Source organism: Arachis stenosperma, chromosome 6, assembly GCF_014773155.1.
Source record: "Arachis stenosperma cultivar V10309 chromosome 6, arast.V10309.gnm1.PFL2, whole genome shotgun sequence".
NCBI classification, from domain to species: domain Eukaryota; kingdom Viridiplantae; phylum Streptophyta; class Magnoliopsida; order Fabales; family Fabaceae; genus Arachis; species Arachis stenosperma.
In genome coordinates this window covers 1,050,935-1,123,023 of record NC_080382.1, presented here as the reverse complement: position 1 = coordinate 1,123,023, position 72,089 = coordinate 1,050,935, and the positions used below count along the sequence as shown (strand labels likewise).

Below are 72,089 nucleotides of genomic sequence, written 5' to 3'. Positions count from 1 at the left end.
TCCCAATAGTATTCATTGAAAGAGCAAGAGACACAAGCTTTGGACATTTAAGAACAAATGGTGGAAATTCTGTGAGAGAATTATATGTGAGGTTAAGGTCTGTTAGGGATGTCATGCCCTTGAATTTTGGGTCAGGATTGCTTAAAAAGTTACCACCTAGTTCAAGAATTCTTAAATTCTGCAGATTGCTAAGTTCATATGGAATTTGTTGCAACAGTGAATTGTTTGATAGGATTAGAACTTGTAGCTCTAAGAGGTTACCTATTTTTGGTGGCATTTGATATGTGAAATTGTTGCTACTAAGATCAAGAACTTGCAATTTTGTTAAATTTCCTATCTCAGATGGGATTTTTCCAACAAGGTTGTTCATGGTGAGATTAAGTGTAGTGAGATTAGGAAAAGAAGAGAAATCAAACCTGTTGAGAGTTCCATCAAGGCCTGAATTTGGAAGCTTTATCTCAACAACACTTCCACCATTGTTACACTTGATTCCTTTCCAGTTGCATGGACTTGTGTTGTTATTTGTGATGTTCCATGAAGACAACATGGGAGAGTTCAAACTTTTCATCCATCTCATCAGTGATTCTGCTTCTTTCTGTGCTGAAATTTGTGCAAGTGTTGATGAAAAAACTAGAATTGCATACATTACATGAAAAGTTATCTTCATGTTGGAAACTTTGATGGTCCTTCTTTTCAAAGGATATATATATATATTAAGGAAGATCATATTTGCTAGTTGATATGTTAGCTTGATTTTATTATTTGTTATGACTTTTTTGTTCCACTGTTCCCTGGTTTTGATTCATACTTGGAACTAATAATATTATTCTTTTTCAGTTGGTGAAAATTCGTGTGCAGTCAACTTGACGTGAAGTTTATAATTGAGAGACGATAAATGATTTGACTGATTTGACTAAATTTTTATTTAACGATTCTTAGTTATCAACTTCACGTGAAGTTAACTGGAACAGAGTTTCCACCTTTTCAGTTACATTTTATTATAAGTTTATAACTATGTTTGGTGATGTATGCTTCTTTTGACGTTGAAAAAAGTAGTGCAGCGAAAATAATAAACAAGTTACGTTCTGAGAGACTTGAGTGGTGTATTATAAGATTGGAAGTTTTATGTGAATGTTCCTTTCAGTGCTAGTTGGATGTTATAGGAGGAAGAATGTATATGAATGGGTATTTGACTTCATATATAAAAATCAACCATAAGACATGGATACAAAGATTAGCTTTTTGTATAAAAATACAGAGTAATTTATGATTATATTTATAATTAAAATATAAATAAAACATAAAAAATATATTTAATTGTTAATCTTTAGTGTTCAAAAGATATAATTATTTTACTATAATTTTTTTATTATTTTTATAATTTATTGTTACAACCATATAAGATATAACCAAAATTGGTAATTAGAATAAAATATATGTTTTTTTAAAGAATATAAAATATATGTTAAAATATAAAATGTATATAAAACAAATAATGATTGATTTTGGTATTTATTATTATGATAACTAATTTAGTGTTTATTCAAATTTTTTTTTTGTTATGAAGCATATTTAATGTAGGGGTGAAAAAACGGGTTGATCTGCTCTAACTCGCCTGTTTCACTTAAGTCCACGTCATAAAACGGAGCAGAGCAGCCCGCTCCGTCAACTAAGGTGGGTTTAAAATGTTAGTCCGTTCTGTTTTATGACGGATTGGCGAGCCGGTGGGTTAGTCCGTTTAACTCTGTTTTTTAATTAAAATTAATAAAAATAATAATTAAAAAATCAAATACAAATAAAAAATAATCAAATTACAATATAATTTTTTTTACTATATTTTTAAAATTTTTAACTTTAATAAAATTGTTTAAAATATTATTTGTCAATAAAATTATTTTTATTTTAAAAAATAAGTCACATAATTTGAGCATATATACAAAATTATAAAATAAAATAAATAAAATTAATAACTAAAAGAAAGATAAAAATAAAAAAATATTTAAAAATTATATAATTATTAATTCTGTAACACCAATTACTCTTTTATTTAATAAAAAAATAATAATTTTTGGTGCGATAGCTCGTTCCATCAAAACTCTCAAATTTAGCGATACAAATTTAAATGTTTAATAAATTTGAAATCCTAACTGACTCGCCATTTTTAGCAAGTTCAATAGATCAGTCCAATCTATTTTGTCACCCCTAATATTCATTGGCAATGAGGGGGATTGCTTCCCAAAATAATTTTTATAACATAAGGATTTTTATTTTTCAGTTTGGCCTCTTTAGTTTTATTTTATTTATGAGTAAACTATTAAAATTATCTGTAATTTTTTAAAATAGTGACAAAAATAATTCTAAATTTTACATTTAATAAATCTCTTAAGAATATGATTTAAAATTTTATAAGAATATTTAAATAACTATTTAAAAAGTAAATAAAAAATTGAATCGAAATTCGATTTTTAAAAACTTTTTTATGTTTTTAAAAGTATTTTTAGTCATTAACAAAAAATTACAAAAAATTATATTTGGCATAAAATTATCAAATTTTAATAATAAAAATATTTTATTTTTAATTATGTTTATAAGAAATTATATTTAAATTCAATTTAAAAATATGTATTTAACAATATAAAAAATTCGGAATATTTTTATAAGTGTATTAAAAATTTTAATAATAATACTTATTTCAATAAATTAATAAACTAACTATTAAACTAATTTAAATTAGATTAATTTATCTGTTATTTATCTATTTATAATTTATTTTTGCCTCTTCTCAAATGATGTCTTTGGTGTTGGACCCTTGGAAGCAAAACCTTTAACTCGGCCCGCATATTTGAATAACAATATGTCAATATTTGCGTGCCAGTGTGAAAGTGCCCAATGAATTATTTGACTATTCAATGAATCAATAATCGGATCATGAATTCATATGAAACGGAAAGTGGCGTTGATGATAGGGGTGTCAATGTCAACCCTGTTTAAATCTGTGGGTACCTATCTCACTTTTATCCGCTCCCATTTAATATATATAAAATAATTAATAAAATATTAATAATATTATATTATATTTAATTTTTTATTTTAATTTATGTTATATATATAATAATAATTATATAAATTTTAAAATTTAATTTTATTTATTAAATTTTAAATTTTTAATAATTATAGAAATAAATAAAAATAAATTAAAATTTAATATTTTATTATCAACAGATAAAAGTGAGACATATTTGATATGAATTATTATAAAATAAAATAGAATTGAACAGAATTAGATAGGATAAAAATTTGTCCCTATCCATTCTATTATCACTCCTAGTTGATGACAGTTAAATGAAACATCACGTTGTCACTATAAATTTTAGAAGGTTAAATTTAATTCTATAATTTTTTGGAGTGTTTGAGAATGTTCTAGATGATTTTGGAATGTTCTAAAATGTCCTAGAAGGTCCCGGAATACTCTAGAAGGTTCTAGAAGACTCTAAAAGGTCATAGAATATTCTAGAAGAGTGTAGATGTATATAGAAGTATAAAGAGTGGTATGGAATAATCTAAAAATACTTAGAAAGTTGTGATAGGATAGATATTTGTAAAGAAGGTTCTAGATGATTAATCTAGACCGCTGATTAAATTTAATTCTAACTATCTATTGAAGAAGTGGATGACTATAAATAAGGGGTAAGAGTTAGAGTTTGGATAAGTGTGAATCACTTGTAACAAATATTTGAGTAAGTCCAAATGCTGATACAGTAGAGTTGGAATTCGAATATCGATACAGTAGCGTTGGAATGTGTCCAAGTCACGGCTTTGGACGGGAGAAAATTAAAAAATGTTTTCCGAAATATTTACTTAATTTTGGATGGAACTTTTTATTGGATTCATTTTATTGTTATCTTTAATTTTTAATATAATATAAATCTTGTTTATCTCTTATTTGACTTTACAGTTTACACCTTTTGGGTGTAAAAAACACAACACAACTTCAAAAACTGGGTGTGCAAATTACACTCCGAAGGAAAAATTATTGGATGTTTCGGGTATAAATTATAACTCTTACATATATTAATTAATTAAGGAGCCTGCTATACATACAAGTAAAAAGGCCGTACAAGTTTTACAAGTTATCAGCCCAAATCCCCACTCAAACGGTTCCTCTTCTTCTTCTTCTTCTTCTTCTTCGTCTTCTTCTTCTTCCTCTTCCTCTTCCTCTTCGTTTTTTTTTTCGATTTTCATGGTTTCTGAAATTCTTCTTCTTCTTGCTGCACGTTCTTCTTTCTCTTACTCTTCTTCTTCTCCTTTTCTTTCGTTTCTGCACGTTCTTCTTCCTCGTTTTCCTCTTCTTCTTCTTCTTCTTTTTCTTCATTTACGTCTTTTCTCTCTGTTTTCTCTTTTTTTTTCGATTTTTCATGATAAAATCGTTTTTGAAGAAGAAGAAGCAGGAGAAGATGAGGAGGAGAAAGAGAAAGAGTTCTGAATTATGCATAAGATGTTCTTCAACGAATTTTGGGTGTATTTTCTTAAATCCTTTGGGTGTATTTTCTGTAACCCTTTGGGTGTATTCCTATAATCGTTTGGGTGAATTCTTGTAACCGTTTGGGTGTATTTTCTGTAATCCTTTGGGTGTATTTATGTAATCATTTGGGTGTATTTGAGTGATATCTGACTGATATCTATGGGTGTATCTGACTCATATCTATGGGTGTATCTTACTGATATCTATGGTGTATTTTTCATTTCAGAAAAAATGGCAAGCATTACAGAAATACACCCAAACGATTACATAAAATACACCCAAGAGATTACAGAAATACACCCAAACACCCAAACGATTATATAAAATACACCCAAGAGATTACAGAAATACACACAAACAGTTACAGGAATTCACCCAAACGATTATAGAAATACACCCAAAAGATTACAGAAAATACACCCAAAGGATTTAAGAAATACACCCAAAATCATGCATAATTCAGAACTCTTTCTCTTTCTCCTCCTCATCTTCTGCTACTTCTTCTTCAAAAACGATTTCAGAGCTTGATGTCAAAAAACAATAGAAATCGAGAATAACGAAAAAAGAAAACAGAGAGAAAAGCACGTAAATGAAGAAGGAGAAAGAGAAGGCAAGAAACAAAAGAAAAGAAGAAGAAGAAGAGGAAGAATAAGAAGAAGAACGTGCAGCAAGAAGAAGAAGAAGGTGCAATAAAAACGTGCCGTAACAGTATGTGAAGGAACTAACGTCAACGACGAAGAACAAACCAGTGAGAAAGGAGGAGAAAAGAACGATCGAAAAAGAAGGAGAAGAAGAAGGGATGTAGCGCGTGTAAGAGATGTAACACTTGTAGCGAATTTTGGGAGTTAGAGTTTAATTGACTTGTAATACTTACAAGCCCTAATCGTTTGTACGCAGAGTTTTTCTCATTAATTAAATGACAACTCACTAAGTAGTGTTTATAAATGTTAAACAATGAATGACGTGTGGGGCAGAGTGTGGCAAAAATTTCAAATGCAAACAGTTAGGCAAAATGTTAATGGATTTTTTTAAATAATTAAATAAGATAAATTGATTATTTATTAATCTATCTTATTTGGCAAATATTTTTATTTTTTATTATTTAAAAGATATTAATATACATATTTCATTGTCACCACTAATGAGATATGGATCTCGTTAATCATAAATTCAAAAATTAGACTGAAAATATTTTATTGACAGTAATAATAAGATATGAATATTAGTATCTCATTTATATGGACAATAAAATAGGAAATAAAAGAAAAATATAAATATTTTAAAAAATATATCAATAAATAATCAATTTATTTTAAAAAATAAATGCTTAATTGGGCATTGAAATAAAAATAAAATAAGTAGGTTTGGGCTCGAATGGTCAAGGTTGAACAAGTTGAAGTTCATTTCCGAGGCATCCTAATGCTATTAAACTATTATTACTACCAAGGGGTTGACCTAAAATAAAAGTAAGGAGAAACCAAATAACTATTGTATGTATGTATTGAATATTGATTTACATACAAGTTTTTTTTTTTAATTAGTAAAATTCGAAGTTATCATCTTATCTCGTATATGAAAAATAAAAATAAAAATAAGAGGAAGTCAAAGCATAATATAACGGATAATTGAATCACTTAATTTTTTCATCTATTTATAAATTTTGTATTCTAGATTTCTACTCCATTTTTAGATCTAACAATTAAATTAAAAATATATGATTTTATTTTCTTCAATAACCACAAATACATTACCAAAATTTTAAAAGAAAAATCAATTATCAATTCTTTCTTTATGTTTGCTTTATTGTTTAAAGTGAAAGTGAGAGTGCTTTAGTTTTTTCTTTCTCAAATAATATTAATTAGTAAAATAAAAAAAATATAGGTAAACAATAAAAATATTAAATTATGTGAATAATGAATATATTGGATGTTTATTTTATTAAGTGTGCGGATAATTATTTTAATATTAAAATTTAGATGAATCATTTAAAAGTATAATATATTTTAATTTAATTAATAATTATTCATGTTATTCAAAAAAATTATTAATTAGTTAACATTATCCTATTGGAAAAATCAATTATCAATTCTTCCTTTATGTTTGCTTGATTGTTTAAAGTGAAAGTGAGAGTGCTTTAGTTTTTTTTTTTCTCAAATAATATTAATTAATTCATAAAGTTCTGAACCAACAAAATGTGAACGAATTTTTTTTATTTCTATGATTATCGTGTTGATTGATACATATAATTATTTGGTTCATAAACGCGAATTTATAGAAGGCGAGATATTCGATCAAATTTGTAGGCTGCGCTCAAAATTTTGAGAGTTAATTACTATTTTTTAAGAAAAAAAACTAAACACTTTCAATTTCACTTTCAAAAAATAAAGCAAAACAAAGAAAGAATTGATAATTGATTTTCTCTTTTGGAGTTTTGGTAACGTATTCGTGTAAAAAACTCAACATTCATGTAAAAAAATACATGAATGTTATCCAAATAACTTCTTTTACATGCGTATTTTTTCATTTCACAGTCGTTTGTTATACACACGCCTCATATAACGTATATAACATAAATTTTCTATCGCGTGATAAACCTTTTTCAACGTAAACCTTGTTCTCTTCTCGCATTTTCGTTTTTCTTCTTCTTCTTCAACCTAATAAAATTCATTGTTCTCCTCGGTTCGCATTTTTCTTCTCTACATTATAGATCTAGATTAACTTCGAAGTAATTAGTTTTTGGACAATTTCTAAAATTATTTTGAATCACTCACATTATTGTTCTCCATACTAGACAGATACTCAAACAATTTAAAAATTATTACTTTTTATCGGAGAAGATTAGTATTATTAATTCTAAGATGATGAGCACAAATTAATTTGACGTTGATAATTTATTAAAAAGTAAGTTAGTACGATAAAATTATTTAAAACAAATAATTTGTTAGATAGTTTTGTCAATTAAATTTAAAGTTAAAGTTTGAACAAAAATAAATTTTTGAAATACCCGTATAACATATGTTCATACCCTGGCCCAATGATAAGGGTCCAGGTCCAACTAAAAGGCCTAATCCGATAGATTAAGCCTAGCTAAGCACCGACCTTCACATAAGAAGTCGGTGTTCACCACGACTTACTCTAAAGAAGTCGGGCATGAGATTAGCTGGCAGATAAGCACTCATTCAAATGAGTAACCGTCCCTAAAATCTCTCTAACCGCTTCACAAAGCCATATCTTAACCTCCCTAAGATAATGGGACGGTTGACACCCTAAAGATACGGCACTACTTCAACGGTGGTTATTGGCTCACCACTATAAGTACACTGACGCTCCTCAGGTATTTCTAAGCCCAATACTCTCTAGACCTGCTCACACCCTTGCTAACTTAGGCATCGGAGTGTCTTTGCAGGTACCACCCCCCATTCACTTGTGAGCACAAGTCGGACGGAATCTCCCGAGCTGTGTGCTCAGACGGAAACTTCCTCCTCCACACATCTGGGCCAGTTAACGCCATCCGTCCAATCCATCTCCGGTTACCCACCGTAACATTGGCGCCGTTGCCGGGGACCCGAGAGATCATCCATTGATGGCGGATAGATCCCACGAAGAAGGCCATGCGGAAACAGATTCCGAAGAAGAGAATCTGAACGCAGGTAATAACAATGTGGACTTAACCCTCCACCAAGAAGTTAACGATCAGCAAAGAGAGGGCACCTCCGGGGTAAAAAACCCGAAGGCAAACCCCTCAGACGAGCGAGAATCAGAAAAAGGCGGACCATCCCACATAACCGAACTAATGGGGTTAGTCCACAGCCGACTGGAGCAGTTAGAACACGAGCGGGAACGACAAAAGGAAACGGAGAGGTATCTAAAAGAGGAGATGGAACGGCGAAAAGAGTTAGAAAGGAAACTCTCAAAGCTGGAATCTTCCCTCAAGAACCACAACTCCCGCGACGAACAAGAAGAGTCACTCTTAGGTGAAGAAGATCCTTTTAGTGAGGACATAATGAGGGCAAAAGTTCCGAGAAACTTCAAAAGCCCTGATATGGACCTCTACGATGGAACCACGGATCCAAAGCATCACCTAAGCAACTTCAAAAGTCGGATGTACCTAGCTGATGCTTCCGACGCTACTCGATGCAAGGCTTTTCCGACCACCTTATCAAAAGCTGCGATGAAGTGGTTCGACAGCCTTCCCCCGAGATCGATCACTAGCTTTGAAGACCTCTCAAGGAAGTTTTTGATGAGGTTCTCAATTCAGAAAGACAAGGTGAAACATGCACCGAGCCTCCTGGGAGTAAAACAGGAGGTCGGAGAATCTTTACGTGCCTATATGGAAAGATTCAACAAAGCATGTTTGGAGATCCAAGACCTGCCCACAGAGGCAGTCATAATGGGGCTAGTCAATGGGCTCAGAGAAGGTCCCTTCTCACAGTCCATATCTAAAAGACACCCCGTTTCTCTAAGTGATGTACAAGAGAGAGCTGAAAAGTACATCAACATGGAGAAAAACGCCAAACTGAGAGACCTGAGCGGACGACCTGGGCTCCCTCCCTCAACAAAAGAGAGGGAAAGGGAAACCAAGAAAAGAGAAGAGCTCAGTCTCGAAAGACCAAGGAAATATCACTCTTATACTCCCCTGAAAGTTTCTATAGTGGATGTATATATAGAGATTTGCAACACTGAAAGACTGCCACCCCTAGACCCATTAAAAATAAAAAAGGGGGAAGCCGCAGCGACTACTGCGAGTACCATAAAATATATGGTCACTCCACTAACGACTGTTACGACCTTAAGAATGTGATAGAAAAGCTGGCTAGAGAAGGTCGGCTTGATAGATATCTCATAGAAAGGTCAGACGGTCACGGAAAGAGAAAGCGAGATGATATGGACAGAAGAGACCCACCACCGCAGACCCCAGAAAGACATATCCATATGATCTCAGGGGGATTTGCGGGAGGGGGACTCACCAAATCCTCTCGCAAAAGACATCTCAAAAGAGTCTACCAGGTCGGGGAAGAGTCACCCGACCTTCCTACCATTTCATTCACAAAAGAAGATGGGCAAGGAATAATCCCTGGACACGATGATCCAGTGGTAATAACTATGATCCTAGCAAATGCCCATCTCCACAGAACCCTAGTAGACCAAGGAAGCTCGGCGGACATTCTCTTCAAGCATGCTTTCGACAAGCTAGGGTTAGATGAGAAAGAATTAAGAGCCTACCCCGACACCCTATATGGATTAGGGGACACGCCGATAAAACCACTGGGATTTTTACCCCTTCACACTACTTTTGGAAAAGGGGAAAAATCAAAAACTCTGAGTATAGACTTCATATTCATCGATGTGGGGTCAGCATATAATGCCTTAATCGGCAGAACTACCCTAAATCGGCTCGGAGCAGTGGTATCTACCCCTCACCTCTGCATGAAATTCCCGACCTCAGCGGGAATAGCAACGGTAAGGGGAGATCAAAAGCTAGCAAGGAAGTGCTACAATGAAAGCCTAAACCTAAGGGGAAAGGGCAAAGAAGTCAACACAATAGAGCTCGGCGGTGCAAAGGCCAGAGAAGAGCTGCGACCACAACCGGGAGGAAAAACCGAGGAGATACAGGTTGGTGAAGAGGAAGGAAAAAACACTCATATAGGAACCAACCTAGGGGAAACTCTAAAACAAGGGTTGACTAAGCTCCTAAGAGATAATTCCGACCTCTTCGCCTGGAAGGCCTCCGACATGCCTGGGGTTGACCCCGAGCTCATGTCCCACAAGCTCTCGGTTTATCCAGGATCCCGACCTGTACAACAAAGAAGACGCAAGCTCGGCCCAGAACGAGCCCTAATAGTAGAAGAGCAAGTACAGGCGCTCCTGGAAGCCGGCTTTATTAGAGAGGTCAAGTACCCAACATGGCTAGCCAATGTAGTGCTAGTCAAAAAACAGAATGGTAAATGGAGAATGTGTGTCGACTATACCGACCTAAATAAGGCATGTCCTAAGGACCCTTATCCCCTGCCAAGTATTGATACCCTAGTAGACTCCAGCTCGGGGTACCAATACTTGTCATTCATGGACGCCTACTCGGGATATAATCAAATCCCGATGTATGAGCCCGACCAGGAGAAAACATCATTCATCACGCCCCGAGCTAACTATTGCTACGTGGTCATGCCATTCGGATTAAAGAATGCAGGAGCCACATATCAAAGGTTGATGAATAAAGTGTTTTCCTCTCACCTGGGGACTTTAATGGAAGTATACGTCGATGACATGCTAGTAAAAACCAAGGAAGAAGCCGACCTCTTATCCGATCTCTCACAAGTCTTCGACACCATAAGGCTGCATGGGATGAGACTAAATCCGGCAAAATGCGCCTTCGCGGTAGAAGCAGGAAAATTTATAGGATTTATGCTAACACAAAGAGGGATTGAGGTCAATCCCGATAAATGTAGAGCCATCCTAGAAATGAAAAGTCCGACTTGTTTGAGAGAAGTCCAGCAGCTCAATGGCCGACTTGCAGCCCTCTCCATATTCTTGGCAGGATCGGCGCTAAAATCCCTTCCATTATTCTCCTTATTAAGAAAGGGATGCCAATTCGAATGGACTCCGGAATGCGAGGAGGCGTTCCAAGAGTTCAAAAAGTTTCTAAGCCAACCTCCTATCTTAACCCGACCAGTACCAGGGAAAGACCTCGTTTTGTACTTATCCGTAGCAAACAGGGCTGTCTCGTCAGCCCTGATAAAAGAAGACGAGGTCGGACAGCACCCGGTCTATTTCATCAGTAAGGTCCTACAAGGACCTGAACTAAGGTACCACAAACTTGAAAAGTTTGCCTACTCCCTAGTAATAGCCTCACGAAGGCTACGACCTTACTTTCAGGCTCACACAATAAGAGTCCGCACAAACCAACCCATGAAGCAAATCCTCCAAAAGACGGATGTTGCAGGGAGAATGGTTCAATGGGCAATAGAGCTCTCCGAATTCGATCTAAGATATGAAACTCGGACAGCAATTAAAGCTCAATGCCTCGCCGACTTCATAGCAGAATACGCAGGGGACCAAGAGGAAAAGCCGACTACATGGGAACTCTATGTAGACGGATCCTCCAACAAAACGGGGAGCGGCGTAGGCATAATATTGGTAGATGAAAGAGGAACCCAGATTGAGGTTTCTCTAAAATTTGAATTCCCAGCCTCAAATAATCAGGCAGAATATGAAGCCTTGATTGCTGGGCTAAAATTAGCAGAAGAAGTCGGTGCTACAAAAGTGATGATATACAGCGACTCACAGGTGGTGACCTCCCAAATAAGCGGAGAATATCAGGCAAAGGACCCTAATATGAAGAGGTACTTGGAAAAAATTTTGGAGCACCTTGGGCGCTTTGCAGAAACCGAGGTAAACACACATAACTCGGGATCTGAACAGCAGAGCAGATGCCCTATCCAAGTTAGCAAGCACCAAACCAGGAGGGAACAATAGAAGCCTGATTCAAGAAACCCTCCAGGAACCCTCAGTAACAAAAGATAAGCAAGAGATACTTGAAGTAGTCGGTTTGAACCTCGGATGGATGAATCCCTTAGTCGAATATCTGAAATTCGACATCCTCCCTAAGGAGGAAAAGGAAGCCAAAAGAATCCGAAGGGAAGCACAACATTACACTTTGGTGAGAAATGTCCTTTACCGAAGAGGGATATCGACACCATTGTTAAAATGCGTACCGACCTCAAGAACCACCGAGGTGTTGGAGGAAGTACATAGTGGGATCTGCGGCAATCATCTCGGAGCAAGGTCACTAGCCAGAAAAGTAATCCGAGCTGGATTCTACTGGCCGACCTTGCAAAAAGATGCCACAGAATTTGTGAAAAAATGTCAACCGTGTCAGATGCATGCAAATTTCCACGTGGCTCCACCAGAAGAGCTCATTAGTATCACTTCTCCATGGCCTTTTGCAAAATGGGGAATGGATTTGTTAGGTCCTTTTCCCCAAGCGCCAGGACAAGTCAAATACTTGATCGTGGGAATAGATTACTTCACAAAGTGGATAGAAGCAGAACCATTAGCTACTATCACCGCTCAAAGAAGTCGGAGATTCCTCTACAAAAATATCATCACAAGATATGGGATACCTTACTCCATCACTACGGATAATGGAACCCAATTCACCGATGCTACCTTCAGAAGCTTAGTAGCCAGTATGAAAATCAAACATCAGTTTACCTCGGTGGAGCACCCACAAGCCAATGGGCAAGCCGAGGCAGCTAACAAAGTCATACTGGCAGGACTAAAGAAGAGATTGCAAGAAGCAAAAGGAGCTTGGGCTGAAGAGCTCCCTCAAGTGTTATGGGCCTACAGGACAACACCCCAATCCGCCACGGGAGAAACACCTTTCCGACTAGTCTATGGTGTAGAAGCCATGATTCTAATAGAAATCAATGAGCAAAGCCCAAGGGTAATTCTCCATGACGAGGTCGAAAATGTACGGGGACACAAAGAGGAGCTCGACTTGCTCCCCGAAGTCCGAGAAGATGCCCAGATAAGAGAAGCTGCGTTGAAGCAAAGGATGACTACAAGGTACAACAAAAAAGTCATTCGAAGAACATTTGCTCCAGATGATTTGGTCTTAATCAGAAACGACATCGGAGTCAACAAATCGGGAGAAGGAAAGCTCGCCGCAAATTGGAAGGGACCATACAAAGTCAATGAAGTTTTAGGAAAAGGTTATTATAAAGTAACCGACCTGAACGGCACTGAGTTACCAAGGTCGTGGCATGCTTGTAACATGAAAAGGTACTACAGTTAAAAGCGAACTCTACTCCCAGATGTACTCTTTTCCCAACTTCATGATTTTTTCCCAAAAGGGTTTTTTCTGGAGAAGGGTTTTTAACGAGGCATCATAGTAGAGACTAAGGGAAAAATAGGCTATCAAGACCCTTAGTAGCAAAAGAAGGTACCTCCCCAATTAATAAAGATCTTTTTCATTTATAATATCTCTTATAATGTCCTTCTTTATTTTTCTAAGTCTTTCTACGAAATGCGCCGACTTAAGCTCGACAAAACGTGAAAATCCCATGAACCGACCTAGATGGTCGTCAGGATAAAACGACGAGGTACAAGTCGGTGTAAAGAGGTTATATGAGTCGATCGTAAAAACTCGGAAACAAATCCGACTCACAAGTCAGAACAGTATTCCGAGTACGAAAGCTCGGAAATACACCGATCCCTAAATCAGAGCGTAGAACCGAGTAGAAGAAAAACACATCGCAAAAATAACCTAAGTCATAGGAACTCGCTAAAACAAAAGTTGAGTATGAGGAATAACGAAAAGAGATATGAAAACCTAGGAAGAAGTTTAAAGGATGTCCTAAAAAATCCTTAAACGAAAAACTCCGAAAAACAAACAAGCCGAAAAGAAAGGTTTTCAAGAAAAAGCCAAGGGGAATTCGGAAAAATAGAAAAGCATGCACACACAAGGTAACTTAAACCCTTATCCAAAAAAGGGTATTTATTTTGTTAATCTAAACCCTTATTCAAAAAGGGCACTCACCAAAATATTTTGTTAACGGCCTTAAAAGGCCAAAAGAAATTGTTCAAACCTCACAAACAAGAACAAAATAAATAAAGAGTTTAAGAATGGGGGGCCCACAGGCCGGACCCCCAAATAGCCAAAGATCATTTTTTCATAGCAGATGGGTCACCACCACCAGAATCGGGAGGAGCACCAGAAGCATCCATGGGAGATGAAGGGATCGGAGGAACATCTGAAGAACTCGGAGCATCCTTAGGTCGTGGAGGGGACTCAATAATCCTCTGCCCACGAGTCTTCAATTCTGACTCGGAAACAACTACGGGGGCAGGAGGATCCACGATGGCACCATCAATAACAACTTTGTCAGGATGTAAAGGAGAAAGATCCAAGTCGGGAGCTATGACCCTAACTTGCTCCAAGAAAATCCTCCAAGACTCCTCGGCGCCATCAGCAATTGAGTCTTCCAACTCATCATATGTCTTCCGAGAGTTCAGCAGATCGTTCTTCACAGACACAAGGTCCTTGAATAAACTTTGATAACTGGCCTGCGCCGTTTTCCTCAGCTCCACCTCCATGTTGTACTGGGCCTGCAAAGCCTTCCCCTTCTCCCGAAAGGTATCTCTCTCCTCCCTCAGCTTGGCAATTTCTTTCTTCAACTCTCCCTCATGCTCCTGATATGAGCGAAGCCTTCCCTCTAGCTCCTCGACCTTCGAGGTCGTCCCTAAAGAGCTGAGGGGAGCCTTCTCAAAAATATCCAAGAGCTTACCACATACCCCCGCCGCCTTGAGACTTTCCTCGACCATAGTGGTAAGGTGACCCCGAACAGACATATCATCCATGCCTATACGAACATGGGGATAGATATTCTTTCGGACAAACTCAAGGGCATCCGCCCTAGCCTCAGAAGCACCAGACTCTAAAGTCTTGCGCTTCTTTGGATCGGGGGAAGGTCGGACGACGGGGAGCGGCTGAGAGGGAGCTGAAGAAGAAATTACAATAGGCTTGGAAGAAGTCCCAATGTTGCGAGGGGGAGGAGGAGGAGAGATAACCCTGGCGCCACCAGACCGAGCGCGAGACTTAGCTTTAGCCTCCTGGACCCTCTGAAAGGATTCTTGAGCATTTGTCTTTGCCATTTCTGGAAAAAGAAAACAATAATTAAAGAACCAAACAAGTCGGGACGATCAGTTAATAAGTCGGAAACTTAGCAGAACAGAAAAAACTACCTAGCTGTGATTGAACAAAGGTCGGAGACCCTTGGAGAAATTTTTTAGTATCCAAATATGGGGCCCTCCCCCACACTTCTCGGAGGAACCCCACGACAGCAGCCTCTACCTCATCCAGGTCATCCAGACCATATTTTTCACAAGGGGAGGCCTCCAGCCAGTACAAAGGAAAGCGAGGAAAAGAATTATCATCCAGAAAAAAGGGGTGATGACCCTCTACAGCTTGTACTTTGAAAAAGAAATTTTTAAAATCATGAAATGATTCATCAAAAAGGGTAAAAATCCTCCGACCTTGTATGGCTCGGAAGGAAACCCATTGTTGTTTATTATTCAACCCACTAAAAGGCTTGGTCATATGAAAAAGATGGAAAAAGATTTTCAGAGAAGTCGGGAAATCCAGAGCATGGCTAATAAATTGGTAAATTTTCAAGAAACCCCAGGAGTTGGGGTGAAGTTGGGTAGGTGCAACCCGACAGTGCTGCAAAACCGACATCTCAAAATCTGAAAAGGGCAGAAAGACGCCCAGACGGGTGATCATGCACTCATACATAAAGAAGAAATGGGAAACCGTTTCGTTGGCTCTCCCATGACAGACTCGGTCCTCGGAACTGGGAATAAGCAACTCATATTTAGGCTCATCCTCATCCGAAGTACAGAGCCGATGATGGGTGCGAAGGTGAGTAATGAACTCCGCATCAACCAACGGCTCCTCCCCCAGAACAGTAACGTCAACCCAATCTACGGAGGCCATTTTCTTTCTCTAAGGAAAATGAAGAAACCTACAAAAGGAAAAAAGAAAAAGGAAGGAGAAAATCAAAAAACAAAGGTCTCTAAAAGAGGAGAAAAAAGAACCAGCCGCAAGTCTACAAACCTATTTCTCTACAAAGCGAAGTCATATGAAAAATGCAAAAAAGGAGAAAGAAACTAACCTCTTTTTGAATGAAGGTAGGAAGAAGCAAAAGTCTCCGGAGCACAAGAATGTAGTATGAGTAAACACGACACGTACAAAGAAAGAAGAAGTTTGAAAGATTGCAGAAACGGAAAATGGAAAGAGAGGGAAAGTATTTATAAACATGCTAAGGGGCATAATGGTAAAAGCGGAGCGGTCATTAATGAGATTGCACCGTTACCAAAGCCCTCAATCCCTAGACGCTTCCCCAACGGACACGACGCTTGAATTGACGTAACCGTCAGAAACAAAAGGTCGCGATAATCACGTCGGTTTCAAAACCCGTGAAAGTCGGCTACAACCCCGAGTTAAATACTTGAACCCAAGCCCTAAAGAGATCTTGGGCTCAAGTAGGGGCACTGTTCATACCCTGGCCCAATGATAAGGGCCCAGGTCCAACTAAAAGGCCTAATCCAATAGATTAAGCCTAGCTAAGCACCGACCTTCACATAAGAAGTCGGTGTTCACCACGACTTACTCTAAAGAAGTCGGGCATGAGATTAGCTGGCAGATAAGCACTCATTCAAATGAGTAACCGCCCCTAAAATCTCTCTAACCGCTTTACAAAGCCATATCTTAACCTCCCTAAGATAATGGGACGGTTGACACCCTAAAGATACGGCGCTACTTCAACGGTGGTTATTGGCTCACCACTATAAGTACACTGACGCTCCTCAGGTATTTCTAAGCCCAATACTCTCTAGACCTGCTCACACCCTTGCTAACTTAGGCATCGGAGTGTCTTTGCAGGTACCACCCCCCATTCACTTGTGAGCACAAGTCGGACGGAATCTCCCGAGCTGTGTGCTCAGACGGAAACTTCCTCCTCCACACATCTGGGCCAGTTAATGCCATCCGTCCAATCCATCTCCGGTTACCCACCGTAACAACATATATTAAGATTATATAAATATTTCTCTAACTTTGTATTACTTACTATAGGAGTAGAAGTTAATTTAAATACGATATTTTTTATTCAAATAAAATACTTAATGAAATTTATTTCATGCGTTAAATATACGTACCATTAAATCAATTATATAATAAATGAATGATAGAGAGAACAAAAAATTGTGTTGTGAATCAAAATAATTAAATATATATAAGAATAAAAGAAGATGAAAAAGATGACGATAACATCCAATAATGAAGGAGGATTAAAAAAAAAAGAAGAATGAGAAGAAGAAATAAAAAAAGAGAAGAAAAAAATGTTGAAGAAAAACAAAAGAAAAAGATGACCTCGTTGTAAGAAAAAAAAAAGAAAAAGGAGAAAAAAAGAGTAGATAACGCACATCTAATACTTAAAAATTATTTTTAAAATGTTTATAGAATAATTTTTGTCTATTTAAATTTTTTTAAAAAAAAATTGTTTTTAAGCCAAACTCTTATTCTTTCTATTTTAGTAACTTTTAAATTTTGAGCGAAATAAATAAATTTAATTTATATGATATAAATTGAGGGTCAAAAATTTTAATATGGGAATTAAAGTGGTGTTTTGGTTAGAAATGGGAGAATAGGGTGTTTTACCCAATGATGGAGTCAAGTTCAACACGTAGGGGCGTGGAGGCTACGACAAGTGTAAGGTGAGTTGACGTGGCGCAGCATGATTGGGACACGGTGGCAGCACGTGGGGGCGTGCTAACCTAGCACGTGGGGGCGTGGTGATGACGTGGCGAAAGATGAATGGGCCACGCAAGCACCACGTGGGGGCGTGTTGATGAGTTGGCAATGGAAGAAATTGCCACTTTGGCATCACGTGGGGGCGTGTTGCTGACGTGGCGGCACGTGGTTGGTCCACCTATGCATCACGTGGGGGCGTGTTGCTGTATCACGTGGGAGCGTAATGACACGTGGCAGAACGTGATTCGCCTGGCGCAATCAAAACGTGGGGGCGTGGTGAAGGCTACTCTCTATATAAGGCAGTGCACGGATTCATTTTCATTCTAAGGAAGTGTGTGAGTGTTCTTTGAGGGTGTTTCTGGGGTAATGGAGGGTACTGCAAACTTGGTAGTGTATCGCGACGGTGAGATAATACGTAATACTCATGAGGGAGTGAGGTTCGTCTGTCAGAATCCATTTTCGTTTGTGGTTCCATGCACCATGACGTTTATGGAACTTCGGAATGGTCTCTGTCAAAGCATGGAGAACGGTACGTTAATGAGAGTCAGCAGAATTCTGTACCGTAATCCGGTTGTAGTTTTTGGTGGCCTAATACAGTTTGATACCATGCCAATCACTGACGAAGTGACTATGCATAATATGTTTCAAATTCACCGGCATACTCAGATGCGACAGCCCCATATTGAGCTGTATGTTGAGTTTGAAACGGAAGTGGCGGGAGGGACTCAAAATGACTTAGAGGTGGAGGATGATAGAGCTGCAGTGTACGAGGAAATGAATAGTGACAGCGAAGAGGACTTCGAAGCCACTTATGAAGTTGGCGACGAAGATGAGGATGGTGATGTGGGAGTTGAGACAGCAGCTGCTAATGTAGTGGTTCACCCATCGATCAGTCAACCGATGAACGTGCCACCTTTTATGCGTGAGTTGGATCTCGACGCCATGCATGCACCGGAGTTTCTGGAATATTCAAACATAGGTACGTGATGACCGAATAATTTGTTATCTTTAATATATACTTCGGATTGATTAACAAACGATAATGGGCACTTTCTGTAGGCGTTGCTGATCCCGAGGACGGAGAGTTCCGCATTGGAGTGGAATACAGTTCTAGAAAGTCAGTCGTGGCAGCAATTAGAAGTTACACTATTGCTAGAGGAGTTGACTACGAAGTGTATGAGTCTGAGCCACAGACGTTCTATGCAAAGTGCAAGATGTATGGGCGCGGGTGCGACTGGCTTATCCGAGCCAGCTTGATACGGAAAAAAGGGTGTTGGGAGATACGCAGATACAACGGTAGGCACACGTGCACGATGGGAGTGATTTCACAAGATCATTCCAAGTTGGACTCGGACACAGTTGCTGAGGCTATAAGGCCATTGGTCGAGACAGATCCGTCCATAAAGGTGAAAACTATAATAGCCGAAGTCCAGTCAAGGTTCAACTATACCATCAGTTACCGAAAGGCTTGGTTGGCAAAGCAGAAGTCCATAGCGAAAGTTTTCGGTGATTGGGAGGAGAGTTACCAAGCCTTGCCGTGGTGGCTCTCGGTTATGGTTCAGAAGATGCCTGGGTCAGTTGTCCAGATAGAAACACGCCCACTCTACAATGGGAATGAAGAGGCGCAAGGGGTAAAAATACTTCATCGCGTATTCTGGAGTTTCAATCCATGCGTTAGGGCATTTAGGCATTGCAAGCCCCTAGTTCAGGTAGATGGAACACACCTATATGGAAAGTACAAAGGTACACTTCTGGTAGCTGTTGCACAGGATGGGAACCAAAACATTGTGCCTATCGCTTTTGCCTTGGTGGAAGGGGAGACAGCTGATGCGTGGCACTTCTTTCTAAGGAATCTGCGAATGCATGTTGTCAGAAAAGATGGTGTGGGTATGATCTCGGACCGGCATGAGTCAATTCGAGCAGCAGTAAATCGTTCCGGAGGTGACTGGCAACCTCCAAGAGCATGGTGGATGTTTTGTATAAGGCACATCGGCAGCAACTTCCTACGAGCATTCAAAGTCCCTCACTTGCAAAAGCTTGTGGTCAATATTGGGTATTCAAGAACGGTGGAGGAGTATAACATCAACTATAAGAGGTTGGAAGAGCGAGGCGAGGCATACGCCAGGTGGTGCGATGCCATTGGACTTAGACATTGGGTACTGGCATTCGACGAGGGACATCGATGGGGCCATATGACGACGAACCTTGTCGAGTGCATTAACTCAGTGTTGAAGGGTGCCCGTAATCTACCTGTGTTGGCGCTAGTCCGAGCAACGTATTATCGGTTGAATGAACTTTTCACACGGAAGAGTGCTGAGTCTCACGAACGCAAACATGCTGGATATACTTACTCCGTCTTCGCACAACAGCGGATAGAGGCAAGTATGCAACAGGCTGGGAATATAGTTGTGCACCGTTTTGACAGACGGAATGAAGTATTTGAGGTGCGCGAAATGACTAGCGGAAAGGTGTTAGTCGTCGATCTTGCTCGACGTACGTGTGACTGTGGGCACTTTCAGGTGGAACGAATACCATGTCGCCATGTTATTGCTTGCTGCGCTAACCAGCGAATCGATTGGCACATGTATGTGCATGACGTGTACAAGATGACAGAGGTCCGTAAGGTATATAGATTCGAGTTCTCACCGTTAGGTGATGCCGAGACATGGCCTGCATATGAGGGACCCACATTGGTCGCTAATCCCGCCTTGAGGCGAACGTCGAAAGGTCGCCCAAAATTGACCAGATACTTGAACGAAATGGACTCACGCGACATGCGTGGTCCTCGGATATGCCGTCTCTGTGGTGCTCAAGGACATAGTCGGAGTCGATGTCCTCAGCGTGCTGGATCAAGTGGTGGGGGGGAATGACTTTTATTTTCAGTGTGATTGTATCTTTGAATTTGCATTTTTATAATAGATTTTCTTTTTTCTCTTAGTCGTGTTTGTAATTTTAAATTTGATGTTATCCATTGATGTTTATGACCATGATAATGTTAACATTTAGTGCCTTACTGAAGCAAAGATACAAATTTTTAACTACTAATAACATTGGCCAACACACAGAACATTAAATACATATTACATTGATACCCTATTATGAAATCTAAAAACCCCAACCCGATGCTCACTTCTTGCGGCCCATCCAATTCAGTGCCTTACCCATCATGCTTAGACCTGGCTTTGACGGAGTATACCTATCGGGTGGATTTCGCTCCGTCCGTAGGTCATATGGGTGACCGGGAGCTGCGTCACCCATACCTGCAGCGGCCGACCATGGAAAAGTCAAACCAATCATGACCGACTGGAATCGTCAACGTCGGCTGAGAGTGATGAGAGTGGTGGCTGGACGCACCCTGGTCCTGTGGCTGTGGTGGCTGTGGTGGCTGAGGTACATAATAAGGAGCTGGCTCAAACACTGCAAACTGAGGTGGGACCTGAGGTGCAGGTGGGACCTGAGGTGCAGGTGGGACCTGAGGTGCAGGTGGCTGGGGTGCAGCTGGCTGAGGAACATACGCCGTCAATCTCAGCATATGTTCGTATGAGCGCATGTACCAATCCCGATACTCCGGTGTGGGTATGAAATCCCAGGTCGGAATGGGGTGCAGATCCCGTAGTCGAGCGTTTCGCCTATTGCCCCACTCCTCTATCCAACCCCCATGCAAATCTGTCCAGTCATGAAGCTGCACTCCGCGAAGAACCATGCAATGCTGATCCACTGGAATGACCCTTGGTACTCGCGGGGGGGACTGTGCGAACCCAAACTGACGCATAACTCGGTCCGCAGGGTGCCACTCGATACACTCGAATGACAACAACGGAGCAACGATATCACACACATCAAGATGTACATGTAACTCAACGGGTACGTTCATTCCAAGGTACGGCCGCCACTCAAACTGCCACAGATAATTCCAATGTCAAAACCCTAACAGTAATGTATGGAACTACGATTCATTAGAACCATAAATATTTACCTCCTGCATGTAGTCTATGTCATGCCTAAATGTCTCAACGGTCTTCTCTAACCATACTGCGCTCCGTTCCGAATGACTCCACCTGAAACATGTATATTTACGTTAATACCCCTAAATGAAACATGCATAATGAATATAATCTCTGACAAGAACCATAAATATTTACCTCATGGCAACTGGTATCTCAGCAGGTGGAAGGATATGTCTCGGTACAGGCGCAATACACGGCATTCGCTCCCACGCCCAAACAAACAACAGATTAAGAGGGCCATCCATCTCCTTCGTATCATATTGTGATGCACGGCATAGTGCTCTGTAAAGATGTGCAAGACATGCTGAACCCCAACTATAAGTATGGATCCGGTGGAAATCGCGAAGCAACGGTAGATACTTCGCATGGGCGTATGCGGTCGACTTATCTGTGAATAGAGTCGACCCTAACAGACAGAAAATCTGACATCTCACGTATCTCATTATGGACTCCTCAGTATCCAACGGCTCTTCATCTCTGATACTTCGAACCCAACCAAGCTTTATATAGGATTTCGAGTTACGACTGAGCACCGGTTGACGTCCGAATATTGCCATGCTCTGACTCTGAACGAAATCACTACTACTATCAGTCCATCCACTTACAGGCTCTCCATCAATTGGTAACCCAAATATATGTGCGACATCTTCCAATGTCACTGTAACCTCACCCACCGGCAACACAAAAGTGTGAGTCTCCGGCCTCCACCTTTCAACCAGAGCAGCTAATAACGGGTGAAATCCTCTAATCATCCCAATCCTAGATACGTGGTAGAATCCAGTGGCGCGTAAGTAGTTTTCGACCCTCAGATTCCAACTCTGTGGCGGATCCAATTTACGCACCAACAAATTTCTGTTAGGCTGCATCAACAAAAATATATTTATTACATTAGTTATAACTATTCATTTATTAATAAACAAATATTATCATCTCTAATATTTTAATATTATAAATAACAACTTATATATAATTTTAATATTTATTTATTTGATTTATTAACATTACCACATTTACAGGCTAAACTTTTGAATATGTTCAAAGTATAGTATACATATTTAAATTTACTTACAGTATATACATCATTTTTTTATTTTATTAGAGTTTTTTAAAAAAAATTTTACTTTATCGTATAGTATATTATATTATACTATAGTATTGTATTGGTACAATATAATATTTTATTTTAGTTTTTTTTTTATATTAGAAAATTTATTTTAAATTAACAAAAAATTATTATGGAACATATTAAATAACAAAAAATAACAGATAAAATATATACAACAAAAATTTAATTTACCAACTTACATATATAGGATGATCCAAATAATTTATTATATGATCCTCCGGAGCATTATAATTACGAACCATTTTTTAAAATAAATACAAAATAATTTTTTTTCTCACTCACTATGCTCCTAACAGCAGCAACCCCTTCTCCTACAAAACCCTTCTTCCCTCTCACTACTACCTCTCTCTCAAAACTGTGTATATGAATGGGGGGGGGGGGGAACTCTCGTGTTGTTATGAATGTTATAAGGGGGGGGGGGGGGAATGCTCTTATATAGAGCTTGAGAGCTTGAAGAGAGGCCACGCTTGTGCTGTTTACCGGGGAGCCTGTCCCCTGCATGCCGACACCTGCACCACGCCCCCCCGAGGTGAACGACCTCGGAACTCCGCGACGCCAGCTGTACCACGCCCCTGCGTGGTGTCACACGCATGCATGGTCGCCAAGTCACCTCGCCCCTGCGTGGTGGTGACACGAAGTCCGCTAGCTTCACCACGCCCCTGCGTGGTGTCAGAGGCTGCGTTGGTTGCCTCGTCACCTCGCCCCTGCGTGTTGACTGGCTTTCCCACCCCACGGTAAATCACCCCAGCCTCCCATAATCTCCCAAAACACCACTTGCTTTTCCATAATCAAAATAAATTCTGATAAATTGATCTCTCGTTTACTATGAAAGCAACTAAAAAAACTCTTTTAATAGATGTAGGGGGACCTATTTTCATAATTATAGTTTTCAGTGCCATTATGAATTTGATTTAGTCAAATATTGAAGTATGAGGAGTTAATAAAATATTTGTATAATGTGGACAATGAAAATTTAGAGAGTATTAGAGATATAATTATTAATATTATTTTTTTTTATCAGTTAAAATTTTTAGAATGAGTGGTATCATGATATATTATTAAAATTTTAGATCCGAAATATTAAGAATTCGATACTTGACTATCCCTGCTAGAATCCAATAAATAAATATTATTAGTTTGAAATCCACCTTATATCCGTATATTCAATGTTATAAAATTTCTTTAACTAATAACTAACTGGGTCACACTTTTCGCACTCTACTAGGCTACTGGCTACACATTTTAGACTTTAAAATTGATATTTCCTATTATTCATACATTCATTCTCGTTTCACATTTGATGTTTCAATCTCTCATCGTATTCAACCCAAAAGACAATCCATCATTTATTATCCATTGACATTCATATGCGAGACAAGGTGAGTGAAAAATAATTGAAAGACAAAATTAAGAGATAAATAAATATTATAAAACACAAAAAATATTTTTCCGTAAAATAAATAAAATATAGAAAGTGCAATATTTTTTCTGTAGCAGGTAAAATATTTTATATATTTATATTTTAAATTAAAAATTCAAGTTTTAATATATGATGTTATTTAAATTTTTATATCAAATACTATATTATAAAAAGAATTGGTCAACTAAATTGCTATTATAAATCTGAACAATTTATATAAAACATAGTAATAATATAGTCAAGATTTGTCTAAATAGTAAAGAACCTTTAAATAAAAACCTATTTGGAGTTTATTTAATATTTAAATAATTAAGTCCTGTACATCTAAATTTGGAGTTTTCTGTTTGATTTTTTTTACTACCTTTAGTAAAGAAAAAAATTAGAAAAGAATGCCATCAGAACTCAGAAATCACTTTTAAGGATTAATGACAAAAACAAAAAAAAAACTTGGTTTGTAATTTTATATGATGTTGATGGGCTCATGGCCCACCCTTTTAGATGACAGTCTAATTTGAGCCACTTGGGTTGGATTAAATTTGAGTTTATCTTTCAAAGGTGGACCAGGTGCCTGCTCATTTGACCTAGTTCCGTGTTTCTTTTTTCAAAGAAAGAAAATGGAAATGCCATGACCAAAAAAAAATAAAAATGGAAATGCCCAAGCAACTCAGCAAGCACTTGTACATTTTTAAACATATTTAATACAGGATATTCAAATTGGAGCGACCCGAGAAAGGAGTAGGGCTGGTAACATGTACTCTACCTGTGGGTACTCAATCCGACTTAATATGATCGTGTAGAGTTGTTTATTCGACCCATTAAAAAATTAATATTTGATAAGTTAGAAGAGTAAAAATATCAAAAATATGAATTTTAACACTAATTTTAAAGTTTTTGACAAAAAAAGGCTAACAGACCGAATTGACTAGACCGAACCCAAACCGAACCTAAATGAGCCCAAGCTCACATATCCAACTCCCATATAAATGCAAGTTTCAGCCTTTCTTCTCCCTTTTCGTTGAGTTCACCCAACTTGGAAGAGGAAGGAAAACAAAACACAAACCCTATTACGCTTCAAACTTCAATCCTCCGTGGAGCTCCAATTGACGAGTCATTTGTGGCAACGCATTCGTCTCGAAATTCTCTATGAAACTCACCCAATAATTTGGTAAGAAATTTGATATTGTGTGTCCCATTTTCTGTTTCCTCCTTTTCCACGAATTTTGGATTTTGGTATTGAGAGATTTTGTGATTTTGATAGTTTAAGGGTACTCTAGTGGTGGATAATTATTAGATTTTGTCTAATTAATCCGCGGATAAGGTAAGAAAACTCTAAACCCTTGTGATTATTCAATTATGTGAACCCTAGTTGTTAATTTGGTGAATTTCATCGAAATAGATTGAATTGTGTTGAATTGGATGATTTGGATTTAAATTGGTGGATATTGGAAGTTTGAAATTGAATTCTGGGAGCTAGAAATTCAATTGGTAAGGAGTTGAAACTTTGGAGCTTGAGGAATAGTAGATAATTGAGGTGTTCCAAGTTTAAGGTGGAATCGGCCAAGGTATAGTTTTAGTTTCTCATAGATAATATATAATGTCATGTAAAAATTTAGGTTAGTTGACCGTAGGATAAGTTGAATATGTGAATTGTTAATGTTTAAGTAAATAAAGGTGATGAATGTAGAGTTTAATGTGTGTTGTATTTGGAGCTTATTGGTTGTTGTTGATGAATTCACATGTTGAGATGATGGTAAGGTGATTGTGATGTATGTAAATGTGATATATGGATTGTGTATGAAGCGTAAGTGAGTTGTATGTGTTGGATTAATGATTCTTTATGAGAATATGAGTTTGTATGTGAAATTATGATGTTGATGAGTACAAATAGTGATGAATTGAAATGATGTTGTGAATGAATGTGAAAAATGAAATTGAATTTGATTGAGATATCTGGGTAGTAGCAAGGATTGTAGTTTGTCTAGCTTGCTCCAGGTCAGTAGGATTGTGGTTCGTCCCACTTGCTCCAAGTCACTGATTATGACACTTGAGTAATAGCAGCAGTAGTGGTTTATTCCACTTGTTCTGGGTTAAGCGGGTAGTAGCAAGGAGTTGTAGCTCAAATCCACTTGCTCCGTAATGGTGTTTCTGTCCAAGGTTAGCTATCAGAATACGTCGGGTTTGACTATATAACTGACAGATGATATCATCAGCCATAGACAGGCATACATCATATGCATTTGTTTGTTTTGTTTGAGTTTGCATTACTTGAGTTTGCTTATTTGAATTATTATGTCTACTTGCTATATGCTTTACCTGCTGTAACTGCATCTTATTTGTATTTTCTTTGTCTATGCAACTGAAAGGCCCCTTGTCTGGTGGAGGAGTGACGATGACAGTTCTACCAGTGATTCGGAGGGTTGAAGGAAACGAAAAGTAAAGGATTGAATTACAATTTGATTGGAGGAGACAAAAAGTGGATTATAGGGATAAGGTTTAATGAGACAGAAAGTGAATTATAGAATTAGAGTTAGATTGAGACTTGGACACCTTAGAGAGTTTTACCAAATTTATGGTTTAGTTTATTTCTTTAAGTTTAATTCTGAGTGTCGGAGTTCTAGGAATGCCTTTGGTTTTTCCGCGACCTTATATATTATCTATGTGGGCACCTTTACCATGTTGAAAAACTCCGATTCTCATTACATACATGTTGTTTTTCAGATGTAGGTTGAGAGGCACATCTCTGAGCTTTTCGAAGACTCTTTGGAAGCGAAGAACTATATTTTGGGTTAGGGTTTGTATTTCGTCTATGTATATATGTATATAGATTCTACGTCTTGTATATTTTGTGTTTTATTCTTCTTAGAGGCTGACTTAAAGAAACAGATATTTTGTCATATATTTTGGGTTGCCCTTGCAGTCATATATATATGTATTTGTATACTCTGGTCAGCCTTTACTTCGCAGGTCGAGCCTAGAACTTGTTATTTATAACTTTGGAACTCTGATAAGCTGATCTTATATATATTATCTTTTCTGTTCAATCTTAAAAAATATTCATGAGGTATTAAAAATGGGTAAAAGAGTATTGTATGAAATTCGAATTGATAGCTCATTAATATCTTAAAGAAGTCTAGTAATTAAATATTTTGTTAGCTTTTTTTAATGTATGAAATAAAATATATATTTTTAATTTTTAAATTATTAATTTTTAATAAATTATTAATTTTTTAATAAAAGAATGGGCAGAATTAAATCATGAGTAATTCGAATCTGACCAATTTGAATTACTATGTGCACGTGTATAAGTGTAATTCGAATCACCTTGATTCGAATTACTGTGGGTGTAATTTAAATCAAGAATCAAGTTGATTCGAATTACATGGAGATGAAATTCGAATTAACCTAATTCGAATTATATAGATATATGCCTCTGGTTGATTCATGAACCATTTTTCTATTTGGCTGATTTGTGTAATTTTGAGCTCTCATTGACTTATTTCAATTATTTACTCTAATACTTTTGATATATGTATTTAAAATAAATTAATAAATAAGATATTAAAATATATTTATATTAATAAATAATTTAGTTAATATCATGAGAAAATAGATAAATTTTTAAATAACTTTATTTATATATATATAGATTTTCCTATTACATTTAATTAGTTGTTATAAAAATTAAATGTTTTTTATATAATAGATGCAAGAATTAAGCAGGAAAGAATAACAGACTCAAGAATTAAGGGGAAAAAGTAAAAAGTAAAAGGTAAAACGAACAATATATAAAAAAATTCATTAAATAAAAGTTAAAAAATGTAAGAAATAAAAATTGAACCCATGCTTGTAAAGTGAAAGGGTTACTAGTTATCCATTCAGCTAGAAAGACTTCTATAGTTCTATTAACATCTACACATCTTAAAGATACCGTAAAAGATGTGAACATTAACTCAATATTTAAATATTTTTTAAAAATCATTTTAAAATTAATAAATTAGTAAAATAAGAAAAAAAGGTAAAAGTCTAATCATATTAAATTTGCAATTTTGATTATGTTTATAACTACTTTAATTTCAAAATAATTAGATACCTTAGTTTTTTACTTCACCTTTAAAAAAAGAAAATCGATCTTAAAATCTTATAAATCCTTAGACCCCGTCAAAAGTACCACGCACTAATTTACAAAACTAATTGACTGGCAAGTTGGGTCAATTAATTGGACAACGGAATATATATTAGCATATGCAAGACATACAATAGTGACAGATATCAGAATCAACCAAATTATGCTCATATAGAAAGGAGACTTTTTTTTTTTTATTGTCCACGATATCTCCTAACTTGATTGGTTAAGAACTAATTCATCGCGAATCTGAACTTTATTTAAGAGTTTGCTGTTAGTTAATAGGTTGCTGCATGCACAAAGCGAAATTCGAACTCCCGACATTTACTTAAGCGGATGAGTGAGCTGACCATACAAAACCTCTTATTTGAGACTAGTTTGAGGAAAGGGACAACAATATATAACTGTAAAAAGATGATGTTGCTAGCAAATTCTTTCAATATTTTGGGGCCTTATTATTAAACCATTATTAATTATACATTAAAAACAGTTATTAATATAAATATATATTAAAATATAAAATATATATTATTTATATATAAATCATATATATTTATACATAAATATATAATAGTTAATTTTAACAACTAATTTTATTATATACATAATATTTTTTATTATCAAATATGGAATGACTAAACCCCTGAAGTAATTAATTTTCAAAACTGAGAATTGGTCTGTAAGTTATACAAGGCCAAAAACACAGATTTTATATATATATAATCTATCCACTCTTTGGTGTATTTTTTTAGCTAAACTAGTTGAAAAACACATAAATTCATTAGTTTGAATATAAAAAATAAATATGCAAAATTAATGAATTTTATTAAGAAAATTCTAAGTAATTTAGGTAATGATAATTGAAACAAATTAGGATGATTTGGACCAAATAAAATACTTGCTACAAGAAGTGAAGTGAAATTTAAATTAAAGGTTAATAATATCAATAAAAAAGTTCATAGCAAATTAGCAAGTGCAACAAATACACTACCACTTATTATGACACTAAGCATGTGAAAAATAGATGAACATATGAACTAAGTCAACAAGACATTCCAGCTTGTATTTCTCTTTTTTAAAAGAATAATAATGAACATTGAACACATATTAATGATATTATAATCCTAGGTCCTAACACAACCAACATATGATGCACCATATATTTATTATATACAAAAAACAGGAACTCACTTTCAATCAATTTTAGTAGTTTAATTTATTTCAAAGACCCTGTTATTCATATAGGTAGTGGTTGTTTTGAGGTATTGAGACAGACACTGAGAAATTGAAATTCAGTATTATGTTTGTTGGTTTAGAAATTGATACTAAAATTTTTATCTCTGTCTCTAAAATTTTAGTATTTCAGTATTTCCAAAAAGTGGAGACACATAGGACTAAAATTTTTAGAGATGAAGACTGAAACTTTAATAACATTTTATACCTAAAATGCTCTCATTTCAATTAATTAATTCCAATTTTATCCTTTGTGCAAATTAAATTAGAGTTTCATTATTGTTTCAATTTGTGTCTCTCATTTTACACTAAACAGAATACTGAAATTTATTTCAATCTCTGTCTTTTAGTTTCTGTCTCTCAGTATCAGTCTTTCTGTCTCAGTATCTCCGTAACGCTACCATACAGATCTCTTTCAAGAAACATTTCACTTTGACCGGCACTAACAAATTTCATACACCAACTATATATAAGAAGGAAGCATCCTTAACACCATGAGAAAGCTTTGCATTTTACTTGGTTGTTAGACATGACAACCTTCCATAAAACACATTCTATTGTCTTTCTGGTATTTCTCGTATCTCTACTTACATTAAATACCTCAGTCACAGCATCACCAATATCAGAAGCACAAGAACTTGTTAAATGGAAAAATACTCTATCCCTTCCTCTTCCTTCTTCACTCAAATCATGGTCCCTCAACAACTTTGACAAACTTTGCAGTTGGGAAGCCATTCTTTGTGACAAAACAAACACAACAATCACACACATAAACCTCTCTGATTTCTACCTAAATGGTACTCTTGATTCCTTGGCTTTTTCTTCTCTTCCAAACCTCACCTATTTCAACCTCAACGGCAACAACTTCAATGGATCATTGCCATCTTCCATTGGAAGACTCTCCAAGCTCACTTTCTTAGACTTGGGAAACAATTATTTTGCAGACACTTTGCCTTCAGAGCTAGGCCAGTTAAGGGAACTTCAATATCTCAGTTTTCACAACAACAATTTCATTGGCACCATTCCCTATCATCTCACAAGTCTCCCCAAGGTATGGTACCTTGACTTTGGATCAAACTACTTTGAATCTCAAAACTGGTCTCAATATTCATGCTTGCCTTCACTAACACACCTTGACTTGGATCTCAATTCATTCACCCCTGAATTTCCAAGTTTTGTGCTCAAGTGCCACAACTTAACTTTCCTTGACCTCTCCCAAAACACTTTCAATGCCACAATACCAGAATCCATGTTCACCAATTTGAGCAAGCTTGAGTACCTTAACCTCACAAACTGTGGTATGCAAGGACCACTATCATCCAATTTGTCCAAGCTCTCAAATCTCAAAGAACTTCGAATGGGAAACAACTGGTTTACTGGTCCTATTCCGGAGAACATAGGATTGATATCCGGCCTTCAGTTTCTTGAATTGAATAACATTTCAGCCCATGGGGCAATCCCTGCATCCTTAGGCCAACTCAAAGAACTCCAGCATCTTGATCTTAGCACTAACTTTTTGAATTCTTCAATCCCTTTTGAACTTGGCCTATGCAGCAATCTAACTTTTCTTGCTTTAGCAGGCAATACTTTGACTGGTTCTTTACCTTCATCATTATCCAATCTGACCAAACTTTTACATTTGGGATTATCTGAAAATTCTTTTTCTGGTCAAATTTCTGCTTCATTGATCTCAAACTGGACCAAGTTGATATCTCTGCAACTCCAAAACAATAATTTAACAGGAAGAGTTCCTCCAGAAATTGGCTTGCTCACAAAAATCAATTACCTTTTCTTGTACAATAACACAATGTCAGGTCCAATACCTGTGGAGATTGGAAACCTGAAGGAAATGATACAATTAGACCTTTCAGATAACCATTTCTCTGGTAAGATTCCTCTAACTATTTGGAATCTTACAAATATTACAATCTTGAACCTTTTCTTCAATGAGTTATCAGGGACTATTCCCAAGGATATTGGAAACTTAAAATCACTACAATATTTTGATGTCAACAACAACAAATTAAGTGGAGAGTTACCAGATACAATAGCTCAACTGCCTGCTCTAGTGCATTTTTCTGTGTTTAGCAATAAATTCTGGGGTAACATTACTCAAGAATTTGGAAAGTATAGTCCTAATTTGGATACAATCTACCTTTCAAACAACAGTTTCTCAGGAGAATTGCCACCTGACTTGTGTAATGGTACTGTGTTAACTATTTTGGCAGCCAATAACAACAGTTTTTCTGGATCTTTGCCAAAGTCTTTGAGAAATTGTTCAAGACTAGTTAAACTTCGGCTTGATGTTAATCAATTCTCTGGTAACATCACAGAAGCATTTGGGGTTTATCCAAGTCTTGAGTTTATCTCACTCAGTGAAAATCTTCTTGTTGGTGAGGTATCTCCAAAGTGGGGTGAATGTGTCAACCTGACCAGGATGGAAATGAGTAAAAATAAACTTTCAGGAACAATCCCCTCTGAGTTGAGTAAGCTGAATGAACTGGCATATCTGCGTTTGGACGCCAATGAATTCACAGGCAATATCCCACCTGAAATGGGAAAACTAACCAAGCTCTTTATGTTGAACATGAGCAAGAATCATATGTCTGGAGAAGTCCCTCAAAGTATTGGCAGTTTGGCTAATCTTAATTTTCTTGATTTTTCAGACAACAATTTTATTGGAAGCATTCCTAAAGAGCTTGGTAATCTTCAAAGATTAGTAAGCCTGAATTTAAGCCATAACAATCAATCAGGGGAGATACCATTTGAACTTGGCAATCTGTTATCACTCCAGATCCTCTTGGATCTCAGCAGCAACTCTCTTACAGGAGAAATTCCTCAGAACCTTGAAAAGCTTGCAAAATTGGAGGTTCTCAATGTCTCACACAACTATTTATCTAGCCGAATCCCAGAGTCTTTGGACAACATGCTCAGCCTTGATTCCGTTGACTTTTCTTACAATAACTTGACTGGTCCAATCCCAACTGATGGTATTTTCCAAACAGCAAATGCTAAATATGAAGGAAACCCAGGTTTGTGTGGTGAGGTAAAAGGTTTACATCCATGCATTACAAACAGAAACAAATCTGGAAGAGTTAACAAAAGGGTCCTTCTTGGTGTTCTTATACCAATTTGTGGATTACTACTGGGACTGATATGTGTTGCAATACTTCTATGGCGACAACACCCCAAACTCAATGACGAAGAGTCCGAAAGCACTCAAACTAGTGATAAAGCTCTTAGCATTGTGTGGGGAAGGGATGGACAATTCACATTCTCTGAACTTGCCAGGGCCACAGATGAGTTCAATGATAGATATTGCATTGGAAAGGGAGGATTTGGAAGTGTTTACAAAGCAGAATTAGGCACAGGTCAAGTTGTTGCTGTCAAAAGACTCAATATCTCGGACTCTAATGACATTTCACCAGTAAACCGCCGGAGCTTTGAGAATGAGATAAGAACACTGACAGGTGTGAGACACCGGAACATAATCAAGCTATATGGTTTTTGCTCAAGGAGGAAAGAGATGTTCTTGGTTTATGAATATGTAGAGAAAGGAAGCTTGAGAAAAGTGCTGTATGGAGAGGAAGGAATATTGGAGCTAAGTTGGAAGAAGAGGATGAAAGTTGTGCAGGGAATAGCACATGCACTTGCCTACTTACACACTGATTGCTATCCACCAGTTGTGCACAGAGATGTAACAATGAATAACATACTATTGGACTTGGAGTTTGAACCTCGTCTTGCGGATTTCGGCACTGCAAAGCTTTTAAGCTCTGATGCTTCAACTTGGACCTCACTGGCTGGTTCTTATGGCTACATGGCTCCAGGTATGTATGCATTACTACTATACACTCCAACCAATTTCAATTCTAGTATAACTTGCTTTCTGTTAATGTTGCAAGTGTGAGGAGTAGTAAAATTAGTCCTACATTGAAAAAAGCAAAGAAGAGTGAGGAGTTTATAAGATGAGAGACTCGTCAATTTATTATTTCAAGATTTTTGAGTTGAATGTGGTGTCTAACAAAATGTGTAATTTGCAGAACTAGCCCAAACAATGAGGGTGACTGACAAGTGTGATGTGTATAGTTTTGGAGTGGTGGTGTTGGAGATAATAATGGGAAAACACCCTGGAGAACTGTTGACAAACATGTCCTTGTCATGCATGGAAGATTCAGAGGTGCTTCTGAGGGATGTGTTAGACCAGAGGCTGCCACCTCCAACAGGGGAATTAGCTGAGGCAGTGGTGTTCACAGTGAGCATAGCTTTGGCATGCACACGTTTGGCTCCAGAGTCAAGACCCACAATGCGTTCTGTGGCACAAGACCTATCAGCTACTACACAGGCGTGTCTTTTGGAGCCATTTGAGATGATAACAATGAGCAAGCTTACAGGTTTCAAAAATAATAACTAGTCTTGCATGATACAAGTTTTGTATGTATATATTTTGCCTTGTAATTATAGGATTATTTAGCATAATTACTTGTTTTTATCATTATGTATTTCTGGGCTTATGACATTGTAATTGTTCACTTGTTGTATACATGTATGTATGAATTTCCATGTGTACTCCAGGGGCAGATGAAAATTTCCATGATATATTGGCTACAATACAATCTCTTAGTCATAAACTCATAATTCCATACATAGATATAGATAGGTGAAAACTCAGGTGCAGTTGACTTTACGTTAAGTTGATAACTGAGAGCCGTTTGATAAAAATTTAGTCAAATCAATCAAATTACATGAAATCGACTGCACTTGAGTTTTCACCTTATAGATATTATATAATAAACTTACATTATTGCCATCAAATCGTCATTGAATTCATAATTTTGACCACTCACATTAAAAGTAAAAGGTTAGTGCCAACTTTGTTAGGAGTAGTAAATTATGGAAAATAGTTTCAGCTTTCAGGTGGCCTACTCAAGAATCCACTTCCTTTTTATTTTTCATCTTACCCATCATCTCATGCGTTTGGAGTCAATATATGCTTCATTATTCGACCACAAATTTTATCTCCTCAATAATTACTAGCACCACTAAATGTCTTTAGATGAATATAATTTTCTCAATTTGATAGAACCTATAGCTAGGTGGTTATATTCTTTGATCTCTCGACACTTCATTAGAAAGGAGTAAAAAAATCACATGAGATAATAATATAAATTGAAAATAATACTTTACGATATTTTTGGTTCTTTTGTTAACCTATAAAAAAAATCAATAAACAAAAAAATTGGATTTTTTTATTTTAATAAATAAAATCATTATAATAATTACTGAAATAAATCTTTTAAAAAATATTTATCGAAATAAATACCTTCTCTTATCTCATTTATTTCTCTTATCCCGTTTACGGTGTAAACAAAATAAGGCACGTTAGCCGGACACGTATATATCTCGTTTACAGTGTAAACAAGATATGTGCATGCTTATCTCGTTTACACTGGCCTATCGAGGGCTATAAATATATGTCATTCACAGCGTGTTTCTGGACCTAGTTTGATCTTGTCAAGCACTTTCTCTCTATTATTGACTGATAACGACGGAGATATCAACAGGCTAAACGAGACATCGCATTACATCAGGGCAGCCGACTTTGAGTTTAGTTTTGTTGTGTCTAATTCTGTGCAATCCCATTTGAAAATATCTTTTGTATGTGACCATGGTTAAGATAGTCGCAAAAAACTAGAACATAATTAGCATTTTTTAGGATTTATTTTATCAACGATACGTATTTCCAAGTACTATTTTAGTAATTTACAATTTGATTTTGTTCCTTTTCTTTTTAATTTATTTTTCAAATATTTTATCCATCACATCATCTTTCTTCCATCCAGTTATCTTTGTCATGGCTGAATTCCGTTCACAACACCAGCCACCTTCAATTTGAGTGAATTTGTCCATGACTGTCTTCTCACCATGTGTTTTGATCTCAAATTGAAAATTCTTTTCTTCTTTACCTAATGACAAAGTAACAAAACAAATAAATAAATGATCTATAGAGAATATGGAAAGTCTGAGATTGTAGGTATCTTTTTGTTAATTCCTCATCAATGCAACATTCATGGATGGCCAAAAGGGAATAGAAAAAAAAAATACCCTGCAGTTCTTGTAATCGATTGACCATACCATCAATATTAACTACCAAAATTGGCATTGATGCTGTTTCAATTAATCGAACTATCTCACTCGTCACTGCTTGTAGTTCTTCAAACCATTTAGTCTTGTATCAATAGCTTGTGTTCTTATATCCATAATCTCATTTATTCGTAGTCCTTCCATGGTAAGCTCCTTCGCTTCACAACTTCAAGAAAGCCTTGAATGATGATCTTGGACTCATCTTTGTAGGATCATCCCTTCCACCAGGACGTGACCAGGTTCATGCTGTTAGAAACAAGAGACTAAACAGAAGAAAAGATTTGTGTATTATTGAGTGTAATCAAATTGTCTATTTAAGTTGTCTGTAATGATACAATATAAAAGGGTATTTATAGGTACTAAGAGAATCGTAATAATAAAGATCGTGATCTCTTATAATAAATATCCAGATATACTAAATAATACTAATTGATCCTAATTATATTCTAACACTTTACACCACCCCATCTGATTTCTGCAGCAGTGTGTGATTAAACCAGAAAACTACATCCATGGAAGAAATTTTCACAGCTACCATTCCACAAACAACGTCACCAAGAGCAGCAACTCTTGGGAAGCCTGCATTAGACAAGCTATCTGCACTTAGAGGGCCATAAAGCTAACTCTCTTATGCGAGATTCACTTGGAGCCACACCTAATCTCCATACTTGTCTCTATACAAGAGTGTTGCTCCATCGCATCTCACAAGATCCATTATATTAGTGCTCTGTGATACAATACCAAAGGGTGCATCTCGCATTAGCATATCGCACAGGATGTTCTTCTCAACAATCTGATATTCTAACTCTAATTCCTTATTCACATGGATGGCAAATACTTGAGCCAAAAATTCACAAGCATACCTTAGAGGAAAGGGAACAAACCTTGGATTAGTGTTATGGCAAACTACTAAACCCCAAAGTCTCTTTCTCTTTTGTGGCTGAACAATATCAGAGCCATCCCCATCTTCATGATCATTGACCACAACTGCCATAACTAGGGAAGCAATTGAATTCATATATTGCAAGTGGCAAGTGGAAACTATGAGCAGCTCTTAAAGTTGAACCGCACAAAGTTAAATCAATGGAAACTCATCTTCACATGCTTTGCATGACAATCAACTATCTGGCTCAAGGCCTGGCTTTGCAACCTCAGCAACTACTTCCCCATGATCATCCTCATGATACATATAGAGCCTTATTCGAATATGACAAAATTCTTGAAAGTCAAATTATTCAAAGTAATGATAAGTTATGAGCTCAATCACATACACTGTTCGATTCATATCCCAAATAACTAAATAGCATATGGATATTCTAAGCACGAAGACGCACACAAGCTACAGAGCATAGCTTATCAGCACAGTTTAAGCATAGAGCAGAGAAAGAGAAAGATGAAATCACCGACACAGATGAAGAAGCTATGCATGGTTATTTATGAGTTAGTGAGTTTTTGGTGGCAAGTAACAAAAACTCAAGCAGGATAAACTACTGCAAATCCTCACTTCAGATTACACAACATAATGAATTAATGATATATGGACTATGGAGCTTTCTGGGAATCACACTACATTTTTCCAACCCGTCCCTCATCTACAACCTTCGCCCCTCACTCTTTTTACTCTTATTATTATTGTTATTATTATTATTAATTTTTTTTGATATCTTATTGTTATTATTATTATTATTACTAGATGTCACCCTCTTTTTTATTATTATTATTATTATTATACGAACTTATTATTAGGTCTTATTATTGTTGTTGTTATTAGATGTCACCCTCTTTATTATTTTGTTATTATTATTACGCTTATTATTATTATTATTACTATTATTATTATTATTATATGAACAAAAATAATTTAATTTTTTAAATCAATCTCCTTTGTTATTAATATTTTTATGTTTTTGAAGCTTTTTCAGAATCTTTTTATTTTATTTTTTTGGTCTTAGCTTTCTCTGAATTTATGTATATGAGTAGGTAGAAAGATGAAGTTGTAGAGGACATAGATAATATTATTGTGAGTCTAGACTTTCTATTTAGGAGGATAGTGGGTGTGGTCCATGTGGTAAAGTCTTAAAAAAAAAAATCATTCATCAATTTGTCCAAAAAAAACAGTCATTATAAGATTGGTCCAACCAAACTATGTTAGGACCAGTTTGCAAATACATTTAATTTTAGGTCAAAATTAGTATTTTTAACAAGTTTAATACAGATACAATCTAAGTCATTCATTTAGAATATTTTTACATAATCCTTTAGGCTATGTTTGGTTGAAAGGAAAGAAATAGAGAGGAAAGAAATAGAAAGGAAAGAAAAGAAAAGAAAGAAATTGAGTGAATTTTTATTTTCTTTAGATGTGTTTAGTTGGAAGGAAAATAAGAAGGAAAGAAATGTTATAAAAAGACAATCTTATCCCTATATTATAATATATTGAAAAAAGTGAAGGGGTAGTATTAGAAGTAGAGAGAGAAACATTAGTTTTCTCTCCATTTTCTTTTCAATGTTGGAGAGAAAAAAAATTGGTGGGTCTCACCACTTTTTTTTCCATCCATTTTCTTTCCCCTCAATTTTCTTCTCCATCCAAACAATGAAAAATAATCATTTTCCTTCTTATTTTCTTTCCTCCCTTTTCTTTCCTTCCATTTTCTACTCAAACAAACATAGCATTAAAGATCAAATTATTCTTTCTCCACCAAATACATTCCTTTCAAAGAAATGGAAACAAGTAAACATATATTAGTATTGGTCAATACTGGTCAATACTCTAGTGAGAAAAGAAAGTTGGTTCCTCATGTAATAAAAGTAGGTGGCACCATTTTAGTGTGCGTATGCACATATGCACAGGGGTATGTGTGTTCATGTCCAAAAGAATTTTTAACATGTGTGTGTATGCATAGATATGTGTGTACACATTGAAATTAAATTCTCTAATTTTATTTGTTCGCACAAGGCGTGCGAACACTCTTAACAGAATACACCTCTCAACGTGTGCACGTGCACAGGATTGTGCGTGCGCATAACTTGTAAAATTTCGTTGGTTGTGTGTGCGCACAATTTCAAAAATCTGCAGGGTGTGCGTGCGCCCAAGGCTGTGCGTGCGCCCACAAACCAGAAATCATAAATTCTATAGCATTCACAGAATTCAGATTTCAGATACTAACTTTCAACGATCATATCTCTTTCTATAGAATTCAGATTTTCACAAAATTTAAACCATTTTAAAGCTTGTTAAATTATCTTTTATTTGATATAAAATGCATTAAATTTCAAAAACGATAGCTCAAGATATGATCCATTGAAGTTCATCAAAAATTTATTTTTTACAAAAGTTCACTAAATTCTCAACTTACCAAAATTTCAACCAAAACCAAACCTAAACTACACCAAGCTTCAATATACTTCATAACATACCTTTTGCGCCACAAATCACCCTTTTACACCAATTTTCATTCACATTATACCTTCCTCCACCTCAATTATCAAATATTTCACACTGACACATTTTTCAATCAACACAATCACCCATCATCGTTATATTGTCAATAATCATCATGATCAATCTCAATCTCAATCTTCAACACCATATTATCAACATCAACATCACAATTCATCAAAACAACCCAAATCATCAAATCATCGTACATCATCATACAACAACTCCAACAATTAAATTTAATTCAATCATATCCTATGGGTCACTAGCCTAAGTTTTCACAATTATATTACATTTTAGATATAGGAAACCGAAACTATACATTGGCCGATTCCCCGCTCAAACCCGGAACACCTTAAATTTTCACTTTCCTCAAACCTTCAAGACTCCAACACCTTTCAAATTGATCTTTCAGCACCAAAAGCCCACTCCAAGCCTTCCCAAGAACTCAATCAAACTCCAACATTCATACATACATATCCTAATACACATAACATACACCCACACATACCAACTAAATCACTAATCACAAAATTTCAAGTCTTTCACTTAGGGTTGAGAATCTTACCATACCCAAGGATCAAAGGGGTGAGATTGAGCCTTTTCTTCAAACTAATTAGATCCTATAATATCAAAGAACCCAAAATCTTAACATATTTACCCAAGAATTTCGAAATCAAGGGCTGGAGAAACTGAAATGAATTCATGGCTCACCTCCTAAATAAAGTTGTGTACTTTATAGTGCTCGACACCGTGGTCGCGTGATCGCAAACGGTGTGGCGATCGGAACTCCGGATCAAAAATTATCAAGGATTGAAGTTACACCAAGGGTTAGGTTCACATAGTGTTCTTCCCCCTCTTCTCCAAATGCTTAAGCATGTTTTGTTGAAGGAGAGAGGAAAGAATGGTTATTTAATATATCTTAACTGAATGGGTTGGGTCTTGGGTTCAATACGGCCCAGTTTGCCCGATTCAGCCCGTTTGATCCAATTTTAGACCAAATTTTTTAAAATTAGTGTTGAAATTCTCGTTTTAATTTTCTCTATTATATTAAACCATAAAATTCACATTTCTAATTTTTTAGAATAAATTTTAATTTGAGTTAATTATTTATTAAATAATCGGATTTTACACAGAGAAGCGCCGTCGCACTTCGCTGAAGAGACAATGGTGGCGGGCTAGTGAGTGGTAACAGTACTAATGATGGCGGGTGGTGAGAGACAGAGAGTGGGCTGAGAGGAAAATGGTTCAGACCTTCAGTGCTGCATGTGAAGGACTGAGAGAAAAGGGGGTTGTGCGATCCTAGCTAACTCTATGCCCTAAGTTCAGTATGTTTTATATATATATATATATATATATATATATATATATATATTGGTCTGCACTAGGGTATCCATTAGGTCGGAAGTCCAATAACTAATATCTCAAATACTGTAGAGGCACAAAGTGGACGACTCTCTCAAACAAGCAAGTTTCATTCCTATTGTCCAATGAATATCGAACCCAAGAGAATACCTAAATTCGGGCAAGGTGATCCGAGCTATAGCTCGGACCCAGTTATATTCTCGCCAATTTTGTTTTCTTTTCCCAAATCAGACCCGAACTACTTTAAATTTGGGCTGACGAACACAAAAAAAAAAATTGGTTCGGATCGAATCTTTGGACTAGACCAGACCATGTACACCCTACTTTATAATTATAATTCATTGCCGCTAACTAATAATATGTATTCACACAAATGAGGGACAATATCTGAGTTTGTCAACTATTATTATCTCTCCTCACTGATGTCCAATTCGAATAACACCTTTTAATTGTACCCAAAGCCATCTAATAACAATTTTCTTTATACATTTTATAGATTACGGCATTTTGCCTGTAGATGGATCTTTTACTTATGTATAACAAAATTATAATTGCATATATTTGAGGTATGAAAACCATGAGTAACATATTGTAAACTCCGGTTAAATTAGTTAATAAATTAGTTTTTAATAAGGAGGATTAGAAATGCGAATATTATATCAAAATAGGGTAGAACTCATCGAAACGAGAATTTTGACACTAATTTTGAAGAAAACGGTCCAAGATTGGACCGAAAGGACCGAACCGGTTGAACCGGACCCGAACCGGGCTGTCGGTTCAACCGGACCAGCCCTATTAAATGAACCCAGCTTTGTCTTCTCCCTCATTACTGCAGCAACGAAGCTTTCAGCTTCCAGGGAGAAGAGAAACGAGAAACATTCCCGTAACCCTTACGTTAATTTCCGATCCCCGTAACTTCTCCGTCCGAGCTCCAATCGCCGCACCGTTTGCGGCCACGCGTTCACCGCGTCGAGCTCTACACTTCTATCGGAACAATTTCATAGGTAACTTATTTAATCACTCTCAGCTTCATCTTCCCCCAATTTTCGAATTTTAAGTAGGAATATTGAATTTCTTTGATTTCTGATGTTTTAGGATCCAATTAGCTTGAGAGAAACGTTCACTCTTGCTTATGTGAAGCTTGGGTAAGGTGAGGATACGATAATTCTATTTTATTTTCATTAAATTTGAGCTTTGAGTATTAAATTGGGTATATATGTATTATGAATGTGTATTAGGTTGAAAATAAATAATTGGAGCTTGAAATTGTGAATACTGGAACTTGGAGGAAGCGGATTAGTTGAGTTTTGAGGGGTTGTCTTGGTTTTGAATAAATAGCTTTGGTCGTTACGTGGAAATCGGCTAAGGTATGGTTTAGGTTTCTTGCATTTAATATATAATGTTCTGTGAAAACTTAGGCTAGATGACCATAGGATAAGTTGGAATGCGGGTGTATGTTTAATGTTTAGTAATTTTTCGATGAATATATTTGGTTGAAGTTTATTGGATAATTAGTTATTAATTTTGGATGGTGAATGTTATTACTGATGAACATGGTTAGTTTGGTGCTTGTTGATTAATTAATAATTTGGTGAATTATTGATTTGAGGTATCTTGTGTTAGAAGCCTAGGATTAGTGAACTATGATCCTTAGTTGAATTTTTGGTTGTTGGATTTGAATATTGTATGAGTATAATTGTTGATCTGAGGTAGATTTATTGTGGTGACTGTTATGATGATGAGGAAGGGTGTGTTGAATTGAAAAGAAAGCAGGTTTGGACCCGAAAAGGGTGGCAAAGTCCGAGTTTTAGAGGAGGTGCTGCCAAAATTTTATAAAAATTAGAGATTTTGTTTATATGATTATCTAAAAAGATTTAGATTCAAAGATTATATGGTTTGAATTAGAGTTATTAAGAAAATAAGTATGTTTTAAGTTTGAAGTTTGATTCTTAGAAAAGAATGAATTATGTTTTGAATTGGAACTATTGATGGACAAAATGAGAGGTGTGATATCGAAGGATAAGGATTGAATATGTTTAACGTATGATGATGAATGAGATGCAATTGAGAATGATGTGGATGTTAATGAATTATAATTGAATTATTTATATGGCTTATGAATTTGAATAATCTGAGATACGAGGTTCCCTGGATAAAGTGTCGTGGCTTGCCACCACGTGTACCAGGTAGAAAACTCGATACTCTGTTGACCCTATGACGTAAGTGTGACCGGGCACTATATAAATTCCCGGGAATGTTACCCCCATTGAGCAATATTGATTATTTGAGATAAAGCTATGCATAGACTCTTGGGGATGCACGTCGGGGGACAGTCTAAGGACAATTCAGACTTGTCGGGTTGGCTGGATAACCGACAGATGAGCCTCATCAGCCATAGGACAGGCATGCATCATATGCATACTATTTGAACTACTTGCTTGTGCATTAACTGGGTGTTCCTAAATGTATCTGCTATGCTAAATGTATATTTGTTACTTGCAGTACTTGTAACCTTCCTGTGCTTGCTTTATCTGTTTGTTTGTCTGTGAAATCCTGATGGAGATGGAGGTATGGAGGAATGGCAATATGAGATTTAGGTTTAAGGTTAAGTTAAATCAGGTTTATATATTCTTAGAAAACCACCTTTTATGGCTTCTGTGTAATACTTTAAGCTCTACAAACTGAGTGTCGGCGTTCTAGGATTGCCTCTGGCATTCCCAGGACCTTATATCTTATGTGTGTGGCACCTTTACCATACTGAGAACCTCCGGTTCTCATTCCATACTATGTTGTTGTTTTTCAGATGCAGGTCGAGAGGCATCTCGTTAGGCGTCTGGACTCTTGAAGCGGAGTGGTTACTGGGATATTTTTGTTATGCTATGATGTATATATATGTACTTAGCTTTCTCTCCGCATGACTTATTCTTTTTGATCCTCTTAGAGGTTTATGGAGAGGCAGGATTGTGTATATGTACTTTTGGGTTTGGATATGTATGTATATATGTGTAAATATTCTCCGGCCAGTCTTGACTTCGCAGGCTGAGTTAGGAGCTTGTTATTTTGTATCCTTGGTATTCTACTCCTACTTCTGTTATCTTATGTTTGATAGTTATGGTTTTCTTAGTACGTAAGTTAACTCGTTCCTTGAGCGTTGCGCCTTTATTGTGCGATTTTTATTTCTCTCTTTTCTTCAAGGCTCCTAGCATATTATAATTCTTCTGCTATTATATGTACTTATTTTATTTTAGAGGTCGTAATACCACACCACCTTCATTTTACGACTTAAGCGTAAAGCTTAGTGTGGTAGGGTGTTACATTATGGTATCAGAGCAGTTCGTTCCTATAGAGCCTGAAAGACGGACTGATTGTACTTCTGTGCATTCTCTGTATATGTGTTTATGTGCTATTAGGATATCTAACTGATATATATGGCATAAACGTTTGTGAGCATGCATTTGGAACTTAAAGCATTAGACCTGCGATATTGAGACTGATCAACTTAATATCACTTGTTTGGTGTATATAGGGACCAGATGTCAACTCGCGGACGCGGTCGTGGGCGAGGTAGAGGTAGGACAGGCACCGTTACTCCTGCCCCCATAGGGACTGATCCAGTAGACTTTATGGCTGCCCTGGGAAATATGGCTGCAGCTATGCAGGCGACAGCTGAGGCACTGGGTAATCAGATAAATCAGGGCTATCATGGAAATAATAATGATGAGGATGGTCCTATGACACTTGCTACATTTCTAAAAGTTCATCCTCCAACCTTTAGGGGAACCTCAAATCCCACTGATGCAGATAATTGGATTCAGGCTATGGAAAGGGCATTACAGGCACAACAGGTTCCTGAAGAGCAATGGGTTGAATTTGGAACTTATCAGTTGCAAGGTGAAGCTCAATATTGGTGGCAGGGAACACGACGTATCCTGCAGCCTGATGGTGCTGCGATTCCTTGGGAGGTTTTTCGGACAGAGTTCTATAAGAAATACTTTCCTAATTTAGCCAGAAATGCCAAGGAACTTGAATTAATGCAGTTAAAGCAGGGACAAATGACTATTGCTGAGTATACCAGTAAATTTGAGGAGTTATGTCGCTTTTCTCGTATCTGTCAAGGTGCGCCTGAAGATTTTGCTGAATGGAAGTGTATTAAATATGAAGGAGGTCTTCGGAGTGATATTCTGAGCTTCGTTGCCCCAATGGAGATCAGGGTGTTTTCTGAATTGGTGAATAAGAGTAGGGTGGCTGAGGATTGTGTGAGGAAGGCGGCAGCAGAGAAAGGAAGTTTGAGGGTGCCTTTTCAGAGACCTTCAGGAAGGAACTTTGCTCCGAGAGGTAGGAATTTCAAGCGTGGAGGCTCTATTCCGCAGCAGACTCAGGGTCAAGGTAATTACAGAAGGCTGAATACCAATGTTAATCAGGGAAGAAGATTTGGGAAGCAGCCACAGCAGGATCTGAATTGTCAGAGGTGCGGAAAGTATCATCCTGGAGTTCCATGCAGACTAGGACTTGGAGTATGCTATTCCTGTGGACAGCCTGGGCATATAGCCAGTAATTGCCCAGAGAACAAGAAGTATGAGACTGGTAGGGTGCAGCAGCCAGGGAGAGTATACACCACTTCTACCGTAGGTGCTGAGGGATCTGAGACACTGATTAGAGGTAATTGTGAAATGGCTGGTAAAATCTTAAATGCTTTATTTGATTCAGGAGCAAGTCATTCATTTATTGCATTTGAAAAGGCCCATGAATTAGGATTGAGAATGGTGGTTTTAGGTTATGATTTAAAAGTATATAATGCTACTCATGAAGCTACGGCGACTAGGATAGGATGTCCACAAGTTCCTTTTCGAGTACAACAGCGTGAATTTGTGCATGATTTGATTTGTTTGCCTATGACTGGTCTTGATCTCATTTTGGGATTGGATTGGTTATCCAAGAATCATGTTTTGCTTGATTGTTCTGAGAAGTCAGTACAGTTTATGCCGGAAGGGTCAGAAGCACCGGTTGTGGTGAATAGTTACTATTTAAATTCTATGATAGTAACCTGTTCTGGAACTGAATGTCAGGGTATTATGTTATTAACTGCGGGAGTATCAGGTGATGATCAGAGTTTAGAGCAGATTTCGGTTGTATGTGAATTTCCAGATGTGTTTCCGGATGATATTAATGAATTTCCACCTAACCGAGAGGTTGAATTTGCAATCGAGTTGGTACCTGGATCCGGTCCAATTTCGATTACTCCTTATAGGATGTCACCTTTAGAAATGGCGGAATTGAAAGCTCAGCTGGAAGATTTGTTGGGTAAGCATTTCATCCGACCAAGTGTTTCTCCGTGGGGAGCACCAGTGTTACTAGTAAAGAAGAAGGATGGGAGTATGCGTTTGTGTGTCGACTATCGGCAGTTGAATAAGATCACTGTGAAGAACAAATATCCGTTGCCTAGAATCGATGATCTAATGGATCAGTTACAGGGAGCCGGTGTGTTTTCTAAGATTGATCTGCGATCCGGATATCATCAGATAAGGGTTAGAGATGAGGATGTTCCGAAGACTGCTTTCAGGACGCGTTATGGTCATTATGAATATACAGTAATGTCTTTTGGGTTAACTAATGCCCCGGCAGTATTTATGGATTATATGAACAGGATTTTCCGACCGTATCTGGACAAGTTTGTCATTGTCTTCATTGATGACATTCTTGTTTATTCTAAGTCTGAAGAGGAACATGCTGAACACTTGCAAACTGTGCTGCAAATTCTGAGAGACAGAAAGTTGTATGCTAAGTTATCTAAATGTGAGTTCTGGAAGAGTGAAGTGAAGTTTCTCGGTCACGTGGTGAGTAAGCTGGGAATAGCTGTGGATCCTGCTAAGGTGGAGGCAGTGATGAATTGGGAGCGACCAACTTCAGTGACAGAGATTAGGAGTTTCTTAGGTTTGGCGGGGTATTATCGCAGATTCATTAAGGGATTTTCACAGCTCGCCTTACCTTTAACTAAGTTGACTAGGAAGGATACGCCTTTTATTTGGACTCCGGAGTGTGAAGAGAGTTTCCAAGCATTGAAGCACAGGTTGACTACTGCACCTGTATTGGTGTTACCTGAACTAAGTGAACCATTTGAAGTGTACTGTGATGCATCTCTGAAAGGTTTGGGGTGTGTTCTAATGCAGCACCAGAATGTTGTAGCATACGCCTCACGGCAATTAAGGCCGCATGAGATGAACTATCTGACACATGATTTAGAACTTGCTGCTGTTGTGTTTGCTTTAAAGATTTGGAGGCACTACCTCTATGGTGTTAAGTTTCATGTTTTCTCAGACCATAAGAGTTTGAAGTATCTTTTTGAGCAGAAAGAGTTGAATATGCGTCAGAGGAGATGGATGGAGCTTCTGAAAGATTATGATTTTGAATTGAATTATCATCCAGGAAAAGCGAATGTTGTAGCAGACGCCTTGAGTCGGAAATCTTTATATGCAGCTTGGATGATGCTACAGGAGGAAGAGTTACTGAAGGCATTTCAAGGTTTGAATTTAGGAATTAGAGAAGAATCTGGAATTTTGTGTTTGAGTCAGTTGCAGATTTCAAGTGATTTTAAATCAGAACTTCTGAAGGCTCATCAAGACAGTGAAGCGTTACGTAAAGTATTACCGGCAGTTGAACAGGGAAAACAGTGGAGAGTGTCAGAAGGCCAGGATGGTTTATGGAGGTTTAAGAACCGGATTATTGTGCCTAATGTTGGAGACCTGCGACAAAGTATCTTGAAGGAAGCTCATAAGAGTGGGTTCTCAATTCATCCAGGGAGTACTAAAATGTATCAGGATCTGAAAGCGATGTTCTGGTGGCCAGGGATGAAGAATGATGTGGCATTGCATGTATCTAAATGTTTAACGTGTCAGAAGGTTAAGATTGAGCATCAGAGACCATCAGGAACCCTTCAGCCTTTGGAGATTCCACAGTGGAAATGGGAGAGTATCGCAATGGATTTTGTGATAGGTTTGCCTAAAACCCGATCTGGTTGTGACGCTATTTGGGTGGTTGTGGATCGACTAACAAAATCAGCTCACTTTCTTCCTATCCGAATAAGTTGCACAATGGAGGAATTGGCTCGAATGTATATTAAAGAGATTATCAGGTTGCATGGCGTGCCTTCTACTATCATATCTGATAGAGATCCTCGTTTCACATCAAGGTTCTGGGGAGCTTTTCAGCGTGCATTTGGGACTCAGTTAAGCTTGAGTACTGCGTATCACCCTCAGACAGATGGTCAATCAGAAAGAACTATTCAGACCTTGGAGGATATGTTAAGGGCGTGTGTTTTAGACCAGCCGACGAGCTGGGATCGGTATATGCCATTAATAGAATTTGCTTATAATAATAGCTATCATGCGAGCATCGAAATGGCTCCATATGAGGCTCTGTATGGCAGAAAATGTCAGTCTCCACTATGTTGGTATGAAACTGGAGAAAGGAGTTTATTAGGGCCTGAAATGATAGCTGAAACGACTGAGCAGATAAAGAAGATTCGTAGTCGAATGCTTATAGCCCAAAGCCGCCAGAAGAGCTATGCTGATCAGAGGCGAAAGCCTTTGGAATTCGAAGAAGGAGAACATGTCTTTCTGAAAGTTACACCAACCACTGGCGTGGGAAGAGCTATTAAGACCAAGAAACTGAATCCTCGTTATATTGGACCGTTTGAGATTCTGAAGAGAATTGGACCAGTGGCTTATAGAATTGCCTTACCGCCGTACCTTTCGAATTTGCACGATGTATTTCATGTATCGCAGCTTCGGAAGTATACTCCTGACGCAAGTCATGTTTTGGAACCAGAACCAATCCAAGTAAGAGAAGATCTAACACTCCCAGTAATTCCGGTGAGAATTGATGACTTCAGTATTAAACGATTACGCGGAAGGGAAGTATCGTTGGTAAAAGTAGCTTGGAGTCGAGCTGGTATTGAGGAACATACTTGGGAGCTCGAATCAGATATGCGAAAGGACTATCCAAATCTCTTTTCAGGTAACTAGATTTGAATTTTGAGGGCAAAATTCATTATTAGGTGGGTAGGATGTAAACCCCGGTTAAATTAGTTAATAAATTAGTTTTTAATAAGGAGGATTAGAAATGCGAATATTATATCAAAATAGGGTAGAACTCATCGAAACGAGAATTTTGACACTAATTTTGAAGAAAACGGTCCAAGATTGGAACGAAAGGACCGAACCGGTTGAACCGGACCCGAACCGGGCTGTCGGTTCAACCGGACCAGCCCTATTAAATGAACCCAGCTTTGTCTTCTCCCTCATTACTGCAGCAATGAAGCTTTCAGCTTCCAGGGAGAAGAGAAACGAGAAACATTCCCGTAACCCTTACGTTAATTTCCGATCCCCGTAACTTCTCCGTCCGAGCTCCAATCGCCGCACCGTTTGCGGCCACGCGTTCACCGCGTCGAGCTCTACACTTCTATCGGAACAATTTCATAGGTAACTTATTTAATCACTCTCAGCTTCATCTTCCCCCAATTTTCGAATTTTAAGTGGGAATATTGAATTTCTTTGATTTCTGATGTTTTAGGATCCAATTAGCTTGAGAGAAACGTTCACTCTTGCTTATGTGAAGCTTGGGTAAGGTGAGGATACGATTATTCTATTTTATTTTCATTAAATTTGAGCTTTGAGTATTAAATTGGGTATATATGTATTATGAATGTGTATTAGGTTGAAAATAAATAATTGGAGCTTGAAATTGTGAATACTGGAACTTGGAGGAAGCGGATTAGTTGAGTTTTGAGGGGTTGTCTTGGTTTTGAATAAATAGCTTTGGTCGTTACGTAGAAATCGGCTAAGGTATAGTTTAGGTTTCTTGCATTTAATATATAGTGTTCTGTGAAAACTTAGGCTAGATGACCATAGGATAAGTTGGAATGCGGGTGTATGTTTAATGTTTAGTAATTTTTCGATGAATATATTTGGTTGAAGTTTATTGGATAATTAGTTATTAATTTTGGATGGTGAATGTTATTACTGATGAACATGGTTAGTTTGGTGCTTGTTGATTAATTAATAATTTGGTGAATTATTGATTTGAGGTATCTTGTGTTAGAAGCCTAGGATTAGTGAACTATGATCCTTAGTTGAATTTTTGGTTGTTGGATTTGAATATTGTATGAGTATAATTGTTGATCTGAGGTAGATTTATTGTGGTGACTGTTATGATGATGAGGAAGGATGTGTTGAATTGAAAAGAAAGCAGGTTTGGACCCGAAAAGGGTGGCAAAGTCCGAGTTTTAGAGGAGGTGCTGCCAAAATTTTATAAAAATTAGAGATTTTGTTTATATGATTATCTAAAAAGATTTAGATTCAAAGATTATATGGTTTGAATTAGAGTTATTAAGAAAATAAGTATGTTTTAAGTTTGAAGTTTGATTCTTAGAAAAGAATGAATTATGTTTTGAATTGGAACTATTGATGGACAAAATGAGAGGTGTGATATCGAAGGATAAGGATTGAATATGTTTAACGTATGATGATGAATGAGATGCAATTGAGAATGATGTGGATGTTAATGAATTATAATTGAATTATTTATATGGCTTATGAATTTGAATAATCTGAGATACGAGGTTCCCTGGATAAAGTGCCGTGGCTTGCCACCACGTGTACCAGGTAGAAAACTCGATACTCTGTTGACCCTACGACGTAAGTGTGACCGGGCACTATATAAATTCCCGGGAATGTTACCCCCATTGAGCAATATTGATTATTTGAGATAAAGCTATGCATAGACTCTTGGGGATGCACGTCGGGGGACAGTCTAAGGACAATTCAGACTTGTCGGGTTGGCTGGATAACCGACAGATGAGCCTCATCAGCCATAGGACAGGCATGCATCATATGCATACTATTTGAACTACTTGCTTGTGCATTAACTGGGTGTGCCTAAATGTATCTGCTATGCTAAATGTATATTTGTTACACATATCCTAAGAAAGATAGTGTCATTTGAGTTTTCCTTTCCAAATGCACTATACTATAGTCAATATATGTGTATTCAACTGTGCCAAAGATTTTTCACTTGGCTATTATCTTTGTTATCTTTAATTTGTGAAAATGTTACATTATTAAACTAACATATCAAAGTATAAGTTGATATATCAATTTTTTGTATTGAGAGATAAAAAAAATAAAAGTAAAATCAAGAGAGTAATATCGAAAATAGAGTAAAAGCTAAAAGGATACGATTAATAATAACTCCTTTTTAGGCAGGAGGCCAAAATCATCAAAGGATGTCCAACAGTTGCATTTCATGGCTATATGTTTCATTACACAATCCCCAATTTTCATAGGAATCTTCCACCTCTATTTTGTGCAAAATGGCAAATAACTTTCTATTATCACTAATCACCATCTTAGGCCTTTTCATTGGCATAGTGAGTAGTGCATATTGGAACATATTGAACCAAAAATGGAGATTCAAAGTAGTAGACAAAACAACAAACACCTTGAAGACATACTGTGAGAGTTGGAGGATCAATGTGGAATTAAACAACATAAGAGGTTCAGTGTGGTGCCACAAGAATATGTGGATCATGTGAGGAAGTACATGACTTACTATAATTAAATGTGGATCATGTTGATATTTAAATTAATGTCTTTTTTAGTAATTTTTCATCTAAAAGTGATTTTGAGTAGTACAATCCAAACAATATTTATTTTACTATAATCCATTTTGATATAAAGATTGTCAAATATAAATTACATTCAAACAAACTTACTTTTATTAAAATCAAGTTTATAAAATCAATTTTATATAAACTCTCATTTGCAAACTGTAATCTAAACACACACTTCATCTCAGTACAAAGCTGATTCTGAGAGGGCGCATTGGTGGAAGAGTAGTGGATGTTGCATTTTGAAAGGTGATGGCAAAGATTCTTGGATTTTTGATATTGATGAGACCCTTTTGTCCACAATTCCTTATTTTAAGAAGCACGGTTTTGGGTAAGTTCCAAATGGCTACTACTGTAGCCTTTTATTGTTGTTAATATTTTTTAATTATTATTAGTGCATATCTATTTAGTCTATCTTTTAATTTGGTGTTACTTACTCTATAGTAGTTGTGGTAGCCCTTTATAGTTTATACATATTTTTATTTAATTTTTTATTTTTTGTAACTATGATGTGTAGATCTAGGTGGTGTCCACACAATGCACTCAAGGTTTATGAATTCATCTCAAATGAGAAATTAAAAAAGAAGCTGATATTTTTTTTCTAGTACTGTATTTGTTATCTTTTATCTATTATTATTGATTTTTTATACATGATTCGATTAATATATATAGATGCAAATAAGGTGAATGATATGATAAAGATGTAAGTTTATAGACTTTTTATGTAAGCAAATAGTATTATTCACAAGTTCAATTCCTAAATAAAAATTTTTGTACAATAAAAAATAGTTACAAAAAGAATTTATACTCTCTATACAATTTTAATTTGTACTAGAATACACCTATATATATATATATATACTGGAAAACAAAATAAATAAATAAAGGAGAATTAATGTGTGAATATAATATTATGAGAGCATTTAAATTCAATGAAATAAAATGGTGCAAATAGATTTGTGCCTTAGTTGTTAATTTGAATGTGTAGCAGACAATTTTTTTATTTTTTAGCTTTGATTGAATTCAAGTTGGTTATGTTTGCAACGAGATAAGAAAAATTTTATAAATGGTTTTTTTTTATTAGCCAATTTTATCTAATAGGACATGATTTTATTATGGTTGATTATTTGTTAGTTTTTTTTATGAGAAAATATTTTTTTTAAAGTAAAAAAAGCTCAACACATCAAGATGGAGCAGAAATTTAATTGTAAAAAATAACTTAAAGTACACACCAATATCGGACAACTCAGAAAGTAAAGAATCTTCTAGTCATCTTCGATATTGCCATCAATAACCAAAAGATTCACCACTAAGCCACTCGTCCAATAGCATAAACGACTTATTTATGTTGTTTATTAATTATCTTTGAGCATATTTTAGCAGCTGCAAATCTATATTACTAAATATCATGGCTATTTTTTATTTTAGCAGATTTGTTATTAATTAATTAGGTAAATTTTTTGCAACTTGGATCCAACTGGTCCGAATACTGGTTCTATACTTCCCTAGTAACATCTAATGAAGTCTATTTAATTAAGTTTAATTGGTTCAACTTTGTTTATTTTATGCTAAGTCTTCCGTAAATTAAAGAAGTTCAGTATGATATATTATGATACGTCATATAGTGGTGTGTGCAATCCACTACACCTTTTTGACCTCTATTAATTTTTTTTTTTCTAAAAAAATTTACTGAAGAAATTTTCAAAAGTTGTTTCAAGAATTTTGTTCAAAATCCGGTCTTGATACAAGTATTTTAGGACTTAGGACCAAAATCCTGTCTCCATGCTTGCTTGTTACTTTTATGTCTAAATAATTTTATATTTCAATTGCTAAAAGTTGAATTAGGTGATTGGTTACCTACCTGCTCTAAGCTGATGATAATCTCTATAGCCAATGAGTTTTTTTACCTTAGATTTAAGCAAAACAATTGTCTGATCTTAATCACAACAACATTGTAGTGTCACAGTCACATCATCACTCATGTTACGTACTTTTTTAGTTTATTTTTTAAATTACTTTATTTAGATACGATTTTAATGTCCTAGGATACAATTAATCTTTAATTAATTAATTATTTACTAAACACTAATTAGGGGAGAAAAGCTGAACTCAAGCTCTTTGGAAGCATGGATGATGTTAAAAATAGAGACATAAATTTTTTTTTTTATTTCTTCAAGAAAAGAATCCCTTAGATCTTTCACAGACAACCTTGTTAATGTTGGGTATCATTGATGGACTCGTCTTACAACGAGGTAACTAACCTTACCCTTCAAGAAAAGTTCAATAATTATCGACCGCAGAAAAAATAGGAAATGACATTTTAATTTTGTCTGTCTTTTTAATAAAAAAAAATTTCAATTAATATATAACATTAATATGTTAGCTAAATTCATTTTTTAAAATGATGATGCTAAATACACATCCCAAAAGTCGAGAGATATTTTTTAATTAATAATTTTTTGTTTGATCATACTAAAAAGACAATAATATAAAATTATTTTATTTAATTTAATATTATTCGATTAATTATTAAATACAAAATAAATTAAACAATAATTAAAAATAAAAGATAAAATTATTTTAAATTATTTTAAACTGATTTTGTATTATCTTTCAAAAAATTTTTTCTTTTTGCATGAACTATGCATAATTATAAACATTTAAAACTATTTTTGTTTATTAATTATAAAATTAATTTTGTTATGTAATTATATGTACCTTGACCTAAAACTCAACTAAGCCCTAAAATAAATAGAGTCCAATTAACATTCTGCAAATATCCGTACTCATGCCTACACTAAGTTGGACACAACGACATGGGCCTATCCTTATTTATTTAAATAAGTAACCAATTCCTACAATTCCTCCTACTCATCTAAAAAAGAGATCTCAACAACCTCCATACCAAAAGGGAGTAACTAATCCACCATCAAAGGTGGAACTACTTAAAAAGTGGTTATTGACTCCACTTCTATACTTATAAATACCTAGACACCCACAGGTATTCCTCAAATTCCAATTCACTAAATACATGCCTAAAACTCTTGCTAACATAAGCATTGGAGTCCCTTATAGGTATCACCACCCATCCTTTCCAAAGAGCTCAAACGACATTTCTTCGCCGGATGAGACAAAGGAGTATCTCACTCAAAAAGAGTATGGACCTCACGTCAAGCCTAAATCACATTGGTTCTAGGTAAGCTTGGAACATTGACATCGTTGCTGGGGGCCTGAAAATCAACACCGTGTCATAGCGGACGACATCCTAGAAGACGGACATACGACTTCCCATTTCGAGGCCTATGAGAAAGAGCAACATAACAACGATCGCGCACTTGTCATACCTCTCCGACCCTACAAGGGAAAGAGTGTTACTGGAGATCCACATCCTATAAATCACGGAGGATAAAAAATAAGCTCAGAAGTCCATCAATCGGGAGAATCGGGAGAAAGAGATCCTACCGAGTTCAAGAAATATTCACGGACATCAATGTCAGTTAGATAAGCTTGAGAATGAGCTAGAATGACAATGCCAATCGGAACAAGTTCACAAAGGGAGATATGATGATGAAGAGAACTGGAAGAAAAATCCGAGAAGCTGAAATCCAACCTCAAGGGAAAGAGAGCCCGAGCTGATAGAGAAGAAATGCCTTTAGGAGGCAAAGATCCATTCATAGAAGAAATCATGCATGCTAAAATTTTCAAAAACTTAAAAAGTCCAGAGATGAACCTCTATGGCAGAATGATCGATCTAAGACATCATTTGAGTAATTTTAGAAGTCGCATGTATTTGGTAGACGCGTCGGATGCAACTTACTGTAAAGCTTTCTCGACTATGTTAACTAAGGTGGCAATAAAATGGAAGAAACAACAAGATTAAGGGAACCCATATCACGACAGAACAACCAGAATCACGCTGGGGGAAAGGAAAAAGTGGTAAAGAAAAAAGAAGAGTATAACTCGGAGAGACCTCGAAGATACCATTCATATACTCTGCTACAAGTCTCCCTTGTTGATATATACAGAGAAATTTGCCACATTAAGAAGATACCACATCCTAGACACATTAAAAGCAAGAAAGGTGAAATCCGATCTGAATATTGTGAATACAACAAGATGTATGGCCATTCCACCAATGATTGCTACGATTTAAAGAATGTGATTGAGCAATAAGCTAGAGAAGGTCGGCTGGACAGATTCCTAGCTCATAAGATGGACAATCATAGTAAAAGAAAGAGAGTTGAAGACAAGGATAAGCAAGACCAACTTCAACGAACTCTCGAAAGGCATGCCCATATGATCATTGGAGGATTTGCAGAAGGGGAAATAACAAAATCTTCCCGGAAGAGACACTTGAAAAAAGTATACCAGGTCGGCAAAGATGCCGAAATCCCTGATCTGCTTACAATTGCCTTCACTAAAAAAGACACACAAGGAGTAATGCCCAGACATGACGACCTGATGGTAATCACAATGATCCTTGCCAATGCAAACCTTCACGGAACCTTGATAGATTAAGGGAGTTTGACAGATATTCTATTCAAACCAGCTTTTGATAAGTTGAGCCTTGAGGAAAAGGACTTGAAAGCATACCCAAACACCCTCTTTGGCTAGGGAGATACTTCTATCCGACCTCTGGGGTTCATCCCTCTTTACGCCACCTTTGGTATAGGCCTAAAAGTAAGAACCTTAAGCATAGACTACATTGTAGTAGACGTGACATCTACCTACAATGCTTTGATAAGTTGGACAACCCTAAATCGATTGGCAGCAATAGTTTCAACTTCCCATCTTTGCATGAAATTCTCTACTCTTGAGGGAATAACAACAGTAAAAGAAGATCAGAAACTGACAAAGAGATGTTATAACGAAAGCCTAAACCTACGGGGGTGTGCAAAAGGAAAAGAAGTCAATACCATAGAACTCGAAGGTATCTGAGTTCGGGAGAAACTGAGACCCAATTCAAAGAAAAAATTGAAGAGGTCCAGATCAGGGACGAGGTTGGAAAAACAATGAACATAGGGTCAAACCTAGGAGAACAGCTGCAACAAGAGCTATTTAATTTCCTACAGAACAATTTCGACCTCTTTGTCTGGAAAATCTCTAACATACCCAGGATTCATCCCAACCTCATGAGCCACAAGCTTGCTGTTTATTCGGGCTCACGACCTGTACAACAGAAACAATAAAAGCTAAGCCCCGAAAGAGCAAAAATTGTAGAAGAGCAAGTCCAAATGCTGTTAGAAGTCGGTTTATAAGAGAGGTCAAATAGCCGTTATGACTCGCTAATGTGGTACTTGTGAAGAAACATAACGGAAAATGGAGAATGTGCGTTGACTATAACGATCTCAACAAAGCCTGTCCCAGTGACCCTTACCCTCTACCCATTATTGATGCTTTAGTAGACTCAGCTTCGGGCTACAAATACCTATCCATTGTGGATGCATACTCAAGATATAATCAAATTCTGATGTACAAGCTGGATAAGGAGAAAACATCTTTCATCACTCCTAAGGCAAACTACTGCTATGTAGTAATGCCGTTTAGGTTGAAAAATGTTGGGGCTACCACTACAAAACATACGCTGAATACCGTCAGATTTAGCGTCGGCTTTACCAATGGATTTTGGGACAGTTTTAATGTGAAATCCATCAGGTCAAATCATTATCGGCGGATTTACATTTTCGGCGGTAATTTCGGCGGTAATAATTGGAGGAAAAATGAGAAAAATAGGCATGAAATGTAGCGTGGAAAGTTCGCCGGTAAACCCATTAGTGGATCACTGCATTTTAGTGACCTGCAATGCATTACCGTCGGATTTATCCGCTGGTAATTCTAACAGTTACGAGCCCTAAAATTTGAAGCTCAAACTCTCTTCCCTTCATTTTGAAATCTCCTCTCTCTCTCTCTCTAACCTCTCTTCTCCCATACTCTCTAACCCTCTCCTCTCCCCGTCGCTCTGTCAGTCCTGCCGCCTCCTCTCCTTTTATTATCGCTTCTCCGTGATGACAGATTTGCTCAAGTCGCGCCTCTACTCCATAAAGAATCCGTACTACTTCTGCTCTACGACGAAGAATTTGCTATGCCGCTAGCCACCTCCTTCATTGCAAGTAAGTTGGCCGTTTCTACCATTAGATTTTTTTGAAATTAATGTTTGGATTTTGCTGTGAACTTGGTTTTAATATATGTGTTAATTCCAAATTGATGAAATTTATGAGAAATTGAAATTTAGATTTTAAATTATGTTATTGTGAAATTTGGTTTTAGAATTGAATACTATGAAATTAGGTTTAAGGTTTGGATTTTGCTGTGAAATTGGTTTTAATATATGTTTTAATTTCAAATTGATGAAATTTTTGTGAAATTGTGATTTAGAGTTTAAATTATGTTAATGTGAAATTAAATTTAAGATTTAGAATTAATTATGTGAAATTGGGTTTAGAGTTTGGATTTTGTTACTTTATTAGCTTTCTTGTGCCCTAACTTTCACTCATCGTGTTGATGATTGAAATGAATTTTGTATAATTAGTACTTACTTTGTTCTTATTATTGATGATAACATTGTTTCTATAATTTAGTTAAAATTTAGTACTATTTTCATATAGATTTGGTGATCTTATGCTAATTTAGGATGTAGTATTAAATTAATTTAGGATTTAGTTATATGTTAATTTAGGATTTAAGATTTGGTTATCATATGCTAATTTAGAATTTAGGTTTAAGTTAATTTAGGATTTAATTATATGTTAATTTAGGATTTAGGATTTGGTTATCATATGTTAATTAGTGCCTTCGTTATATGTTGTGAATTTAATTAAGTTTTGACTGATGTACTGGATTAAGGTTGGTCGGATATATGAAAACTGTATATGTGGATATATGTCCAATTTTAGGGGAGACTATGTCAAATTTTTTTTTGAAAGAATATCGTGTTGTGTTGCAGGGATATCGTGCACGATCGGGGCTGGACGAAGATGGAACAACACTGCCGAGAGGCTCCATGGAAAGGGAGGATGCATGGGCAATTGGCAGACGCAGTGGAGGTGAGTGGAAGACACATGGGCAAGTGGCACACACGTTGGAAGGAAAAACCACAGAGACAACTCACAAACATAAGGAAGGAGGGAAGACACAGTGGCAAGATGCAATAGAGGGGGAATACACAGAAGACTGGAATCGTCGATGGAGGTGGCGGCTTCGGGGAAGAGTGATTGGAGCGGGAGGTCAAAGTAGTGGTTGATGTTGGGTGGCGCCTGTTTTTAAACCTAATCCTAATTTTTTGAATTTCAAAATCAGAATTTTTAAAAGGTTGTTTAAGTTGACTACATGTATTATGTATAGTTTGTTTCCTAAACTTTGTCTTATAAAATATAGAATAAAGCTCTACAACCAAAGAAAATACTTCACCAAATTTAACCAAGTTATTATAAAATGTTTCAAATTTATGCGCGCTTGTCCTTCTTTACCCCTGCCACTTCTTCTTCTTCATATTTCAAATTCACTCGCACACATCTTTTTTCACCCTCCTTCTTCTTCACTCCTGATGTTGTGTCTTCTTCTTCCTCTCTTCCTTTTTCGTTATTTTTCTCTTTTGTTATCGTCATCACCACCACCATCACCACCCCCACCACCACCACCACCACCACCACCTCCTCCTCCTCCTCCTCCATCATCATCTTCTTTTTATACATATCGTCGTTATTGTTATTGTCATTATTTTTATTCTTATCGTCGAATTTTGGTCATATTGATGATGTTGTCTGATCCAAAATTGATTTGGATGTGTTTTCGTTCATAATTCAATATTGTTTGTATGTTAATTTTAGAACTGAATTTGTGCGTCGCAATCATTAAGTAATTTCAATGCATTTCTGAGTTAATTGAGAAGCATTTGGTCTCATTCACTTAGATTTGGTGTAATTAGGTCATCGAATGTAATTGTAGTGATTTTGGTGTCATAGCCATGTTGATGACGTTGGCTGATCCAAAATTGATTTGGATGTGTTTTTGTTCATGATTTATAGTCTTGTTTGTGTGCTTGTTTGTACAGCATAAAAACCAACAACATCAACCACAAAATCATATATCAAAGTAACCATATAAAAAAATACACAACACCAGAAAAATTATTGTATGAAAATCAATACTTCTAAAAGAACAAGTTAGAGGAACAATAAAAGAAAGAAAGAAGAAAAAATACAGCATTAAAGAAGACATTTTTATATTTTTTTAGCAAAATTTCGGTGTTAAAACAAAAAAAAATTGTATTATTATTAAGAGATTTTAGTGTTATTTTTCTGATAAATTCTGCACAATTCAAAATTCTTCCTCATCATCTTTTACTACTACTTCTTCTTCTTTTTCATATTTTTCTTCTTCATCTTCTCCTTCTTATTCCATAATTCTTTTTATTTCATTCTCTTAAGAAGAATAAAGTCAGACAAAAAAGAATAAATAACTACAATAAGAGGAAAAAAAAGAAGAAACAAAAATTTTGGTGTTATTTTTCGATAAATTCTTCACAATTTAAAACTCTCCTTCCTCTTCCTCCTTTTCTTCATCGTCGTTGTCGTTGTCATCATCATCATTATCATCCATATTATCATAATTCTTGTTTCACCCTCTTAACAAGAACTTATGTCACAATTAATAAATTTCGGTGTCAAAATTGAGAAATTTATCTGTCATGCTTAAAAATTTTTAGTGTTATTTTCTGATAAATTTTACATAACTCAAAACTTCCATCCTCTTTTTCTTAGCTTTTTCATTATCATGGTCTTTTTCCTTTTTTTGGTCATCTTTTCTTTTTTATTCTATTTTTTTATAATTTTTTTTGTTTTAATTATTTTTTTAATAAGAATAAAAATAAAAAAATTAAACAAAACAATACATAATATTACAAATTACTAGAAAGAGAAGGAAAAAAAAAAAAGAAACACAACAACAATAGCAATAAAAGAAGAACGATAAGAAAGAAACATGCAAAAAATGTTAAGATAAGGAGGAATAAAATTAGTTTTTGTTAAATTTAAACTAATTTAATTAGATTTAGTTGTCAAAATAATTTAGATGCGTAACGCATATAAAGTGTGTATTTAGCATCACCGGTTTTAAAATCCAGATAAGGAAGTACGCATAAATTAAAACCAGTTAGACTAAAGTAAAATTAACCGTTTTTCTTTCTTTTAGTGAGCATTGAGTTCATGATAAACACACTCATATATCTGTGACACACTCATAAATTTCATGTGATTTTGCTAGTGTGCTCACCCAATAATTTCTCGTATATAGTAATTATATTTATATAACTTTATTTCCCCAGCCACACATTACAAGCCAAATCACTTTTATCAATTAATTAAAGTAAGAACTAAGGTGAAAATTTTATGTCGGCAGGGGTCTTGATGATGAAATAATGGAAGCCAGAAAATATCATTCCAATTGTGCAGAGAACCTTCAAACTACCAAATTCCATTTACTGCATTGCCTAATATATAATTTCTTTAATTATAATTATATTGTTTAATTTACCCATTATTATATTGCGTGAGCATAAGCTTTTGTCTCTTCTTTTTCTTGTGGTGCTAAACTGCTAATTAACCCTTCATCTATGTCAAAGGCTTTATGAATATGAATATGGAACATATGTTATTCTATTACTCTATTGCGCCAAATCGAGTCTAAATGAACTTTTTATGATGGGAGAAAAAAATTATTTTTTAATAAAATGGCTATTTAAAAGGATCACTAGGTAACTTTATTTGTCACCACAAAGAAACATAATTAACGCAAATCTGCTTTTCTTAGTAAGATTAGAATTAGATACTCTAGTGTTGTATTAAAGCAAGTTAGTCACATGGTTGCAGATATATTTAATAGCAGATATTACAGTTGAATTTCTAGATTTTGACAAAAAAAAAAAAAGAGTCAAATTGGTAAATAACCGTTATGACTTGAGGCAGAGTCAAATCCAAAACATAATTATTTACTCAATTTGAGTCATAACAATAGCAGCTAATATTGATAAAAGTTAAGAACTCAAGACTTATTTTATTTATATTTTTATTTTTCAATATTTTTTATTTATAAGATTTAAAAGAAAAAATAAAATAGTAGAAAACATTTTTTTATTTTTAATAAAATGTTAAAGATAAAATAAAAATCTCTTAATTTATTTAATATAATGTTTTAATTTTACATTTTAGTAATTGTTCATCATAAATATACTACTTGAAATACAATAAATTTATATTTTTTATTTTTTTACTAATTTTCATAAATTTAAGTGATACTTAAATTATTTTGGGGTTTACTAAGAATCGAATTATTGACCTTCCGGATTCTGATACCATGTCATGATACCACTCATCCCAAAAGCTACACTAATAGTTATATCTCTAATAATAATTCGGACATCTCTAAACCTCCATTATACATATTATACAAATATTCCATTGACTCCCTATACTTCCTCTTTATTTAAACAGATAACTGAACTAATTATTTGATATAATATATATTTATATTTTAGATTATTCTAATTATGTTAGTAAGAGTAAGAATTGTAGTACATGAATGGCACCCTTTATTAGAATGAATGAATGAATGATAGACAGAAAGATAGTTAGTTAGTTTGGGGAATTCTTTTTGAAGCTTAGTGAGGGGAATGTGAGTGAATCACCAATCACAAACACGTCCACGTCAACACACGCGCGGGGATTGGCGCGTGGGAGAGGCACGGTGGGTATTCCCAAGAGATGGAGACGCATTCGTTCCATTCTTTTACTCGCAAATCGCAATTCTTCGCCTTTCGGGTGGCTCCGCTAACTTAGCTTGCCGCTGCCGCTGACGGAATTCAAAAACCACCTCTCTCTGCGCCTCCAATCCGCTAATTAACTGAAACCGAAACCGAAACCGAAACCCTACGTTTTTCTTCGCTTCGAGGTTAGATTTTCATTTCATGCAATTAATTCCTCTTTTTCAATGTTTGTTGCGGTCCAATTCGCAATTGATTCACTTTTCTTCTTTTCACCTATTCCCTTTAGCTTTCATTTTCTTCTCCCTCTACCAACTCTCTATTGCTTATTAAACAGTTCATTGTTTATCAGTTTTTTTTAAAGGTTAATTCAATAGATTTTTCAGCATCTTTTTCTTCGTAAGTTTCGTGCTTACTTACATGGAGAGAGGAAAATAAGTTTTTTTTTTTTTTTAAGCTTAACGTTGTTAATTAGTGTTTTTGTTTGTGATGTGAAGTAAAACCTTAGTTTGAGCTTGAGTTCTGAACCATGAGATTGTTATATGCTCATACTACTGTTGGATGTTTAGTTGTCAAAACATGGTTCTTGTTGCACGATGATAGTCATGGCTTTTGTTTGTTTTAATTGAAAAAAAGGAGAAAAAACTCTCTTTTAAAGGATCACCAAATTTCATCAAATTTGAACGTTCTCCTAAGACTTGGTTCAGCTCCCTTCCTTCTTCCAGTCTCTGTTGGAATACTGAGAAGAAGTAAATGCAGTAATTTGTATTTCATAGTTGATCGGGGGTGGCAATTTACCAACCCCCCCCCCCCCCCCCCCAAAAAAAAAAAAAAACAAAAACCAAACAAAAGATTTGCGTTGGGATAATTTTGAAAGAGAATTCATATGCGAATTTATGTGTGAACTGTGGCTTTATGCACAGCAGTCACTGGTCCATTGGGTTTTGTGTTTCCACAACGGGTTTGTGTTTATTATCGGGATAGTATATACTTGTGTCTGTGTGTGCTTTTCCTTTTCTTTTTTCTTTTTTTTTTTTGGCTTAACCCAACTGCTCACTTTGACCTTTTTGTTTTCCTGGAAAACCTTAAACTGATGTTTTCTATATTGATTAATGGTAAACTGCATAATAGTAAACCTTAGGATAATTTTGAATATATTTGATTATGTATATTGCTTGATAAAAGAAAAAAGGGGCTGCGCCATGTGATGATTTCTGGACTAAATTGTGACGTCTGACGAGTATACCTAATTGACTACGAAGTATTATTAGGCATTGCATATATATCTTGCATGCAGCTTTTGAGTTTTGGATCATAACAGCTATGATGATGGTTTAGGGTCTTTGTACATTATTTTCCTTCTATAAAGTTAAGACTTGTGATTAATAAGTTTTCATGCTGGAGACTGAAGAATTTTTTGTCTTAATCAGCGTGAACATTGATGACAACTTGTCTAGTCTGGGCGTCAAGAACAGAAAGCAATTTGTGTAGTATTTTTCTGGTGAGCATTATAATCCTATGGAAGACCTGAGGCCTGTGCTTACATTAGTTGACTGGGATAATTGACACTTTTATCTTTCAATTAACAATGTAGGAAAACAATGAAAGCACACCCTGCAAAGCAACTCAATAACATGGGGATGTCAGGAGCACTTCCTTCCTCGTTGGCCGGCCTTCCACCGTCTCTAGAAGATACATACTCCAAATTATCTGATTCACAGCCTGCTTTTGTAGAAAATGAGCTTACAACAAGACCTTTTACTCATTCAAGTTCTAGTGGAGTAGTTGGGCCTATGTTTTCTTCTTCTCCGGGATATTCAACCGATCTTCATCATTCATCCCTTTCACCTCATGATAAACAATCTAAAAATACTCATTTTTTGTCACCGACATTCGGTAACATTGCTTCGTTGCCATTACCTTATTCTTCAAATAATGGACCAATACCTTCGACGACACCAACCCATTATTCCAAAGGAAACAGTGCTTCCTGGCATGCAGATTCCCTGAATAGCTTTCTTGATTTGCCCACTAGTAACCCCATTGACAGCAGTCAAGTAGAAAGCAGTGCCTGCAATATTATGGCATCTGAGGATTATTCTAAGCAAAATAATTGGCAGGAGTGGGCTGACCAGCTAATCAGTGACGATGACACTTTGACTTCTAATTGGAATGATATTCTTGTTGACAACATTCAAGATCTTGAACCAAAGGTTAGACTTTTTTATTCCTCAAATTTATATTAGCTTAACGGTTTTAGGAATGTATTGACTTCATTTTGTTGTTTTAGGTGGTGTTCCAGGTTCCAAAATCATCTTCACAATTTCCAGCAGGCCATCAACAACTACCTGCTTCATCTGGAGAAAATCATGTGGGTGCCACGCCATCTTCCTCAGCAAATTCTGCACCTGCCAAGCCCCGGATGCGTTGGACACCTGAGCTTCATGAGGCCTTTGTGGATGCTGTCAATCAACTAGGTGGGAGTGAAAGTAAGTCCAGCCCTCTTTCTCTACTTTGCTAATTAAGGGCTTTGGTTTGTTCATTTTCTTGATCATTCTTTTTTTCCTGTTTTCTTTTTGCAGGAGCTACTCCTAAGGGCGTGCTGAAACTCATGAAAGTTGAAGGACTAACTATATACCATGTTAAAAGCCACTTACAGGTATGTGCAATTTGCTTTATCTTTCTAAGTTTGTTTTGTTACATGTCTTTTATGAAATTAATTGCTCTATGAAATGCAGAAATACAGGACAGCTAGATATAGACCAGAGTCATCTGAAGGTACATAAAATATGCATTGTATTAATATAACTTTGTATATTTGTTAGGATGACTTTATCAAACTTTTTGCAAAATTTACTGGAAATTTGTTTGCTCTTGATCCAAAAGTTTTGAAATTCACATAAAATATGCTGAAGAAAAAGGAAGAAAAAGAATCACATTATATAAGAAGTTATTGGATGGGGTAAGAGTCTAAAGCATTACATTGGTGTAAATGGCTCAACACTTTGTATAAAATGATTATATGTTTTAATTGATTCTCCTTCTATTCTTGGTGTCAATTTTTCTCTTCCGTTTTATCCTTCTGTTTAAATGCAAGTTTCCACTGCATATTATCCTACAGTTTGCATAAATATGTTTTGAAGTTTCTAAAGGCAAACTATTAAACCATATCCATATGCTATCTTCCATTTCCATATATATATGTGTGTGTGTGTGTATGGAAATTGGGTGAAAATTCTAGGCTACATGAAGTAGATTTGAGTATCTTATTGAGCATTAACATGCATATAAATCCACTTTTCTATTTTATACTTTTATGCGAAAACCGAAAAGAAGTAGAGTTTTGATATTATATAACTACAAAAGTACTAGTATGTAGTTCTATTATTTCCTTAAAAAAATCAATTTTAGGTCAATCTTGTATATTGGTAATCTTGTGAAACCTTAGCTCTGTGAAATCTATTACTGATCTTTGGTTTTGCATTTGATAACCGGAAGTACTGTGTCTTAAGTCGCTTCCTTGAAATCTGTAGCATTTTCTTTGTATATGTAGTTAGATAATGGGCTATTGGTTGACAGTTTACATTGTGTTCACAGGATCTTCTGAGAAAAAACTAGGTACCATTGAAGAGATGCCATCTTTAGATTTGAAGACGTAAGTTAATTATTTACTGCTATTTTAAGTACCTTTTGTTATGTAATATTGCTGTGTTTTTGTGACATTGAAGAGATGCCATCTCTAGATTTAAAAATGTAAGTTAATTATATGCCATCTCTAGATTTAAAAATGTAAGTTAATTATCTACTGCTATTTTATGTTACTTCTGTTATGTAGTATTTCTGGGTTCTTGTGACTATTGATGCATCAATTGTTACACAACGTTTTGTTCTCTAATGCAATCTGATGTTGCTAATTAAAGCAATATCCATAGATTTTAAATATTAGGTCATTTTCCATGAACAGACACGAATTTTTTTTTTCTGACTTCATCATTGTGTTGTACAGTGGTATTGAAATCACTGAAGCTCTGCGAATGCAGATGGAGGTTCAGAAGCGCTTGCACGAGCAGCTTGAGGTATGTGCTTCCTTTATTTGGGAATCTACAGTAGAATATGTTTGGTGAATTGTTACATGGCTAAGACAAGTTTTAAGGAGGTTGTTTGCAAGCTTTATTTCTGTTGCAATACTATAGAATTTCATCATTTATAGCTAAGTGGAATTAGTGAGAATAACAGTTTAAGAGTTGCTAGTTTTGAAATGAACTTCAAGTGAGGTTTGTGAGCTTGTTGATAGGAAATTATAGCATAAAGAAAGGACCAACAATTACTTAATAGTTATAAATCCTCCAGAAGCTGCAAATAGTAAGGGCAAACAAAATACATCAGCTCATAAGAGCAACCCAGCCATTCCATAGAAGTTAAGGAGGAATTTATGTATTGGTAAAATTAGTTGAATTTCACCGTAAACAAATACACTGAACATATATAAACTCCAAGTCAAACAGACACATTCAGTAATCTCTGATTAGTCTAAAATAGCTTACAAAATAGTTACGGAAGTATCTTACACTGCAAAAGGAGGTCAGCATCTCAGTTGTTTCTCTTTCCTTTTTACTGCTACTAACAATGCATGGGACATTTTTCAAGGCCTTTGAACTCCTTTTGATTCTTATATTCCGTTTTCCTTGATTTAAGAGTAACAAAATATTGTTATTATATTTAGCCATGTGGAATTTGGTAATCAGCAAATATGCCTATAGAATTTATGTTTTTGTTAAATCTCTTTGATGAACTGTCACGACTCTACACTTATTTCTCTTACATTTATAATGTCCTTTTTTGCCTTAGCTGATACAGTTTTCTCCCCCTTCCTTTTGCATCAGATTCAAAGAAATCTACAGTTACGTATAGAAGAACAAGGAAGGTATCTCCAGATGATGTTTGAGAAGCAATGCAAATCTGGTGGCATTGAACCATTCAAGGCATCATCATCTGCCATTGATAGTACATCTGGAGTGTCCTCTGATGCCATGAAAGATTCACCTGCCAAAAGTGAAATGGAAGCCACCCCAGTGGACCTTTGCAGTTCAGGGCCTCATCAAGCTAATGGCAATGCCACGGCTGAGAAAAAATCCCTGGAAGTGAATGGGAAGCAAGATGCTCCCGAAGATCCTAAGCAACTTGCTTCTGAAAGTGAAGATAGTGGTCATCCCCCAAAGCGTCCGAGGACAGATGAGTGAGGCAATGTGATCTGTTGAATCAGCATTGAACTGAGAAAAGACGATACTGATTCATTAAAGATTCTATTTTAAGTAAGGAAGGCTAGTCTGATTGATATCTAGAGCTCCGTAACTTAACGAGATCTTCCTGTCCTGTTTTGTTCAATAAGGACTTGCATGTTTACTTTTAATTTAGCTGAAAAATGATAAAAAGTTTTGGTAATCCACATTTGATACCTTGGTCAGTGTGAGATTCTAGTGTACAGTTCAGATAAGTCTTACCACCCTCCTATAGTCCAAACAGTCCAAATTTCTTGTACTATCTACTATGTACAACACCTCCAACTTGAACTCTTTTCTTTATCTGGACGAAATAAAATTTAAAAGGAGGCACAATTCTAGATTTAACGTTGCTCCCTTCTTATTGTTTAACTATGGAATTGGAGCATATTTTCTTGCAGTTTAGTTTTTGCGTTTCATTCTGTGATTTCTTCTATCAGAAATTTTGGCATTGTTTCGCATGTAATAGAAAGGAATACCTCATTTTGAAAATATCCCTATTTAGACTGACATGCCTTCTTTCTTCGCTTCTTTCATTTTTCTCAATTTATGTTATTAATATTATGTATATTATAATTGTTTAGAAAATAATTCTCATTTTAAGTAAAATAAAATTTTATATGGCATAAAGCAATCACTTAAAACTTAGAGTAAGGCATTTTAAAATAGTGATGGGTTATGAAAAAAAAAAAAAAATCATAATATAAACATATAGTATTAGAATTTGTTGGGAAACTAGTTTTTTTTTTTCTTTTCGTAGAAATAATAAGAACGTGCTTAAGTTTAGGATTTTATGTTAATAATTATTAAATTTGGATTTTTCACTTGAATAAAATAAAAAAGAAAAATAAACAAAAATGTATTGGAAGGTCTTTATTTTTTGCCAAAAATAAATAAATAAATAGATAAATCCTAAACCTGGTCATCTCTTTTCAAATCACAATACGTTCTGACGTTCATGTCTGAATTCCTCTCAACTAAAATCCTTCTATATTTTAAATGATTGTTTTATATCGCATAAAATGCTATTTTACTTGAATATTAGAATTATTTTCTAAATAAAATTTTAAATTCGAAATGCTTATAATAGATAGAATATTAATAACATAACAAGCAAAAAATGAAAGAACAGAAGAAGGGTTGTTTAATCTGAGAGGAGAGCGATACAGTATTCTGGTCAAGACAAATTTTCATTTTGTGATATTTGAATAAAAAAGAAATAATTATAAAAACAAAAAAATTAATTATATTTCAAGCAGACAAATTACTGAAAGTAATGTCCGTTGTTAATCAAGGGTATGACAACTTTGACCAACCAAAAACAATAAGTGATCACTTGTCACTTAAAGAATTAACACGTTATTTCATTTCTATAGGTATAGATATTTTTATTGATCTATAGCATAGCATTTTCCAAAAAAAATAAATAATAGCTTATTAGATACCATAAGAGAAAATGCCCATGGTAACAAAATTTTAAGGAAAAGTATAGAATACCAATATATTGTCTGTTAATTTATTGTCAATAATAATTAATTATTATATTTTAAATATATATATAAAGAAACACATCCAAAAATATAATTATAAAGACACTTTTATTAAATACAGTCATAAAAAAATATTTTTATTAGACACATCTACAAAGACACTTCCATAAAATATCGCTATAAACAAAACTTAGCAGAAGTTGATAGAAATGTTGTTAGTAACATAGTAATAGTAAACCAATTTGAGTTGGTCGAGTGGTCAGCTCACTCGCAAGTGTCGGGGATTTGAATTCTGTCTTGTGCATGCAGCAACCCAAAATTTTAATTCAGAAACTGAATATGAATAGAGACGACATTAGTATTTTATTCCATGCAAAGTTTGAGATTATCCACTAGTAAATCAAATTCATGGACACTTTCTAAATGACAAACTGATTGATCGAAGACGAAACAAAGTACAATAAAGTACGAAAATGATGCCAAACATTCCAAATATATTTCATCACATGACTTTATTTATTTGTTATTTTGATTTTTTTAATAGATAATATATTATGGATCCACTTTATAATAAGAAAAACAATATTCAAGGGAAACAACAGATAGGAGGATGATTATTGATTAGCAATAAGTGGAGATGGTGCTGATGGAAGATTTCCTCTCAAGTTCCTCTTGCTTCTTTGGAGATGCTTTAAAAAAAAATTTATCGATATTCTCCACTCTTGCATTTTTGCTATTCTCCACTACTTCAAAAGTATGAATGTGATCACATTTGGTCATGGCAACTCAACAGTGATCGCAGTGCTGTGCTTGGTGACAGACACCAGTGACTGTGGTTGTGCCGTTTTCATAGTCCATTAAAACACTTTTTTCCTAAAAGCTGGATCTCAAATATCCACCTGAATAGTTAATAGGGTGAACATTCACCAGAACATTTCAGCATTAAAATGAGTAGTGAGAATCCTCTTAAATTACACACTGGTCCAGCATTACAGACTAACAAAATGATTTTTTTTGTTGGGGGAGTGTTTAAGACTTGAACTATTCAACGCAAAGAAACCAATTAGCAACATTGAGTGCCAGGCAGACACTCGAATTAAGTGTTTCATATCCTATGAATGAGGACAGTCAAAATTTAAACCTTTAAAATCACTACTACTCCCCCACACTAAACAGGTACCCATTCATAGGATTATCATAAAACTAAATTGATAGACCCAGATACTCATGAATCCCAACAAATAGAGTGAATAAAAATAAAATAAAAAACAAAGAAAAACACAACTTTAAAACTACCACTTAATGCCATAAAAAGTTTCTCACATAAGTTATAATAATATAAATCTCTATCACATTCAGTACAGCTGAAGCTAAAACCAAAATCGGAGGCTTCTTTAACAAGCAGAAACTTTAACATATATAATTGCTAGAAATCAAACTCAAACAATGGCATTGGCTGCGCTTGCAATCCTAGGCCATAGATCAGCACACTCCTTTCCAATTGGACCAGTGATAGCCGAACCTACAATAACAACAATGACAACAAATCAAAACCACAACCACAAATTCACAACACAAAGAACCGCTTATAAATTTAAAAACATGTAGAGAAAATAATGTAACATCATAATCCAATACAACAGCTAGTTCATTTTTCTTAAAGGAACAAGCTCACAAACATTTCTTCACCATTATTGTCAAATTAAAAGCAGAAAGGAAAAAAACAATTGAAATAATTTACCTTTCATTTCACCCTTGGGATTCACAATTACTCCAGCATTATCTGCACAATTCAAAAAACCCCAATCAAAAACCATTTTTCCAAACATAAAAATAGTTAAGTTAGTACACAAATAAAATGCTAATCCTAATCAACAATAATCAGTAATAAAAAATAATAACCATAATCAGAGGCTAACCTATAATGATCAAACCAAAATCAAAGATGAATCCACATTAAAGCTAAAAATAAAAGAATATAACATGACTGAAGCAAATAAAAGAAGCGAAGGGACTTTATTGTTATGACCTTCGAAGTACATGTAAACACCGTCCTTTCGGCGGAAGGGCTTGCGCTGGCGGACGATGACAGCTGGCAGCACCTTCTTACGGAGATCAGGCTTCCCCTTCTTGACGGTGGCCATCACCATGTCGCCGACGCAAGCGGAAGGCAAACGGTTAAGGCGGCCCTTGATCCCCTTAACGGAGATGATGTAGAGGTTCTTGGCACCAGTGTTGTCGGCGCAGTTCACCGTAGCCGCCACCGGAAGACCGAGCGACATCCTGAACTTGTTACCCGCATTTCCACCGCGACCTGAACAGAAATCGAACAACAAAATAGAAAAGAATCAAATTGTGAATTAGTAGAAAATGAAGGTTAGTTGGATTTAGAGAAGAATTGAATAAGTAGAGGACAGGCACCTCTCTTGGACGCCATTGTTGGTTCTCTAGAGATCACAAACACAAACCCTAATTTTGTGTCTTTCTGCGGTATATATATGCCACTCTCAGACTCTAACTAGGGTTTATGGAGTACTATGGGCCTGGCCCCCCCAACAGTCAGGCGCTCGCATTGAATATCCTTTTTTTATTTTTGTTCTAATCAAATAAATTTCTCATCAAAGACTTGCTACAAGGTAAGGGGAAAAAAAAAATAAAAAAGTAACCACGCCCGGCTCCAAAACTTGGGTAACATCAAATAATGAATGGGAAATCTTAGTACATCCGAAAAAGAAAAATATTGAAAAGTATGAATGGGGTTATCCAACTCATCTTACAAAAAAATGAGATATTTTTTTGAGTAATACTACGCATAAAATTTTTTTTATAAACCAAGTCTTTTTTTTTCTTTGTGTTTGATAAAGAATAGAAAAAAAAAATAGCAAACCCCTCAACTAAGAAGTTGAAAGTTTTTTAAATCATCTTGAATTAGCCTTCTAATATCCTCAGCGGTAGTCCGTTCCTTATAAGATTCATTATGCCTTGTAGCTTCTTTGGTTAAGGAGTTAGCAACAATATTAGCAGGACACATTAACACACAACCGAATTAAGAAAAGCACGCCGGTCTCTAACTAATATATGTTGATTTTTTTCTATATGTTATAGGTAAAGTATTAAATTGATCTCCTATATTTATTTATTTAGGATTAATCATGTTTTGGTCTTTAAAGTTTAAAATGTTCTATTTGAATCTAAAAAAATTTTATTTAGCTT

General features: G+C 35.8%; 5 protein-coding genes, 1 long non-coding RNA gene and 1 pseudogene across 7 annotated transcripts in view; 4 read left to right on the top strand and 3 right to left on the bottom strand.

The window, feature by feature from the left end:
- LOC130936430 (MDIS1-interacting receptor like kinase 2-like) overlaps positions 1 to 702 on the bottom strand; it is a 3,797-nt gene extending 3,095 nt beyond the window's left edge. Inside the window, exon 1 of the mRNA XM_057866497.1 lies at positions 1 to 702. This exon is cut by the window's left edge and continues 2,604 nt beyond it. Coding sequence (XP_057722480.1) covers positions 1 to 667 — 667 coding nt within the window. The 5' untranslated portion in view covers positions 668 to 702.
- A 17,498-nt stretch (positions 703 to 18,200) lies between these two features.
- Positions 18,201 to 20,704, top strand: LOC130936792 (uncharacterized). The gene is made up of 2 exons (XM_057866939.1): positions 18,201 to 18,813; positions 18,894 to 20,704. The coding sequence occupies exons 1-2, from the start codon at positions 18,201 to 18,203 to the stop codon at positions 20,702 to 20,704; spliced, it is 2,424 nt and encodes an 807-aa protein (XP_057722922.1).
- Positions 20,705 to 30,257: 9,553 nt separating this feature from the next.
- LOC130936062 (MDIS1-interacting receptor like kinase 2-like) lies at positions 30,258 to 34,306 on the top strand. Its single transcript, XM_057866038.1, has 2 exons — positions 30,258 to 33,573; positions 33,787 to 34,306. Exons 1-2 carry the CDS (start codon positions 30,273 to 30,275, stop codon positions 34,155 to 34,157), a joined length of 3,672 nt encoding a protein of 1,223 aa, XP_057722021.1. The 5' UTR covers positions 30,258 to 30,272; the 3' UTR covers positions 34,158 to 34,306.
- Positions 34,307 to 35,539: 1,233 nt separating this feature from the next.
- On the bottom strand, positions 35,540 to 37,465 carry LOC130936784 (phytochrome A-like; annotated as a pseudogene).
- A 4,009-nt stretch (positions 37,466 to 41,474) lies between these two features.
- On the top strand, positions 41,475 to 43,819 carry LOC130935431 (uncharacterized). The gene is made up of 4 exons (XR_009067874.1): positions 41,475 to 41,692; positions 41,784 to 41,838; positions 41,927 to 42,055; positions 43,492 to 43,819. It is a non-coding gene; the product is annotated as an uncharacterized LOC130935431 (long non-coding RNA).
- An 18,152-nt stretch (positions 43,820 to 61,971) lies between these two features.
- On the top strand, positions 61,972 to 67,758 carry LOC130935807 (protein PHOSPHATE STARVATION RESPONSE 1-like). Of its 2 annotated transcripts, none has more exons than XM_057865711.1 (9): positions 61,972 to 62,295; positions 63,538 to 63,608; positions 63,702 to 64,320; positions 64,410 to 64,596; positions 64,690 to 64,766; positions 64,846 to 64,885; positions 65,705 to 65,762; positions 66,114 to 66,183; positions 66,991 to 67,758. In XM_057865711.1, exons 3-9 carry the CDS (start codon positions 63,709 to 63,711, stop codon positions 67,345 to 67,347), a joined length of 1,401 nt encoding a protein of 466 aa, XP_057721694.1. In that variant the 5' UTR covers positions 61,972 to 62,295; positions 63,538 to 63,608; positions 63,702 to 63,708; the 3' UTR covers positions 67,348 to 67,758. The 2 variants fall into 2 exon arrangements, with proteins under 2 accessions (XP_057721694.1, XP_057721693.1); XM_057865710.1 differs by having other exon boundaries at positions 61,975 to 62,295; positions 64,398 to 64,596.
- Positions 67,759 to 70,161: 2,403 nt separating this feature from the next.
- Positions 70,162 to 71,489, bottom strand: LOC130932801 (60S ribosomal protein L23). The gene is made up of 4 exons (XM_057862216.1): positions 71,298 to 71,489; positions 70,906 to 71,190; positions 70,618 to 70,659; positions 70,162 to 70,398 (listed from the first exon to the last, which is right to left on the bottom strand). The coding sequence occupies exons 1-4, from the start codon at positions 71,311 to 71,313 to the stop codon at positions 70,316 to 70,318; spliced, it is 426 nt and encodes a 141-aa protein (XP_057718199.1). The 5' UTR covers positions 71,314 to 71,489; the 3' UTR covers positions 70,162 to 70,315.
- Between the last annotated feature and the right edge of the window lie 600 nt (positions 71,490 to 72,089).

Excerpts from the sequence above, each read along its gene's own strand:
- LOC130936792 (XM_057866939.1), top strand. The coding sequence starts at position 18,201 with ATGGAGGGTACTGCAAACTTGGTAGTGTATCGCGACGGTGAGATAATA. Across the intron at positions 18,814-18,893 it reads TCTGGAATATTCAAACATAG|GCGTTGCTGATCCCGAGGAC; the intron begins GTACGTGATGAC and ends CACTTTCTGTAG.
- LOC130935807 (XM_057865710.1), top strand. The coding sequence starts at position 63,709 with ATGAAAGCACACCCTGCAAAGCAACTCAATAACATGGGGATGTCAGGA. Across the intron at positions 64,321-64,397 it reads TTCAAGATCTTGAACCAAAG|GTGGTGTTCCAGGTTCCAAA; the intron begins GTTAGACTTTTT and ends TTGTTGTTTTAG. Across the intron at positions 64,597-64,689 it reads TCAACTAGGTGGGAGTGAAA|GAGCTACTCCTAAGGGCGTG; the intron begins GTAAGTCCAGCC and ends TTCTTTTTGCAG.
- LOC130932801 (XM_057862216.1), bottom strand. Across the intron at positions 70,660-70,905 it reads TGTTTACATGTACTTCGAAG|ATAATGCTGGAGTAATTGTG; the intron begins GTCATAACAATA and ends TGAATTGTGCAG. Across the intron at positions 70,399-70,617 it reads TCCCAAGGGTGAAATGAAAG|GTTCGGCTATCACTGGTCCA; the intron begins GTAAATTATTTC and ends TTGTTATTGTAG.
- LOC130936062 (XM_057866038.1), top strand. The coding sequence starts at position 30,273 with ATGACAACCTTCCATAAAACACATTCTATTGTCTTTCTGGTATTTCTC. Across the intron at positions 33,574-33,786 it reads TTATGGCTACATGGCTCCAG|AACTAGCCCAAACAATGAGG; the intron begins GTATGTATGCAT and ends TGTAATTTGCAG.